This window comes from Miscanthus floridulus, chromosome 18 (assembly GCF_019320115.1).
Source record: "Miscanthus floridulus cultivar M001 chromosome 18, ASM1932011v1, whole genome shotgun sequence".
NCBI lineage: Eukaryota > Viridiplantae > Streptophyta > Magnoliopsida > Poales > Poaceae > Miscanthus > Miscanthus floridulus.
The window spans coordinates 27976671-28048759 of NC_089597.1; the positions used below are offsets into that span (position 1 = coordinate 27976671).

Genomic DNA, 72089 nt, shown 5'->3' on the forward strand with positions numbered 1-72089 from the left:
CGGGCGTGGCCCCAGGAGGTGGCGCGTGGCTGGCGGCGGCGCATGGCCGGGACCGCCCCCGGTTGGCGGCGCGTGGGTGGGCGCGGGCCCATGGCCAGGAGCGCCCCCGGTTGGCAGCGCTTGGGCGAGCGCAGGCGCAGGAGACGGCCCGTGGCCAGGCACGAGGAGCTGTTCAGTCAGGTGCATCTTGGACATTGTCCCTATCTTAGCCATTCATAGCAGACATGAAGAGCTGTTCAGACAAACGGTTTCCAAAACAGTTCCAGCTCCACCAGAGAATCTACTTCAGCACAAAATCCAGAACCAAAGCTATTTTTAGAGAAGCCGGAGCCCCCCCTAACCGGCACCAGCCAGCAAAAGCATGGAGCAACTTTCCGGCTTGATGATGACATGTCGATCTAAACCGTCCTGTTTCCATTCGATCGCACAAAGTCAGCTGCTACAAAGAATGCCTGCATTATTCAACTGTAATCCAGTGTATGTTCACCAAGAATAATCCAATATATCTCAATCTCGACTCTCAACAAGAATCGACTCTCAACTGCCAATGAACAGGTGACCAAACTCTGTGTATAATATACATACAATCACCTCCTACGTACGGGACACCACTGATCCCTGCTTGCTATACACCCCCAACCGACGCTATATATATATAACCAACCCCAATCGTGACCGCCTCTACCTGTGTCTGTGTCTGTGCTACAAATTTCCTTCTCACAATGGCAACAAGAAAACTTGGGCAAAAAGAATGAATGATGTGGTAACAGTAGCGCTCCGCTAAGCAACCAAGAAATTGATGACCGCCGGACGTGGCACTAGATCAGCCCCATGTAGACGTTGCCGGGGCCAGCGTGGAGCGGCATGCCGGCGGCGCCGTAGGGGTGCGCGCCGGCGGCCGCGAAGGGGTTGCCGAACGGGTTCGCGGGGTTCTGCTGCATCTGCACCTGCATCGGGTGGTGGACCACCGGCGCCGGCGCCGGGGCCATCGTCATCATCTGATGCTGCTGCAGCATGAAGGCCTGCTGCTGCTGCGCCATCGCCGCCATCTGCACGCCGTGCGGCGCCGCGTACCCGTTCGAGGCGTAGAACGGATCGTGCATGGCCGGCGCCATCGTCAGCATCGGGGCAGCCGCGGCGGGGGTCGCCTCCCAGGGGTTGTAGCTTGCCGGCTGGCTCGCTCTCCGGTTCGCCTCGTCGTACAGGCTGTCAAGGGTCAGCAAGTCCAGACCACCGGCCTGCACACAGTTTCAATTTTTTGTGAGAATTTTGAGCAAACAACCTGCCAATTCCTGTCTGGAAAATGTTGATTTGCGAGATAAAGGCGGTTCAGCAACCTACCAGTTTCTTGCTTGGGACAACGGCGGTGTCGTTTGAACTTGGTGCTGTCACAAGGGCCAGTTCCCAGCCTGTGACTCCATTTTCAAAGGTAGGAGCAGCTTTCGGAACATCATCTGCCATAGTAAGCCAGAGTGAGCGTCATGCCTCTCAGTTAACCAATCTCATGGTGCGACTAACTTTCAGTCATGAGAAATTTACCTATCGGAACAATCGCTAGCGCCAAAGCATTCTGCTCTTCTATTGCGGTCGCAGCAGGGTTTGGTTCGTTCAGACCCTAAAGAGAGAAGCGAGTGTTAGCAGAAAAATGTATGGCTAATGACTCTGCTTCATAGTAGTAGCAAAGAATGTTACCAGCAAATCCGGTTCAGCTTCCGGTGCTTCCTCTTTCACTGGTTCCGGTTCTGGCTCAGGCTCTTGTTCCGGTTCTGGTTCTGGAGCCGGAGGAGGTGAAGCTGGTTTTTCTTCCTCCTCTGGCTCTTTTTTGTATTCTATCGCTAGTACAGCCTGAAACAAATGAAGTAGGCTTAGAGACAAAAAATTGAGTAAGAACTATATAACAAAATGAACAAGATGGTTGAAGGGCCTCTTGAAAACTTCAAGCTGAATAGTTGATAGCAACTTAATATAAATGATGTGTGGGAAGATCCCAATGTGGTAGTTTCAACAGTGTGTGAGGATCATTTATTCAGATGAAAATGGTACTCAGGCTTTCTACTTTATTCCATAGTACTATGCATCAATTTGGAAATCCCAGTATATATATTCACATCTTTTTTTTCACATATAAGGTTATTAAAAATGGCATATTTCACAAAGAATTATGCAAAACAACACAGAGCTAATTAGCTTGAATTCTTTCTGAAGTGGATTCATCACCATCAGTTTGTGGGCATACTGATATGCAAATGAAGATAGATTATTGATGTTCAAACATCCTATTGGTAAGTCAATTACTTCTTGTAGTTTCCACACCTTTTCTTTTTGACCTGTCGGAGCATCTCTTACATACTCCTCCATAGTCTGCAGGAATGATGCTGGAGGCTGCAGGAAGTAATTGATAAATTTCATCAGTAAATTGCTAACTTAGGGGACAAAAACCAAACACTTAAAGAATCCAAGGAACATTTATCGAACCTGCTCAATCTTCAGGAATTTCTCACCACGCCCAATGTGTATAGTTTTACACACTTCATAAAATTCTGAAAGTCGTTCAGCCTATGTGACAAAAAAATTGAAAAGAAACTTACAAAACCCATCAATATTCAGCCTACACGTTTTCGTTTCAACAGTCTCAAGTATTGAATCAATGGCTTATGGCTCAGAATTTAGTTTCGAACATGGATCAGTGCCAGCAGAGCTGGTGATGCTGAAGTGTGAACTGAACATTTTTTCGCAGTGTTCATATGTGAGTAATCCTCATTCCAAAACACAAAGAGAGACTATGGGGGAAGAAGGATGCCTGATTCATGATATTTCACACTCTTCTTCATAGGGAAAGATAAACTAAACAAGGATGAGACCACTAAAAACTTAAATAAGAGCAGTCCCTCTCAGAAAACTGACTGTTTATCCATTTCAAGTATCCTGGTACATAGCTACACTATATCCTCATTGTGCTAATGTGCTCTGGCAAGAATTTTGGAATCATGTGCTGGTAAAACTGGATGGAAATAGCCCCAAAAACTAGTTTGATGGATCTGCAAGAGAAAAAGGAGTAACAATATACCTGGTTAGTTGCTCTTTTGTATACATCAAGTGCCCTAACAGCATCATTTCTTTGCATCTCAAAGAACTGCAATAAGGAATAACATTTAAGTTTGATGAGAAAAATCAATCAAATAATATAACAATTGTAGGCAGATTTGACAAACTTATCCAAGGTTGTAAGCTTAAGAAAGTTCACCTTGTCAACCAGATTGATTGTTCCATCACTAATCGCAGTGTAGATCTTAACACTCTCTAAAGCAACCTACCAGTAATGCACAAAAAAAACTCAATAAACACCAGGGACCAAAGCCCAGTTATGCACTGCTTAAAAACAAGCACTAAAAGTTAAGACAGACAGAAACAAAGAACTAGACATTCATACTAACCATTGAGAGTGCATGCTGGATTATAACATTGTAAGACGACGCTCCTTGTGGCTGTAAAATTTCAGGAATTAGCCAATAGAATTGAAAACTTAAATGGTATCACATGAAGACGAACTGGTGTAAGTTGTACACACAGTAGTTACAAAAGAGTAATTACTCATTACCTGGCAAGCAAGAAGCCGAAAAAGGAGTTGCTGCAATGGTGGCAGATGATCAAGCAAAGCAACGGTATCAAGATCCTTGGTCCTCTGCAGATACCAGAATTATCCATGTACTTAGAAATACAGTTGCTGGCATTTAATGTTTCTTGACATTAAAAAAAAACTTCCATTCCATTCAAGGGGGGAAAACTACTAATCAGCTGCATATATGACAAGCTACTGGAACTCTGACAACATTATAAAATCATGAGTTTACCAAGGAAAACATGAATGTGGTAGTGGTACCACAAAGTTCACATGGTTATAAACAGAGATTGACTTTTGGGCATATGCATCCACAGACCACAGTTCCTAGATCAGGACAGAGCTGACGCTATAGTGTGTCACACGGCAGTATCTTAAGCAGTGACATTAATATGTAGCTACATGGACTACAGCAAATGTTTTCTTCTTAATACAAAGATACGCAGCTCTCCTGCGTGTTGGAGGAAAAAAACTACAGCAAATGTAAAAATGCAAATGAGATTTAAAAACGTTTCGCAAATGAAGGAGATAAAAGAAGTAAGCCTGCATTAGATTACTTACCGGAGGATCTGTTTCTACATCATACTTCAACACCCGGAAACATTCAAGCCTCTCCTCTAAATATAAAGCATAAATGCGCACCCATGCAGAATAGTCCCAAGCTGAATGAAACATAATAGAAATAGAGAATAAGTTTTAAATCAGAAATTATAATGCAATAGACAATACCAGGATAGCACTAAAAACTAGTACCTTCTGCACTAGAGTCATCCTTAAAGTAGGCCATGTTCAACATATGGGACCTAGATCTGCCATAATTAATAAGCTCTTCACGAAAAGTGGGATCAACTTCCCGAAGGGCACGATGAATGACAATCAATGTCTTTAGTGCAACCTGGTGGATAAAATAATCAATGTAAAATGTCCATGAGTACTTTGTAACTACCTTAGTTTCATAGTACCACCCATGAAAAGCATTTAAAATAAGTAGAAGGATTCATGACATTAGTAGTTCAGTAAATAGTATGATAATGTATAGGACCATACCGCCCAGTTCCGCGTCTTCGAAAGACGTCTAGCAAGGGCATGAATGCAATAAGCTACATCTGCTCGTGGCCTAGCAGCAGAAATGGAAAGAAAAATTTCTGCAAACAAATAAAGATGTTAGTTGTGGCAGCAGCAAAAGAGGTTGGGCAATTATTGAAGATTTGAAATAAATCACTGCATAATCAAATACAGTTACATGTTTCTAGCAATGAAATATCTGCGATGAGTGAACAAAAATTTCTATATAGCAACTGAGTTTTCATTAACAATGAAAATTTGGGGATTGGGTCATAGGGTGCAGTTCAGGGTTTGAACTGGACTCCAGCTTAAGAGAAAGGATATCCCATTGCCTCTTATGTACTTCTCCTTTGATGGACGCTCAACATGGTTTGTGGCCTTGACAATTGCAATGTCCAATTCCTGTTATAGGGAAGAATGATAAGTCCACGGTGCGTGCAGTGAGGGTCCGATCATGGAGACTTCCAAATACCAGTACTATTCAGAGGGAACATGAACATGCTTTCACCTTATAATCACTGTTCACTTTTGCCAAGCTCACAGTCGTTGTGTCCTTGAGGGCACCTAGGTACTTCCTGAGGACCGGTTGAGTTCCACCAACAGCCATTCTCCTCAACTCCTAGCTGGTATCCTAGTGGGCCTGAATAGGCAAAGAACCAAGCGTTGGACAAATGAGACGTCTGCTTGTCTTAAACCGAAATGTTATCTGTCACAGTGTCAGAGAGAGAAATAGGAAAAACATCGCCTGAATCTTAATCGCGTCTAATTACATCAACAGTCAAAACCTACTGTAGAAGAAATAACTGCTGCACGACAGCACTTGGATGATAAATGTATGGAGCCCAAAAATGTTTGAGCTTTGTCTTAGGAAAGTAGATAGATGGAAGGACGAAAACAAGCCCTAATCGCACATCACACTAAGAAACGCAGCAATCAAATAAAATACTGATGAATTATTACAAGGAATTCTACTGCAAAAAACTGTGATCAAAGACTGACACATTATTAATGGCTGAACAGCAAAGGAGATCAAACCGACAGAGATCGAAACAAAGTCTGGATTTTACTAAAGCAAAAATGCACAAATATCACTGGATCAAGATGAATTTCATCTAAAACAAATGGATCCAAAATCCAAATGAGGTAAAAACAGGAGGGAACGAAACAGACGAATAAACAACACCGGGAATCTCTGGGCTTGACGAAGCAAACAAGACCAACACCTCTGGACTTACCCAACGGACATAGGACAGCAAAATTGGCATAGCGAGTTTCCGGAATATGCCGAGCGTTTGAACAGATCAAACTGAGCAAAATTGGCAAACACGTGGTGAAGGCCATCACGCCAAAACTAAAAAACAGACAACTCACAAGCAAAGCAACTCAAAAGCGTCGGCAGAACCTCGCAGAGTAGCTGCGATTGCAATTCGCAGGAGGCTGACTGAAGTCAAGACGCTTGTAGCCTCCAGACTCCAGAGTCCGGACAGAAGCAATTTCTATTCTGGTCGAAACAGCCACAGCAGAGGGAGGGAAGAATTGGGATGAGGAAAAGCAAACAACAGATTCCACAAATGGAGCAGAGCAAGGCAAGAATCACGCCCGGATTCTCCGGGCGAGCCACTGAAATCTCAGAATTTCCCGGAAAGGCCAAAACAGAATTTCAAATTTGGCATCCCGGCAATGGATCACGCGACGAGTTACTATCGCATCACCAATCATCCCACTCTCGCACACGCACACAGCACACCCACCAAATCCACGAGAGGCTCGTCGCCGGCTCCAATCCCAATCACGCGGCCACGAATCAAGAAGCGACGCACGAGGCCAGCCGCCACCGCAGTGGAATCAAATCCTACGAAGACAAGTCCACCGAGTACGGGTTTTCGAATTGAGCTCGGGCCTCGGGGGGACAGACAATAGATAAGCGTTTTCACCTTCACGAGCCCCCAGAAAAAGAAAGCTTTTTTTCACCGCCGCCAGAATCGGCAAAAGCAACGCGACATGCCCAGAATGAAAATTTACTCCATCTAGAACCGTAGACCCGCGCTTGCCCCTATGCGAAAGCGAAGCCAAAGCAACGGAAACGGAGCTCGAGCGAACGGAACGAGCACGGGGGTTGAGGTGCAGCTCAGGAGGGAAGTAAACCGAAGAGAGCGAGAGAGAGAAGGAGCAAGGTGAGCTCGGCGCAGCACTCACCTCGGCCGGCAGCAGACAGCAGAGTGCTTGGATGGGATAATCCTCGGGAGAAGCAGAAGCAGGAATCTCCGCCGGGGAGGAGAGGGGCAGAGAGAGGGAGGGAGGCGATAGGAGGAGGAGAGGAGAAGGAATGGACTGGGTGCGTTCGTTCTTGGCGAGGAGACGAGAGAAAGGGAGGAAGTAGAAAAGAGGAGGGGCGGTCGCTTTCCCGGCTCGGCCAACCCGGAGGCGAACCACCACCCGGTGGCCGGACAGGGACGCGGCACCCAATTAAACAATGCTGCACTGCACTGCACTGCACGAACAGCTTAGCATGCACATCAAGCTTGCTTTAGCTAGTTACTAATACTACTAGTAGAGTAGTACTAATAGTAGATTAGTACTAGTAGTAATCACTAATCAGTGGCGTTCAGGCAGCAGGTTAATAAATCATTGGCGGTGTTTAAGCGATTTGATTAGTGTTCCTGCATTCCTTTTGCACCGTCCTACTAATGCTAATTTTATTTTATCCCTTTCTGTCCTCGTCCGCTCGTCGGTGGATGCGCCTGGCTGGCCTGCAATATGATTGTATGCTTTTTTTTTGTTTCCTTTTGCTGTCCTAAAAGAAAGAAAGAAACTTAGTAATATACAGCCTGTTCGTTTTAACGTGGTTTGTCTTAAATGATCGTAAATTTTCAGTCGGAACAATATTTTGCTCTCACACAAACCAGCCAGCAGTATTTTTTCATGAACCAGCAACGATACGAACCAGCCAACCGAACAGGCTGATAGTATTATACAGTACTAGCATCACTTACTCCAAATTTCTGTAAATCTAAGAATTAAACTTATACACTAATCGAAAGTAGAGATGGTAACTTCGTGTTATCGGTATGTTTGGAACACAAGAATACGATGGATGATTGAATGAAATGAAACAACACGCATGTGTTTCTTATGATAATTCTGTAAAAAAAAAAAGTTTCCCGTCATCTGAAAATGGAGTATACTGTAATAAAATTCATTCAGCGAGAACTTACGCATCACCAGTAACAAATCAGTAATCAGCCTGGCTTTATCCGTACATACGTAGTATTCGTCCCGTTCGTTTGAGCTGGTTTGGCTTATAAGATATGGCTGAAAATATTGTTAGCTTGTTTGGTGTGAGAGAAAAAAATATTATTCATTAGCTGATAAATCATAATATATAAGTCAAGTACGACCATACGAACATGCTGATTCGTCACGTCGATAAAATATGATGAGAATAATTTAGTGGTGCATGATTAGGAGGAGGAACCCGATGCGTCACGAGGACAACGAAGATGGGAGTGGGGATTAGCACCAGGCCACCAGCCAGAGCAGCCAGGTATGTGAGCGGATACTTTGGCCCCGTTTAGTTCCAACCCAAAAACCAAAAATTTTCAAGATTCCCTGTCACATCGAATCTTGCGGCACATGCATGGAGTATTAAATGTAGACGAAAAAAAAAACCAATTGCACAGTTCATCGAGAAATTGCGAGACGAATCTTTTAAGCCTAAATAGTCCATAATTGGACAATTTTTGCCAAATAACAACGAAAGTGCTACAGTAGCCAAAAGCCAAAAATTTTCGGAACTAAACACGCCCTTTATTGGTAGTCCACCGTAGCCGTCAGTTGAGCCAGTAGTAGTATAGTCTAGTGGTAATAATAATTGGGGGCTCGCTCGAACCGAACGAATTGTGGGTGCTGACAAGGACTAACTTGTCCAGACTTTCCCTTTTCTCCACCGGCGGATTTGCCTTTTTTTTTATGGCGCGCCAAGTGCTCCACGTACGTACGCAGGTGTATGTGTGTGTGATCTTTCAAGGCTTTTATTTATAGTTTTATTACATATACAAGATCCATTTAGTTTTCCACCTGTGCTGAGTTTTCAAAGTTTGTAGATAGGCGGCCTCGTATGCATGCTTTTTTCTGTTCTTTGTTGGCAAATGTAAGCGTCAAGTTTGCACGGTCAATAAGATGCATTTTAGCATAATTGCTCAGCTCAGGATCCTGAGTTTTATTTGTTAACCTCTATTTTTATTTGTTAACCTCAAGAGGTTTCACATCAAAGCCACGATCCTGAGTTTTCATCGTCGTGTCGCGGCCAAGGCCTGGTGTGTTCGAGGCGTGCGATTGCAGGGTGTAGGGTACGAAAGGGGCATCTTTACCTAACTCCAGCTGCCTCTTATTAGTTTGCATGTGGGTTGGCGAGATGATTACCTTAGCTGAACCAATAATAAACAAACAAAGGAACGAAAGGTTGCTGTTACCGTACGGACCATATGGCAATTGGCAAGGCGAGGGGGTCATATATAACATGGCCTACATGGATTCTGTGTTTAGGTCACGAAATTTAGGAATTTGGCTAATGTAGCATTTTCGTTTTTATTTGGTAATTAGTGTTTAATTATGGACTAATTAGGCTCAAAACGTTCGTCTCGTGATTTCCAACCAAATTGTGCAATTAGTTTTTTTTCGTCTACATTGGCTCCGTTCGCGTGCCCTTAAACCCGGCTTAATCCGCTTCTTTTTTCATCCGGAACAGTGTTTTTCTCTCACAAATTCCTCTAAAATTCCTTCAAGCGAACGAGGTCATTTAATGCTCCATACACGTATCGCAAAATTCGATGTGATGGCTACTATAGTATGTTTTGGGAAACTTTTTGGAAACTAAATACAGCATGAGTGAGCGGTAGAATGTGGAGGAAGCTGCTGGCTGGTGGCTGCAGACAGGGACCGACGACGGGAAAAAGAAATGGAGGAGGGGGCACAAAAGTAAGAGACGGCCAAGGCATCCACCACTGTCCTGTCCAGTGGCGGAGCCTGAATCAAATGGTAGGAGGGGCCAGTTTACGAATTAAACCCAAATGTACACCGGTGGTGGAGAGATTAGTCTTAATTCTTATAAATATAGGTCAAATCAAATAGCAAAGCACCTGAAATTCTCTAAAAAAGCAACAGAAGATCTAAATTGACAACAAAATAGTATTCAATCAGCCACTTAGCCTGCGGATTATACAGATCAAAGGGTTTAGAAGCAAAGAAAAATAGAAAACAACAAGAACTTAAAAGCATATGTACCGGTACCTACGCTGAGGCAAAAGCAAAGCAAGAAACTGAGGAGTGGCAGCACGCTGGGAGCGGGCCTGACTGCTGGCCGGGAGCTGCAGTCCTTCCCCGGAGTGTGGAGTCAGCCACTCAGTCACAAACGCGGAGTCGCAGAGGGAACGGAGTGAGATTGAGAGCGCCTGGTGGCGAGACACAACAGAGATGTGGGCTCAATAGTACACGGTCTTCAGAAAAAATGCAAAGGCAAGGGGGGCCATAGCCCACTATGGCCCTCACGTAGCTCCGCCGGTGGTCCTGTCTGTCGCAGCAGGCAGCAGCTAGATCTCGGCAGGCGTCCGATGGCCCTCGGGCCCTGTATTTTGGCAGGCTTCACAAACAACGATCAGGGCTGCTTCTTGCATCCGTGAGGCTGGGACACTACTGAGAGAAAAGGGAAAGTGATCCCTGCCCTGCTGCGTGTGTTGTCATGAACCATGTCGAATCATATGGGCAGTGTGCCCTGCTGCGTGTACCTCTTGGTCAGTGTAGGTGACGGTAGTACCTCTTGGTCAAGTCGCCAAGTCGGCAGTTTATGGAGGGCGAGAGCGTGAAGAAGCCTGGGGTTCTGAGAGCAAGCTGAAAGCTCTGCAGCTGGGTGCGTTGTTTGAAGACACGTTCACGAAAAGCGTGGTCTGTAGACGGCGAGAAAGATTACTGTGTGCGTGCGGCTGTTATTCCTCCCTGTCCCTGAACAATACAGCTTGTCTGGGTTACCGAATGGCCTCCCATTCCCAGTCAAAGCAACGCACCGGGGACGACGAGACGAGTCCATGGGCTGGCTATTCGCCTATTCCATTCCATGTCCATGTCCCTGTTCGTATCCTATATGAGTATGACCTGTCCAGATCATCCAGCTTAGCGTTAGCGACGGCTCTGACGAGTGACGACGATCTAGAACTAGAAGACGGCCCTGATGGCGACGACCCGGCTGTTGGAAAACCTCTGAACCGTCTTGGGTTATGGAAGAAGATAATGTTAAGCGCTCTCGAGGAACGTCGCTGCTGCTGGTTAGCATTAGCAAGCGGTCATCCTTAAGCCGGCGTAGAAATGTAAGCACAGCCGGAGCCGGACATTCGCGGCAGTGAATGGTTCAGCCGCCGTGGACTGTGGTTCAAAAAGCCCTGACTGGCTGCTCCGTTCCACGGTCCGGATGCTCGTGGCTTTCTGTGCCTTACGCCGGCGTCTGCTGTTCTTAGGAAACCGTGCCCCACTTCGTGCCTCTGCTGTCCGCACCCGCTCCGCTTTCCGCCCGCGCCCCCTCCGCTTGCCGTGCCCGCATGCCGCACGGAGAATGCTTGTGCCCCTGCCGCTATCGCCCTCTGCTTCCCACACCAGTTGCTGAGCAGCGCTCCATCCCTCCGCTCCCCACCACGCGCATGCACGGCACCCGAGTAGCTACAGCAGACGGTTGTGACATGTGAGTCACTTTGTAACATATGCAAACATCCTGATCTACTTTTAAAATATTCAGATGAAACACTTACAACATTCATACGAAACACAGCTGAAACACTTGCAACGAGTGTCTGAAACACTTGCAAAAGTATATGAAAACTCTTGAAAACCATTGCAAACATATGGAACGTCCAGATAAAATAGTTGCAACATACGTGTGAAACATATACAACATCAAGATGAACCACTTGCAACTAACGTATGAAAAAACAGATGAAACATTTGGAACATACACTTGAAACAAACGTGTATAGCTATTGCAACATGTGCAACTTCCAGATGAAACATCTAAAACACTAGCATAAGCTTACAACATGCGCTGCGCAATGTCACCTTGCTGCTTGTACGAGGTACCCGAGCAGCATGGGCACACCGGCGAAGGAGAGCGCCGCGATAGCTAGGATCTTCGACACGCCGAGGTCGAGGTCCCCACCAGGGAGGTCCGCGTTGATGAGCGCCCGGAGGAGGTCATCGTTGTCGTGCCCCGACGCCGCCGAAGACGTTCGACTCATCGACCACGTCGGCGTCGACAAGGTTCTAGAGGAGGAGTGGACGCGGCGTGGTGGCAGATGCGGCGCGGAGAGGGATGGGGGCGCCGAGCGGAGGGGGGTGGGCGCCCGATGCGTTGAAACCACGACAAGCGAAGCGAGTGTGGATTTCCGTCGGTGGGGGTTGTATCGCTGGGTAGAGATGAATGTGAGAGAATAGAGGGAAGCATGCTGATTCGCTACACAGGCCCAAAAAAAGGGGCGCGTCTGCATGCACACGTCGAGACAGGACGCCCTAATCATAGCATTATCGCTCTCAAAGAACCTGTCATGACAGATTCTTATATTTTTGGATTTCAGAGAAGACGGTTTCATTTTTACGAAATCAATTCGAATGATATATATCCAGGGGCAAACTAACCCTCCTGAGACGGAACTGATGACGGCAGAGGAGTTGAAGGCTTCAAATGTTCTGGCCTTCTGGGTTCTGGAAGCCCACGAGGAACGTCACTGATTACCGATGCTTCACGGTCGAAATTACTACGTACAAGCGTTTACCGTCTGCTTCATCCGAGCAAGCAGTGCCGTACTAACCGACAAACGCATGGGAAGAGCGCAGGAGCAGATCGAACGGCTCCCACCGTCCCACCCGCGCGGCACCTCAGCTCATGGGGCGACGCATGCATCATGGCTGCCGGAATTGCAGGCCATGAAGCACATCTGGAGAGCAAGTGAGACCGTGAACGTAAACAAACGGAAAGAGTTCCTCGATCTCTGCTTCCATGGAAGCTAGCTAGCTTCAAACTGGCGCTAGGATGCAGAAGATTCTTCAGTCAACGACCCGGCCAGAAAACCCGGGCATTTTTCGGTCGGTCGTCCTGAGCTGGTTTCAATTCTTCATTCAATTCAGAAAATTAGCACGACACTGATAACGAATATTTGTAGTGGTGATTTCTCAAAATGTACGTGACTAACGTGCTAGTAACATTTACCATAGTGATCATATGAAAAATGAAAGAAAGAAAAAGTAGAAATGGTTAGAATTATTTATAGACAACGTGCTAGTAGCATTTATAGCATAGTTTAAGTTTTTTTTTGGTTTTTTTGGCGACAAAGCATAGTTTAAGTTGAGTCAACTTTTCGTCAAGTTTCTATGTGAACTAAACCGTTATTATACCTAGCAATTAGTATAGGCATTAACTTTGTTTGATTCTCAATTGAATATAAAATAGACAAAGTCTAATTAAATCCAACCTGCCCTCCATGAAAATCTACCAAAGTGTAGAATGTTTGGTTTGTCGTTTTGGCTGCCTTTGGGTGGCGTCAGCAAGTGAAAGATGTCAGATTCGTTAGCACCGAACTTGTGCTCTCTTTTTCTCCAAGAAAATTGTAGAAGACTTGTCATGTTTTTCTGCTACGGCCTAGAGCTCCATACAAAGGAGAGGCTATATATGTAGTACATGGCTGCCTCTATCTCGGTTGAAAATGAATCTACACTTTACTCAAAAAAATATGAATCTACAACTTTAAGTAGACATGGACATTTCAGGACATTGGCGCGCGGCATCTGCTTCCTTTTTCATCTCCATGTGGTGTTGTGCTCAGCATGATTGTACCTGTTGACTTTTGCAGCATCGATCAGACATGCACAGACGACGACGCTTGCTGAGGCTCTGAAGTCTGAACGGCGAAGTCGTGTCGTGCTTATGGTGTGATAGATATGATGGTGGTGGCGATAAGCATGTTTATGGTGTGATGGACCAGATGATGTCACACACGTACGTGTTCTAGAGTTATGAGCACCGCCTTCATGGCTGTGTGGAGACTGGAGAGTTTAGACTTTAGTCTAGCCACCATAGTCCACCATATTCGTTGACAGTGAGCTCAAAGAAAAAGTTGTCTGATAATAATAAGAAAAACAAAGCCTGAAAAAGAAACGTAAAGCATCTACGGATTACGACTTGCAAGACGATGCAGTGTGTGTCACCTATATATATCAGGTATACATATATACGCATCATCAAAATTCAAAAAGGAGGACGCATAGAGAACGAAAGCCCACTCTCCTCCGCTAAACTGGGCCGCCGAAGATGAGCCCGCCCAAGATTTGGCGGTCGCGTCAGTTGGGCTTCCGCGCACTGCGGCCCCGCGGGCGAAGGCGGGGAGCGCAACAAGACGAGGGCAACAGACTCGAGCTAGCAACGCAACGACCAGCTTATACGCCCGGAGCTCCAGCACAATTCCGTCTCTTCTGCACCAGGCACAGCCCGGTAGGGCGTGGCACGGTAGAGCACGACGGGCCGCCGGGCCGTGCAGCCCCAGTCCACCGTGCCTAGCTGACGGCCCAGGCACGACCCGTCGGGCCACTTTCTGTGTCGGGCCGGCCCGGAAAGCACGGCCTTTTTAACAGGCCAGGCCGGCCCGAGGCCCGCATCAGCCGGGGAAGGGAGAGAGGGTAGGCCGGGCGCTGCGGCCGAGGCGGCCCGGGAGGAGAGCGCGGCGAAGGCCCTGATGGCGAGCGCGGCGACCTCGCACCGCAGGCCGCAGCGGCGCGTGGCGACGGGCAGCACGAAGTAGATCTGCCCCGCGCGGAGCGCCTCCGCGTCCCGCACCGCGGGCACCGCGCCCTCGATCCCCATCCCGTCCGCGTCGCACAGGAACCCGTCGCTTTCGCCGTCGGTGGGGAAGGCGACGCAGCCGCCGGTGGGGGAAGTGGCTGCCGCAACCGCTGCTGTTGGTGGGGAAGGGGCCACCTCCGCTGGTGGTGGTGGTGGGGGAATGGGCCGCTGCTGCTGGTGAAGGAAGGGGCCACCATGTGTGCCGCGAGCACGCCTAGGGTGGGGATGGAGGAGGCGCTGTGGCCGCCGGGCAAGCAGGTCGGGGCCGCCCAGTGCCAGCCATGCCTGATGCTGGAGACGGGGAGATGGGGACGGAGAACAGATGGAGACGGGAGATGGGGAGGCGGAGGAGATGGAGACGGGGAGTTAGAGTTCGGGGGTGGGAGCGTGGCTGCGTGGGACTGCACGGGGGAGAGCCGCCGCGGCCGTGGCGTGCGGGTGCAGCTTATATATGAGGCGGGGACGGTGGGCCGGGAGGGGGGAGGCCGGCCAGCTAGGCCACGGGGAGGGGAGTGAGGAGGGGAGGAGGAGTGAGGAGAGGGAGAGGGGAGGTCGGGCCGTTGTCGGGCCGACCGACGCAGGGCGGGCCGTGCCATGCCAGCCCATGGGCCTGAGCAGCGGCCCAGGCACGGCCTGCTCCCTCGGGCCGGGCCAGCTCGGGCCCGCACATCACCGGGCCGGGCCATGCTCGTGTCGGGCTAAAAAAACGGGCTTCGTGCCGTGCTGTTGTGCCTTAGGCTACATGAACATCTATAGATGACACACACAAATCAAGAAATGGTCCAAAGTTTTTTGAGATTTTACGGTCTGGTCCCTGGCATTGAGCAGATATGCCCCGACGCTTTTTTGAGATTTTGCAGTCTGGTCCCTGGCGTTGAGCACATATGCCCCTGCCGCTTGAGTTCCGAACCCCTGACCGTTTCTTAGGTCCTGGCAGTTAGCAGATATACCCCTGGCGCTTTGAGTTCCGAACCCCTGACCTTTTCTCACTCGCAGCTCTGACCCCTGTCCTTTTCTCACTCTTACAGTTAGGTCCTTTTCCAGCTCTGTTCGTTATTGCAACAGCGACGTCTTGTGATCTTGTCTCCCAGGTCCACGCTGGATCTTGTCATACAATAAACAATGTTACGGTAATTATGAAAAAATAGTATTGTTTCATACTATTTTTTAACTGCAATTTGAGGCTTGCACAAAGTTGCACAATTAGACATTTAAATTAGTCATACACATACTCATAGTCACGTATTTATATAGTACACAATTAGATCGTAGACAGATAGCTCTGATATGAGTAAATGCCATTACACATTATATTTGATGATTATCATACACTAGTTTCTCACATTGACAAGAGTCATATATAAACAACATCACGTAATACATTTAAACTGTTTTTTAACAATTTCTAACGGTCTAAACACGTTTTAGCTAATGTTTAATTACACAGTGTAAACCATTTTTTTTGTTGTGTTGACCATGTATACTTGCTTACCATTAATTCAACGATTAGGTTACTATACGCAGATCCTCCGTTTACGGTTTATACGCACGCAGACAACAGTATAAACACATTTTGTTTAGTTCCTCACCTAAAGTTTAGTCCCCATCACATCGGATTTTTAGACACATGCCTGAAGTATTAAATATAGACTAAAAAATAACTAATTGCACAGATTGCGACTAATTTACGAGACGAATTTTTTAAACCTAATTAGTCCATGATTACTGAGGACTTCTGTAATTTGTGTTGTCGGCTTAATTAGACTTAATAAATTCATCATGCGGATTACTGAGGACTTCTGTAATTTGTTTTATTATTACTATCCGAACACTCCCATGTAACACTCCGATGTAACACCTTAAACTTTAGCCCCTGAATTTAAACACCACCTTAGACAAACGCTACTAGGTATGATCTATTGATTGATGTAATCATGACTCCCATAATTAAGCCCCGTTCGCTTGGCTTATAAGTCATGGCTAAAAGTATTGTTGGCTGATTTGTTGTGAGAGAAAAAATATTGTTCGTTCGCTGAAAAAGTACGGATTATAAGACAAGCGAACAAGGCCTTAATACGATTGTGATGAACATTTGCTATTCATCTACCACAAAAGTTTTTTTTGGCAACAATGCCAGATTTGTGCCCCTTAGATATGAGCTAATAAAGAATTAGTCTCTTTGTGATAGTTCATTTTTTTATCTGACGATGAGGGTGCAAGGTTACGTTCAAAATGATCTTACAATGTAAATTCATGTGATTTTTTCTTTTGTAATCTGCACCAACTTTTCTGCGTGGAAACACGGGAGACAAGTGAACGGTCCAAACTTTTGGATTTATGTAAAAAGAAGAGTGAGTGCCTTAATAATAGAAAAATCGTATAAATCATCATATAACTTCTTGCAGATGAAAGCTTATTTTCATTTGTTTGTACTATTCCTACTACTTGCCTTTGCACGCTGCAGAAATAATCATGGAAAAAAACAATCTAATGCTTCGTTTGGCTAGAGGTATCGTTTCAGATTCTCGTTGGAAACTGAAGAAACGGCACCAAATGCTATTACTAGGAAACGTTTAGATCCGCACTTTTTTTTCCTCTGTTCGCTTGGCTGATAAATCATAGCTGAAAGTACTATTGGCTGATTTATTATAAAAGAAAAATATTATTCATTTGCTAAAAAAATACGACTTATAAGTCAAGCGAATATGAGGTTTGCCCGGAGCAAGTGAAACGCCCTGGAGACTGGTTTCGAGCGTTTCAGTTTCTGGTCTCTCATGTACACTAGCGATTATTTTTTTTTCTATTTATCCTATTTAAGTGCAACAGGTTAAAATGAGTTGTATTTAAGTTATTCTTCAGCCATAAAAAGTTCTAAAAATTTTCGAAGTATAATTTTATTTATATAATTTTATTAGAAATATTTATTTTTAGGAATAGGAATCCACCCTACCCGCCAAACCGCCATCAGCAGCTTCTTCAAACACTGCTCCAACCTCTACGCTAGCTCCTGGTCATAGCAAAGCAACACAACAGTACCGTCTTCGTATCCTTCCATATCCCATCCATTTGGAAAGACTAAAAACTGGGATGGAGGTCTTAGAGCATCTTCAGAGCACTAACTAAAACGGACTACCTAAAACTCTATTGGGATAGCCACCCATTTTCATGGCATCTAAATTTTGATCTCAACTCTAGCAGTACTGACTAAAACTGGCTACTCATTTTCGTCCTCCTAGAGCCTCTTCCTTGTGTCCCCATTACAGACTAACTCGGCCATGGCGGGGGAGGGGCGCGTCGGATGGGGTCGCACAGGCCGCCGGCGTCGTACGGGTAGCCTCCGGCCCGCCGGCGCGGATTTGGTTGGCTCGCCAAGGTGGAGATGCGCTCGATGGATGGTGCATTCATGGCTGCTCCATGCGCCGTCTGTGTCGTCGTCGAAGAAGCGGCGAGGCGCTTCGGGTCAGCATTGGCGTCGAGGATCGGCGCAGGCTCCCGACGCCGGACGGCGTGGCGGCTAAGACTAGCGGGTGTGGAGAGGTGGCTCGACCCTAGATCCGCAGAGAAGGGCCGTCGCCCACGGCGTCGGGCTACCCTGTGGCACGTCAGACTTCCTACGCCGGCGTCGGGCTCTCCTGCGGCGCGGTCGCGGCTTTCTGCAGCGGCGGCGGCGGGCTCTGGTGGAGAGAAGACTCGCGCAAGTAAGAATCAAGCGAACGAGAAAATAGGCAGTCTCTGGTGGCCCAACAGGAATGAGTAGTGGGAGGAGGGATTTGGGAAGTAGCCAACAAATCTGTTGGGTATAGTAGTTAGGTAGTCTGCTGGAGTTTTTTTTTTCACCCCCGCTACCTAAATTGGGGATACGTGGTCTGTTTAGGTAGTGTGTTGTAGTTGCTCTTATTACCACCCGTGTTTGCTATACGGTCCCATTTTAAGCTTAGCCGGGATAAGGGGGTGTCGGGTTCATAAACTCGGGGTCCCTAATGGGCCCGCTTCCTAGCAAAAGCTCAGCCCAGCAGACGACATTACAAACGATGCGCAACTCCTGGGCCGGCCCAGATACCTAACGACAGGCCGAAAGAGCGATCCAGTCTCCAACCGAAAGGCCTGGCCAAGGAGGGGACGACGCTCGCTTCCGACTCCGACCCGCTTCTCCGACCGAAAGGCCTAGCTAAGGAGGGGACGACGCTTGCTTCCGACTCCGACCCGCTTTTTTGACTGGAAGGCCTGGCCAAGGAGGGGACGACGCTCACTTCTGACTCTGACCCGCTTCTTCGACCGGGAATACACCGAACCTCTGCTTATGGCTCTTCTCCGATCGTCGCGGTCTAAACCGACTGGGAACGACCGGCCGGGGATGCTCGCTCGGTGAGGATCCAAGAAATCAGGCGAAGCAGATAAGGTAAGGCGCTCAAGTCAAACCGTAATACCGAGGACTGTACCCTGCACACCTACAGGACAGTACCGCCAGACCATGCCAGAATGGTACTTTGGAACCTTTTAGACATGTCAGAACATGAACTGTGTTGTGGGCGCCGACATTTGTCCTATAGTATGGTAGGCGCCGACATTTGCCATACCAGAAGAATACGATGGAACCTGCCACATGCATCTGGGCGTCAACAGTATTGCGGGTGCCGACAAAATGTCTTGTACCCGATGACGTGGGCAACAAGACTAGGAAACACACACACTCTCTCTCTCCTAACTTGTAAGGCCGTCCCCTTCACCTATAAAAGGGGATGCGCTCTCTCCTAAAAGGAAGAGGTTCATTCTGACTCTCTCGGCTAAGCTTTAGATATTCTAAGCACCCGAATGACTCCACGGCTCTAGAACTCTAAAGCTACACAGAGCATACGTTCCAATACTTAGCACACGTAGGAGATCCCATCACTTTTGGTCCTTCAGTTTAGAGTCCGACCGGACCTCTAACACCCCCATCTTATTCCCACTCGTTTGTAACCCCACAGCAAACTTCGAGCACCTAGGCTCATGAATAAAGTCGCCGACCGACTCAAACTGGACATAGGGCACGTTGCCTGAACTAGTATAAACCATGTGTCATTGAGTACTAGGCCACATCCGATCACAACGTATGGCAAAAGAACAAATATTTACTTGTTGGTCACTTTTTGCACCGACAGTTGGCGCGGTCCATGGGGAGAATGCCGTATGTTCACGTTTTTGGTCATCGGATGGCCCACCTTTTCGCCATCTTCGTCATGATGGGCTCAAGCGATACGATTCGCTTCGGCTCGCTGGAGTTTCCCATGCTCTCACCTATTGAGATGTGGGTTTCTCCTGTCTTTGAGTCGTTCTAGACCTTCCTCTTTGGAAGCCTGGACTTCATCACCGACCAACTCGGCGTGCTTCGCCTTACCCGACGACTTCAACGATGAGGCACCTGCGCTTCGCTCCAAGCCCACTCTAGGCTCAAACCCCACTGTGAGTAACATACATATTATTCTTTACTCGCTATATAATATCTTCCACCGACTCTCAGGAGGGACCCCGTTGTCCCCACCACGACCGCCATGCAACCGATTCCCCTAAGGCGTCGTGTCCCCTATGGACGCGTATGCGTGGGGGCTCCAAAAGATGCTGACACCGCTGAAAGGTCCTAATATGGCTAGAAGGGGGTGAATATCCTATTTAAAATCTACAAATCGACTAGAGCAATTTGATTAGTATAACAAATAGCGAAATGCAAACTTGCTCTAGCTCTACAAGGGTTGCAAGCCACCTATCTAATAATTCTAGTTGTTATGATCGCTAGGCACACAATCCACTAGGTCACTACTCACTAAGAGCTCTCATAATTGCTACACTAAAGAGCTCCACTAGATGAACTTAATCCACAAAGCAAGCTCTCAATTCTAGCTACACTAAAGAGCTTGATATAGCTAGTTTGTGGGAATGTAAATGAGTAAGTGAGATGATTATACCACCGCGTAGAGGAGTGAACCAATCACAAGATGAATACTTTATCAATCATCGGGAGAATACCAAAGGGCAAGAGACAACCAATTTTCTCCCAAGGTTCACGTGCTTGCCAACACGCTACGTCCCCGTTGTATCAACCAACACTTGGTGGTTCGGCGGCTAAGAGGTGTTGCACGAACCTTGTCCACACAATTGAACACCGCAAGAACCTACCCCCACAAGTGAGGTAACTCAATGACATGAGCAATCTACTAGAGTTACCTTTCGGTGCTCCACCAGGGAAGGTACAAATCCCCTCACAATCACCGGAGATGGCCACGAACAATCACCAACTCGTGCCAATCCTCCTCCACTGCTCTAAGACGTCTAGGTGGTGGCAACCACCAAGAGCAACAAGCGAATCCCGTAGCGAAAATATGAACACCAAGTGCCTCTAGATGCAATCACTCAAGCAACGCACTTGGATTCTCTCCCAATCTCACAAAGATGATGAATCAATGATGGAGATGAGTGGGAGGGCTTTGGCTAAGCTTACAAGGTTGCTATGTCAATGCAAATGGTCAAGAGAGTGAGCTTGAGCCGACCATGGGGCTTAAATAGAAGCCCCACGAAATAGAGCCGTTGGGCTACTCACTGCACTGAACACGGGGCAACCGGACGCTCCGGTCATATCGACCGGACACAGGACCTCAGCGTCCGGTCGTGCGATGCATGCCACGTGTCCCTTCTCTTTAACTACTAAGTGCCCGATCGCAACGGTTAAGTGATGACCGGACACGCTGCTGCGAAGTGACCGGACGCTGGACCTCAGTATTCGGTCGTTTCTAGTAAGCATCCAGAAGAGAGAAATCACGGCCGAACACGTCCGGTCATGCTCGACCAGACACACCCAGGGTCTGGTTACTCAACATCATCATACATCAGACTGACCGGACTCAGGCCCTGAGCGTCCGGTCAGTTTTCATGCCAGCGTCCGATCATGAGACCGAAACAGCGCATCCTCTGCTACCACTGACTGGACGCGCCAGTCCAACCGAGACCAGCGTCCGGTCACTTACAATGACCTTCGTCTTTTCTATATAGGGTGCCGGTGAAGTTTCTAACCCTTGCTCAAATGTGCCAACCACCAAGTGTATCACCTTGTGCACATGTGTGTTAGCATATTTTCACAAACATTTTTAAGGGTGTTAGCACTCTACTAGATCCTAAATGCATATGCAATGAATTAGAGCATCTAGTGGCACTTTTGATAATCGCATCTCGATACGAGTTTCACCCCTCTTAATAGTACGGCTATCGAACCTAAATGTAATCACACTCACTAAGTGTCTTGATCACCGAAACAAAATGGCTCCTACCATTTATACATTTGCCTTGAGCCTTTTGTTTTTCTCTTTCTTCTTTTCAGGTCCAAGCACTTGATCATTACCATAGCATCACCATCATCATGTCATGATCTTCATTTGCTCCACCACTTGGACTAGTGCTACCTATCTCATAATCACTTTTGATAAACTAGGTTAGCACTTAGGGTTTCATCAATTCACCAAAACCAAACTAGAGCTTTCAGTCGCCCCCTCTCACATCTGAATTTGTGGGGATGGTGGACTATGCTCCCACCTCTTTCGATGACCTCATGGATGACGAGGTTGAAAGCGACAGCTCCAGCATCGGCGGCATCGTGGCACTGAGCCACCCTCTATCCCGGGAGTGCACTATAGCGGACGCTCCGGGACAGTCGCCGGTGGTAGCAGAGTCCCTACAGACTCACACCCCTCTGAACCCTCATGCAGAGGTGAAAGCTCTAGTTTGGTTTTGGTGAATTGATGAAACCCTAAGTGCTAACCTAGTTTATCAAGTGATCATGAGATAGGTAGCACATTCCAAGTGGTGAAGCAAATGAAGATCATGACATGAAGATGGCGATGCCATGGTAATGATTAAGTGCTTGGAATGGAAAAAGAAGAAAGAGAAAAACAAAACGCTCAAGGCAAAGGTATAAATTGTAGGAGCCACTTTATTTTAAGTGATCGAGACACTTAGCGAGTGTGATCATATTGAGGATCGATAGCCGTACTATTAAGAGGGGTGAAACTCGTATTGAAATGCGATTGTCAAAGTGTCACTAGATGCTCTAACTCATTGCATATGCATTAGAATCTAGTGAAGTGCTAACATCCTTGAAAATGTTTGTGAAAATATGCTAACACATGTGCACAGGGTGATACACTTGGTGGTTGGCACATTTGAGTAAGGGTGAAGAAGATAGAGTTGAAAACGAGTTAGTCGCGCTGGTCACAGAGTGACCGGACGCGTCCGGTATGGAGATCGGATACGTCTGGTATGTGGCTCAGGACTGAACTACACAGTGCGACCGGACGTGTCCGGTCGCCACACCGGATGCGTCCGGTATGAATCTGCATGGTCGGTGTTCGGTAGTGCAGTTGATCGAACGCTGGCAGCGTCTGGTCCGGAGTGACCGGACACGTCCGGTCAAGCGTGGATGCTTACTGTACTCGATCTAACGCTGAGGCTTAGTGTCTGGTCAGTTTCTAATAGATGCGTCCGGTCAGCCCTAGTGGCTTACTGGACTCGACCGGACTCGGCGGCTCAGCGTCCAGTCATTTGTAGTTCTGTGTCCGGTCTGAGCGTCCAATCGCATGAAAGTGTGGGCTGCAATGGCTACCTTGTCTTGAACTGGACATGTGGCGGTCTGGGAGAGACCGGACGCATCCGGTCGACCTACTAGACTTGTTCGGTATTCACGAACAGAGCATCCGGTGCAGCGCCCGATGCTGTGTCCGGTCGACGCGCAGTCAGCCCGATAATTGAGCCAACGGCTCTATTTCATGGGGGCTTCTATTTAAAGCCCCATGGCCGGCTCAAGCTCACCCTCTTGGGCATTTACATTGACATAGCAACCTTGTGAGCTTAGCAAAAGTCCTCCCACTTATTTCCATCATAGATTAAACATCTTTGTGAGATTGGGAGAGAATCCAAATGCATTGCTTGAGTGTTTGCATCTAGAGGCACTTGGTGTTCGTGTTTCGCTGTGGGATTCACTTGTTACTCTTGGTGGTTGCCGCCACCTAGATGACTTGGAGCAGCGAGGATCGTCGAGCGGAGGGTGGTGATTATCTCCAGCTCCGATCGTGGTGATTGTGAGGGGTTCTTGACCTTTCCCCAGCGGAGAGCCAAAAGGTACTCTAGTGGATTGCTCATGGCTTGTATGATCCTCATCTTGTGTTGGTTGTGCGGCACCCTATTGAGGGTTTGGCGTGTGATACCAATTAGCGCGTGAACCTCCAAGTGAGTGAATCGCCACAACGAGGAGTAGCTTGCCGGCAAGCAAGTGAACCTCTATAAAAAATCATTGTGTTCATCATTTGATTCTGAGGTGATTGGTCTTCATTGTTATTCACTCTTGTGATTGATTGGTTCCTTCATCTACATGGTGGTATAACTTTCTTGATCACTCTCTTTATATTACCGCAAACTAGTTGTCAAGCTCTTTAGTGTAGTTAGTTGTGAGAGCTTGCTTGCTTGCTTGGTGTGACTCTTTAGTTAGCCTTTGAGAGCACACTAACATAGAGTAGTGTCATAGCTATTGTGAGAATAGATTCTACCTAAACTAGAATTGTGATAGGTGGCTTGTATTTTGAGTAGGCTAGCGCAACATTTGCTTCACCTCATAATTGTTTAACCCTTTTGTTAAGTGTTGTTGTAGAAATTTTTATTAGGCTATTCACCCCCCTCTAGCCATTAGGACCTTTCAAGTGGTATCAGAGCCGAGGTCACTGTTATTTGAGGCTTAACAACCTTCGGTGTTAAAATGGCTCAAATCAACAACACCAAGAAGCCACCCCAATTTGATGGCTCAAATTATTCTTATTGGAAGTCAAAGATGACCACACATATCAAGTCAATCAATAGAAAGGTGTGGAAGGTGGTAGAAACCAAAATTGAGATTGAGGATCCAGAAAATCCTACGGCGGCCGAAGAAGTGCTTCTCCAAAATAATGATATTGCTCTAAGTACCATTCATGATGCAATTGATGTGAGAACATTTGAGCAAATCAAGAATATTGAGATGGCTCATGAAGCTTGAAAGAAATTGGAAAAATCATTTGAGGGCACTCAAGACGTGAAGGGTGCAAAGGCATATATTCTCAAAGAGAAGTTTACAAACTTCAAGATGAAGGAAGATGAGAGTGTGTCGGACATGTTCCATTGGATGGAAGTGATTGCCAATGATCTCAAAGCACTTGGTGAGAAGATAGAGGGTAAGGACTTCTCCAATAAGTTCTTGAGATGTTTGCCCGCAAGATTTGGCATGTTGGTCACCTTACTTGTGAGGACCGGTTTGAACACAATGACACCAAACCAAATCTTGGGAGATATCATAACTGATGATGCTTATAGAGATGATGATGAGAAGGAAGAAAAGAGGGAGAAGAAAGATGAGAAGAAGGATGACAAGAAGAAGAGTGTGGCATTCAAGGCCACATCATCCAAGGGTAAAGCTAAACAAGAAACATCAAGTGAAGAGGATGATTCATGGGATGATGATGATGATGAGAAGATGGCTCTCTTTGTCAAAAGATTTGGCAAGTTCATGGTGAAGAAGGGCTACCATGCAAGAAGAAAGAAATCTTCATCCAAGAACAAAGAAGAGTCAAGAAGGTGCTTCAAGTGTGGAAGCAAAGATCATCTTGTCGTGCAATGCCCATACAATAGCGACAATGATGATGACAACAAGAAGAACAAGAAGAAGGACAAAAAGGAAAAGAAAGAGAAGAAGGATAAGATGACCTTCAAGAAGAAGAAGGGTGGTTCATATGTAGTCACTTGGGATAGTGATGCTTCATCAAGTGATGATGATGATGATAGTGATGACAACAAGATCACCAAGAAGAAGGTTCTTGCAAGCATTGCTATAAATGAGAAGCCTTCTCTCTTCGAATCTTCATCATGCTTCATGGCTAAGGCCACTAAGGTACAATCTTATGATGATGAAAGTGATGAAGAATATGATGATGATAATGAACATGAAAATGATAGTGATAGTGATAATGATGAACCTACTGAGGATGAATTATTTAACATGCTAGAAGATGCTAAAGAACACTTTGATATTAAGAGAAGGGAATGCAAGAGCTTGAATAAGGAGGTAAAAGCCCTCAAGCAAGCCCTTGATGAGCTCAAAGCAACTCATGAGAAGCTTGGCAAAGCTCACAAAAAGCTTGAAAAAGCTCATTCTTCTTTGCTTAATGAGCAAAATAAAAAGAAGCATGTTGAAACTTGCAATATAGGCTTAACTTGTGATATGTTTGATGAATCATTATCTATGCCTATCATTGTTGCTCCCACTAACCCTTCTTGTAGTACTTCCACCTCCACCTCATCTAGTAGTGATGGTCTCACTTGTGATGCCTCACTAGTGGTTGAGAATGAGAACCTCAAGAAGGAGGTCAACAAGCTCACTCACACCTTAGCTAAGGCTTATGGTGGTGAGGACCGCTTGCTTATGTGCTTGGGTAGCCAAAGAGCTTCTCTCTATAAAGAGGGATTGGGCTACACCCCCAAGAAAGGCAAGGCGGCCTTTGCTCCTCACAAGACTAGTTTTGTGAAGAACAATGGTTGGTTTTGCACTAGTTGCAAGCAAGTTGGTCATGTAGAGCAAAAATGCATGAATAAGAAATCACAAGCTAATGTATCCTCAATTAAGATTAATTCTTTCTATGTACTTACTAAGGGTACAAATGGTGTGAAGGCTAAGTTCATTGGTAAACCATGGATGGGCTCAAAGAAAAAAGCCATTCAGGTACCAAAGAGCTTAGTAACTAACCTTCAAGGACCCAAGCAAGTTTGGATACCTAAATGGAATTGATCTTCTTTTGTAGGTCAATTACAAAGCTAGAGGAAGGCATTGGGTTCTTGATAGTGGGTACACTCAACACATGACCGGTGATGCAAGAATGTTCAACTCAATCAACACCAATGGCAATGATGGTATCACATTTGGTGACAATGGCAAAGGCAAGGTTAAAGGGCTTGGTAAGATTGCAATATCCAATGACATAAGCATATCAAATGTGTTGCTAGTAGAAAGCTTGAACTTCAATTTACTATCCATGGCTCAATTGTGTGATCTTGGATTCAAATGCATATTTGGAGTAGATGATGTAGAGATCATAAGTGTAGATGGCTCTAACTTGATCTTCAAAGGTTTTAGATATAAAAATCTATACTTGGTTGATTTCAATGCTAGTGAAGCTAAATTATCCACATGCTTGTTCACTAAGTCTAGCATGGATTGGTTATGGCATAGAAGGCTTGGTCATGTTGGAATGAAACAATTGAATAGATTGGTTAAGCATGACTTGGTTAGAGGCTTGAAAGATGTTGTGTTTGAAAAGGATAAGCTTTGTAGCTCTTGTCAAGCTGGCAAACAAGTTGGAAACACCCATCCTAAAAAAAGCATGATGAGCACTAGTAAAGCATTTGAGTTATTGCACATGGATTTGTTTGGGCCAACACAATACACTAGTATAGGTGGTAACAAATATGGCTTTGTGATAGTGGATGACTACACTAGATACACATGTGTATTCTTTCTAGTGGACAAAAGTGATGTATTTGCAACATTCAAATCATTTGTCAAAGGCATTCACAATGAATTTGAAACAACCATCAAGAGAGTTAGAAGTGACAATGGTAGTGAGTTCAAGAACGCTAAAATTGATGAGTTATGTGATGAATTTGGAATTAGACATCAATTCTCGGCCAAGTACACTCCTCAATCAAATGGCCTTGTTGAGAGGAAGAATAGAACACTCATTGATATGGCAAGGTCTATGCTTAGTGAGTACAATGTGAGTCAATCCTTTTGGGTCGAAGCTATCAACACGGCTTGCTATTATAGCAACCGCCTCTATTGTCACCGATTGAAGGAAAAGACACCATATGAGCTCTTGAATGGTAGAAAGCCCAACATTGCATATTTTCAGGTCTTTGGTTGCAAATGCTATATCTTGAAGAAAGGCACAAGATTGGGCAAGTTTGACAAGAAATGTGATGAAGGATTCCTACTTGGCTATTCCACCACAAGCAAAGCATATAGAGTTTGGAATTTGGATAGTGGTACTCTTAAGGAAGTTCATGATGTTGAATTTGATGAAACCAAAGGTTCACAAGTAGAGAATGAGAACTTAGAAGATGTTAGAGGCATTCAACTTTCAAATGCTATAAAGAACATGGATGTTGGTGAATTGAGGCCTAGGCAAGTGAATGATGATGAAGATGATTAAGTGCAAGTGCTCTCTAACTCAAATGTGTAAGATGATACAAATCAAATTAGTGCAAGTGGCTCTCATGACAATGAACAAGATCAAGTGGCTAGTATATCATCTCAACCCAATGATCAAGCAAGTGCAAGCAATCAAGTTCCAATCCTCCAACCAACCAATGTTGCAAGAGATCATCCATTGGACACTATCATTGGTGATATTTCTAGAGGTGTACAAACAAGATCAAGATTGGCATCATTTTGTGAGCACTTCTCATTTGTATCATCCATTGAACCAAAGAAGATAGATGAAGCATTGAAGGATGTTGATTGGGTGAATGTTATGCATGAAGAATTGAATAACTTCACAAGAAATCAAGTATGGGAGTTGATAGAAAGACCAAAGGGACACAATATGATTAGAATCAAATGGGTCTTTAGAAACAAGCAAGATCAAGATGGGATAGTTGTAAGAAACAAAGCAAGATTGGTAGCACAAGGCTATACACAAGTTGAAGGTCTTGACTTTGGAGAAACATATGCCCCGATTGCTAGATTGGAAGCAATTAGAATCTTACTAGCCTATGCTTGTTCCCACAACATAAAGCTCTATCAAATGGATGTTAAGAGTGCATTTCTCAATGGCTACATCAATGAAGAAGTATATGTTGAGCAACCTCCTAGTTTTGAAGATGATAAGAAGCCCAACCATGTGTACAAGTTGAAGAAGGCATTGTATGGCTTGAAGCAAGCACCTAGAGCATGGTATAAGAGATTAGGGGATTTCCTACTCTCTAAAGGGTTCACAATGGACAAAGTTGACACCACTCTTTTCATCAAGGAGATTGGAAAAGATCTATTTGTATTGCAAATCTATGTTGATGACATCATATTTGGATCAACAAATCAAGAATTTTGTGATGAGTTTGGAAAGATGATGGCTAATGAATTTGAGATGTCCATGATTGGAGAATTGAGTTACTTCCTTGGTCTTCAAATCAAGCAATTAAAGAATGGTACATTTGTGAGTCAAGGCAAGTACATCAAGGATATGATCAAGAAGTTTGGCATGATTGATAGCAATGTCATCAGCACACCAATGGGAACAAATGGCAACTTGGATAGTGATGCAAGTGGCAATATGGTGGATCAAAAATTATATCGGTCTATGATTGGAAGCCTACTCTATGTGACCGCATCAAGGCCGGATGTCATGTTTAGTGTATGCATGTGTGTAAGATTTCAAGCCTCACCAAGAGAAAGTCATTTGAAGGCTACAAAAAGGATATTTAGGTACTTGAAGCATACACCAAATGTTGGTTTGTGGTATCCCAAAGGAGCAAAGTTTGAGCTAGTTGGTTACTCCAACTTGGACTATGCGGGATGCAAGGTTGAAAGGAAGAGCACCTCGGGCACTTGTCAATTGTTGGGAAGATCACTTGTTTCATGGTCATCAAAGAAGCAAAATAGTGTTGCATTATCAACCTCCGAAGTCGAATACATATCCACCGGTAGTTGTTGTGCACAAATACTTTAGATGAAGGCCACTTTGAGTGATTTTGGAATTAAGTTCAAGAAAGTGCCATTGCTATGTGACAATGAGAGTGCAATCAAGTTAATCAACAATCCGGTTCAACATGCAAAAACAAAGCACATTGATGTCCGCCACCATTTCATAAGAGATCACCAACAAAAATGGGATATTTGCATTGAGAGTGTAGGCACCGAAGATTAACTTGCCGATATATTCACCAAGCCATTGGATGAGAAAAGGTTTTGCAAGCTAAGGAATGAGTTGAACATATTGGATTTCTCAAATATGTGTTGATGCACCCCCCACTTATATGACATGTCTCTCCTTCGAGCAATCCAAGGTAAAAGTTGATTGGCATGGCATACATCCTTGCTAAGGACATGCTTAGTGCATCTAGACATTTCTCCATTTTATTAGGCTCATTCATGAAAATCAAATGAATTTGATGTTTATATGGTATCACTATTGCTTCTATGTTTGACTTGATCTAGTGATAGCATATGTCATGTTTGTGGGCTTGTAAACCTAGTGTTTAATCTAGAAAATGAGCTCTAAGTGTTTAACTCAACATGGTACAAGATAACCCTCATTTGGAGGTGTGAAGAAGCTTGTCCTTGGATCAAACCGAGTTAAATATCTTTGGCATATATTCTAGTTTGAACCAAATTCGAAACTTTGATCCTCATCCCATTGATTAACATTGATAATCTCGACCCTACAAGTAATACTATCTATATTTTAAACCTTTGTGGTCATTGATGACAAAGGGGGAGAGAAACAAAGATAGTAGTAAAGATAGTGAAAAAGGGGGAGAAATATCATAAAGGGAGAGATATGACAAAGGAAAGGGATCAACTAAAATTTTGAGCACACAAGTTGGGGGAGCAAGCTCATGAACTTGCATGGTGCATTTGAATGTGTATTTCATATATTTACTTGTATGGCACAAGTTTTAAAATTCAATATCTATGCTTGTGTGGTGTATGCTAGTTGTCGGTTTGAATGATGAAATGAAAACTAGCATGCATAGGATTTCTAGTGATTTCATTTCCAAATATTTCCAAGTGGTATTGAGCTAACCATGGTGCTAAGGATGGTATATTGGTGCACTCCGATTGGTATCACGCTTCAAAGATCCATCTTTTATACCTTAGTATCATTTGGTAGACATTGTCTCCTATATTTCCTATCTAAGCATATGTGCAAGCTACTATCCAAACTCTTAGCACATATGTAGGGGGAGCAATTGCTACCATTTGGAGTTCATGAAACTTGTCCATATCCTTTTACACATAGTAAATATGCTTGGACAAGCAACATGGATTCAATTGAATTTCAATTCATATCTTTGTGAAAGGGTTGTCATCAATTACCAAAAAGGGGAGATTGAAAGCTCTAGTTTGGTTTTGGTGAATTGATGAAACCCTAAGTGCTAACCTAGTTTATCAAGTGATCATGAGATAGATAGCACATTCCAAGTGGTGAAGCAAATGAAGATCATGACATGAAGATGGCGATGCCATGGTAATGATTAAGTGCTTGGAATGGAAAAAGAAGAAAGAGAAAAACAAAACGTTCAAGGCAAAGGTATAAATTGTAGGAGCCATTTTGTTTTAAGTGGTCGAGACACTTAGCGAGTGTGATCACATTTAGGATCAATAGACGTACTATTAAGAGGGGTGAAACTCATATTGAAATGCGGTTGTCAAAGTGCCACTAGATGCTCTAACTCATTGCATATGCATTTAGAATCTAGTGAAGTGCTAACATCCTTGAAAATGTTTGTGAAAATATGCTAACACATGTGCACAAGGTGATACACTTGGTGGTTGGCACATTTGAACAAGGGTGAAGAAGATAGAGTTGAAAACGAGTTAGTCACACTGGTCATAGAGTGACCGGACGCGTCCGGTATGGAGATCGGATACGTCCGGTATGTGGCTCAGGACTGAACTGCACAGTGCGACCGGACGCGTCCGGTCGCCACACCGGATGCGTCCGGTATGAATCTGCATGGTCAGTGTTCAATAGTGTAGTTGATCGGATGCTGGCAGCGTCCGGTCCAGAGTGACCGAACGCGTTCGGTCGAGTGTGGATGCTTACTGTACTTGACCTGACGCTGAGGCTCAGCGTCCGGTCAGTTTCTAATAGACGCATTCGGTCGGCCCTGGTGGCTTACTAGACTCGACCGGACTCGGCGGCTCAGCGTCCGGTCATTTGTAGTTCTGTGTCCGGTCTGAGCGTCCGATCGCATGAAAGTGTGGGCTACAATGGTTACCTTGTCTTGAACTAGACACATGGTGGTCTAGGAGAGACCGGACGCGTCCGGTCGACCTACCGGACACATCCAGTATTCACGAATGGAGCGTCCGGTGTAGCGCCCGATGCTGTGTCCGATCGACGCGCAGTCAGCCCGATAATTGAGCCAACGGCTCTATTTCATGGGGGCTTCTATTTAAAGCCCCATGGCCGGCTCAAGCTCACCCTCTTGGGCATTTACATTGACATAGCAACCTTGTGAGCTTAGCAAAAGTCCTCCCACTCATTTCCATCATAGATTAAACATCTTTGTGAGATTGGGAGAGAATCCAAGTGCATTGCTTGAGTGTTTGCATCTAGAGGCACTTGATGTTTGTGTTTTGCTACGGGATTCGCTTTTTACTCTTGGTGGTTGTCGCGACCTAGACGGCTTGGAGCAGCGAGGATCGTCGAGCGGAGGGTGGTGATTGTCTCCGGCTCCGATCGTGGTGATTGTGAGGGGTTCTTGACCTTTCCCCGGTGGAGAGCCAAAAGGTACTCTAGTGGATTTGTCATGGCTTGTGTGATCCTCATCTTGTGTTGGTTGTGTGGCACCCTATTGAGGGTTTGGCGTGTGATGCCAATTAGCGCGTGAACCTCCAAGTGAGTGAATCGCCACAACAAGGAGTAGCTTGCTGGTAAGCAAGTGAACCTCGGTAAAAAATCATTGTGTTCATCCTTTGATTCCGAGGTGATTGGTCTTTATTGTTATTTACTCTTGTGATTGATTGGTTCCTTCATCTACACGGCGGTATAACTTTCTTGATCACTCTCTTTATATTACCGCAAACTAGTTGTCAAGCTCTTTAGTGTAGTTAGTTGTGAGAGCTTGCTTGCTTGGTTGGTGTGGCTCTTTAGTTAGCCTTTGAGAGCATACTAACATAGAGTAGTGTTATAGCTATTGTAAGAATAGATTCTACCTAAACTAGAATTGTGATAGGTGGCTTGCATTTTGAGTAGGCTAGTGCAACACTTGCTTCGCCTCATAATTGTCTAACCCTTTTGTTAAGTGTTGTTGTAGAAATTTTTATTAGGCTATTTACCCCCTCTAGCCATTAGGACCTTTCAAGAGGCCCTCGCGCATGCATAGGAGCACGGTGAGGAGCTACAACAAAGGCGGTAGAGCTAGCCACCACCTGCGCTGGCACACTCAGCGCAGCACGCTGCGCCACGGGCATGTAACCCGGCGAGCGGTGCCCGAGGTCACGCCTACTAGGTCCAGCGCAATATCATGGACGGAGGAAACGATCCCCCATAGTTCGCTCGGGCTGGCTAGAACATCGCCGCTGTGGCGATGCTCCTGTGTGGCCTTCCCGAGCCTGATGACCCCTAGGAGCAGGCAATCCACCAAAACCTTCGGGCGCTGGTGGAAACCACCGCCGTCCAATAGGCGGAGAGCTCCACGTCGCGACACTAACTCGTGGCCTCTCTCCCCACCATGGGAATGGGGGTGCACCAGTCAAATCGCTCTATCCGCTCACCACTATAGTCATCGGGTGTGGAACTGGGGGCCATAGCTGCACCACGACCTAACCCGGTGCCCGCTCGACACCGGCCACCTTTGCACGAATGGCTTGGGCCAAACCAAGACACTCGCAGCGTCATCAACAATCAGCGTCAACCTCGGCGTGATGATGACGTCCATCATGGGGCGATGAGAGCAGGCAGCATGGGCCCCAGCCGGACCATCGAGGGGAGCGGGGATACGCACCTTAGGCATGGTCGCTAACCAGATGACCGGAGTCCTAGCTCAGATGGCCGGAGACCACATGGTCATCGCATTTAGAAAGCGTCATTCCCACAGCGCTTCCGACCACCTACCGACATCGCCAAATACATTGGGGAAACAAATCCTAGCATATGGCTTGAAGACTTCCAGCTCGCCTACCGAGACGGAGAAGTGGATGATGACCATTTTATCATTCAATACCTCCCCATCTGTGTGGGGGAGCATGTTCGAGCATGGCTCGAATTCCTCCCGCCTAATAGCATCTACAACTGGACGGATCTCAAGAGGATCTTCATCAGGAATTTCCAGGGGATGTATGTCCATCCTAGGAATTTCTAGGACCTCAAGAGCTGCCAGCAGGAGCCCAACAAGTCCGTATGGGATTACATCCATAGGTTCTCAAAACAATGCAACTCCCTTCCTGATGTCGTTGACACGGACATCATCAACACGTTCCTCTCTGGGACAACCTATGAGTCCTTGATCCACATGCTCGGCTGTCTGAAGCCCTGTACCACCCGTGACCTACTCGATGTCACCATGAACCATGCCTCCAGTGAGGAGGTGGTCGGAGTGGTCTTTAGTGGAGGCTAGGACAAAGGCAAGGCCAAGCGCAAGGACCAAGATGAGGGCCCCTCCACGCAATGGGGCAAAAAGAACAAGAAGGATTTGCGCCGATCGGCCAACTTTGCATTGGTCGCCATGGCCGATCGTGTGGGGAAGCAGCCCCAGCAGGGCCAGTCCGACCACTTCGACAAGCTCATGGAGAGCCCATGCACCAACCATGCCTACCCTGTCAAACACCTCTACAAGGATTGTGAACTCCTCAAGCGCTTTCTACGATAGGCCGATGAACCAAAAGAAGGAAAGGGCAAGGAGGCAGCGGCCAAGAAAGGAGTTGTGGTAGGCAAGGATGGGGATGGCTTTCTCAATCCCGAGGCATGCCTCATGATCTTTGGGGGATCTGATGCCATCTACTCCAAGCACCAGCACAAAGTGCGCTACAGAGAGGCATGTGTCGCCGAAATGATCGTCCCCTCTTTCCTTAGCTGGTCAGAATCTTTGATCACTTTTGATCAGAGAGACCATCCTTCCCACATTATCAGACCGGGTCACTACCCACTCATCGTCGACCCCATTGTCTACAAGAAGCGCCTCACCAAGGTGCTAATGGATGGAGGGAGTGGCCTCAACATTCTCTATGTCGACACCCTCGACGCCATGCACATCCCCTGGTCAGAGCTCCGCCCAGTGAGCTCTCCCTTCCATGGCATGATCCTAGGGACGCAAGCATACCTGCTCGGCCAGATCAACCTGCCCATCACATTTGGTGACTGAGCCAACTTTTGCTCGGAGGTCCTCACCTTCGAGGTGGTGGACTTCCTAGGGTCCTACCACGCCATCTTGGGGCGGCCATGCTACGCCAAGTTCATGGTGATCCCCAACTACACCAACCTCAAGTTGAAGATGCTAGGACCAAATGATGTCATCACTATGGGTAGCACCTTTTTGCATGCCTACATGTGCGACCGCCAGCATTACAAGCTCACCACCGCCATCATCAACTTAGCCGAGCTTCCTCAGCTTAGAAATTCATCAACTCCAATGGTCCAAGACTGCAACAAGCCAACCTCCTCGACTACCTTCCACCCAATCGAGGAAACTAAGGCGGTGGGGATCGACCTCACCGACCCAATCAAGATGGTGTGGATCGGGGCCAAGCTCTCGGCCAAATAGGAATGCGAGCTCGCCGATTTTCTATGCGCCAATCACGATGTCTTCACATGGAAACCTTCTGACATGTTGGGCATACCATGGGAGGTTGCCGAGCACACATTACACGTTGTCCCGGGCTCAAAGCCCACCAAGCAACGATTGTGTCGCTTTGATGATGAGAGGCACAGGGCCATAGGCAAGGAGATCACCAAACTCCTGGCAACTGGGTTCAGCAAGAAGGTATACCACTCCGACTGACTTACCAATCCTATTCTTGTTAAAAAGAGGACCGGGAAATGGAGAATGTGCGTTGATTATACTAGCATCAATAAGCCGTGTTTGAAGGACCATTTTCCTTTGCCATGCATAGACTAGATAGTTGACTCCACCTCAGGATGTGAAATCCTCTCATTTTTGGACGCCTACTTAGGCTACCACCAGATCACGATGAAAGAGTCTAACCAGCTCGCAACTTCATTCATCACCCTGTATGGTTCGTACTGCTACATAACCATGCCTTTTGGTCTAAAGAACGTTGGTGCAACCTATCAACGGTGCACGCAGCAATGCTTAGCCAACCAAATCGATTCGCTCGACCAGCCTGACCAAGTCAAGCGGCCAAAGCCAACAATCGCCGTCTATGTTGATGACATAGTAGACAAAACGGCTCAAGCTTGTGACCTAATCGTGAACTTGGTCGCAACGTTCGCGAACCTCTAAAGGTTCAACATCAAATTGAATCCCGAAAAATGTGTTTTCAAGGTTCTGAAGGGGAAGCTGCTTGGACACATCATGTCCAAACGTGGCATCGAGGCCAACCCTAAAAAATCATGGCCATCTCCAACATGGGCCCTATACATAATGTCAAGGGCGTACACAGGCTCACTGGCTATTTGGCTACCCTAAGCTGGTTCATCTCCCGGTTAGGCAAGCGGGGGATGCCTCTCTACAAGCTTCTCAAAAAGACGGACGCGTTCGTCTGGACTGGGAAAGCACAACAGGCTTTGGAAAGCCTCAAAACATCACTGACGTCGGCCCCAATCCTTGTCGCTCCTGAATAGGGAGAACCGCTCCTCCTCTATGTCGCGGCAAGCAACCACATGGTGAGCGCCGCCCTAGTCATAGAAAGGGAGGAGCCAGGACACCGCCTGAAGGTCCATCGACCCATATACTTCATCGACGAGGTACTCACGGACACTAAGGTTCAGTACCCCTAGGTGCAAAAACTTCTATACGCTGTGTTGATGGTGACCCAGAAGCACCTACACTACTTCACTGACCATAATGTCTTGGTTGTCACTTCATACCCGCTAGGAGAAATCATCCACAATCGTGACGCTGTGGGATGAATCTCTAAGTGGGCACTCAAGCTAATGGGCCACGACATCAGGTATATCCCCCGCACTGCTATTAAGTCTCAGGCTCTCATGGACTTTGTCGCCAAATGGATGGAGGTCTAGCTCCTGACCCCAGACGTCACCCATGAGTACGGGACAATATACTTCGATGGGTCTGTAATGGCGCCCAGCTCGGGGGCTAGAGTGGTTCTTATCTTCCTGAACAGGAGCAGGCTCTGCTATGCAATCCGCCTCCATTTTTTGGCCTCAAATAACACCGTGGAATATGAGGCCCTCATCAATGAACTGCGCATCACCATCGAGCTCCACGCTACGCGGCTATACGTCCACGATGACTCAAAATTGGTCATCGACCAAGTCATGAAGGAATCTTCCTGCAAAAGCCCCCTCATGGCAGCATACTACCAAGAGGTGCACAAGCTTGAAGACAAATTCCAGGGGGTCGAACTACATCATGTCCCTCGAAAGGACAACGATGCCACCGATTTTCTCATAAAATTGGCTGCTAGATGGGTTCCGTCTCTAGATGGGGTCTTCATCAATGACCTTCACGAGCCATCTGCCCGCATCCTAGAAGGTCCAATCTAGACACACCCCGATGCCAATCTAGCACTCAGGGGCTCTGACCTCGGTGCCTCCATGACATCGTCGCCCATCGACATCTCCGTGGTAGCACTCAATCAAGCCGACTGAAGAGCACCGCTACTCACCTACCTCATCGAGGAGATTCTCCCACCAGAGAGGACTAAAGCGTGATGAATCACTCAATGCGCTAAGATGTTCATCGCATTTAGTAATGAACTTTACAAGCGAAGTCCATCGAGAGTACTCATGAAGTGTGTCCCTACCGACCAAGGGAAACAACTCCTCCTCGAGGTCCATGCTGGAATCTACGGACATCACGTGGCCCTAAGGTTGTTGGTTGGAGAAACCTTTTGCCAAAGTTTTTACTGGCCCATCGTGCTATGAGATGTAGAGGAGGTCGTCTGCAGGTGTGAGGGATGCCAGTTCTACGCTCGGCAAACTCATTTGCCGACACAGGAGCTTCAAACCATCCCCATCACCTGACCAATCGTGGTCTAGGGCCTCAACATTGTAGGATCCCTCAAAAAGGGCCCGGGTGGCTTCACCCACCTACTCATAGCGGTGGACAAATTCACCAAGTGGATAGAGGCGAAGCCCAACACCAACATTCGCTTGGAAGAGACAGTCAAATTCTTCCTTGACATCATCTACCGTTTCGGTGTTCCTAAATGTATCATCACTGATGATGGAACTAACTTCACCGGGAAGAGGTTCCTGGACTTCTGTGATGGATACGGCATCAGGATCGACTGGGCCTTGGTCGGACATCCATGTACTAACGGTCAAGTCAAAGGGGCCAATGGCATGGTCCTCTAAGGACTTAAGCCATGCATCTTCGACTGACTCAATAAGTATGTCGGGCGATGGGTTGCAGAAGTCCTAGTGATCCTCTGGAGCCTGAGAATGACCCCAAACCAATTCATAGGGTTGACACCCTTCTTTCTGGCCTACGGAGCTAAAGCAGTGTTACCATCTGACCTCGACCATGGCGCCCCAAGAGTGAAGGCCTTCGACCAAGACTGAGCCGCAGAGGCTCAGCAGGACGCGGTCGACCTGCTCGAGGAGGCTTGTGAGACGACCGTCATCTGCTTCGCTCGCTATCAACAAACTCTCCACAGGTACCATGAAAGAAAAATCAGAGGGAGGATCCTCGAGGTTGGTGATCTCGTGCTCCAAAGAATCCAATCAACCAAGGAGAAACATAAACTCTCTCCACCATGGGAAGGACCTTATACGGTGACTAAGGTGATCCGACCAGGCACCTACCGACTGAAGGATGACAATGGCAATGTTCTCACCAACACATGGAACATCCAACAGTTACGTCGTTTCTTCCCTTAAAGCTCGGTCTTACCATTTTCTTTCATTCAGCGTTTGCTTCTACAAGCAGCCCAGCCCGAGCACTCTCGGCCTGGGTCGCTCGAGGGCTCCACGAGGGTGTGATACCACCTCTCTTTTTTACTATCATATAGTAAATACTTTTTCACCCAAACAAAAGGGTAGTCCATTCCTTTAAATTACGCTACGTAACTTATGTTTTAAACTCCCGACCGATCACACCCCGCCATGACCTACGATTACGAGCAGATGAGCCTTGCGGGCCACACCCGGGTTCTTAAGGTTGTAGCCTACGGGTCAAATGGGCAGGTGCAAAAAAGAAAGGATAAAAACAAAGCTATGCTAGGGTAAAAGCAAGGAATGGATGGGACAAGCTTCCCCTTACGAAGTGATTCCATCACAAAATGAAATTAAAGTATTCATGAATACAAAAAAATATTCACACAGGGGCTCCCCCATGAATTTATCTTTTACACATATTGACTGTTTCTACTCTAAATTCTATTGTGGCTGCCCGGTGGCATCGGCTAACGGCTCGGTCGACAAGGATAAGGGCCACTCACTTTCCGACGGGATGACGTGCGGCTTGGTCGGAGGTGGGACGACGCTCGCTTCCGACCTGATCTCCACTCCATCCATAGGCTAGATGACATCTCCTTGATGTATGCCTTTAGCCATGCTCAAACGGCGAGCCTCCATCACTCACTGCATGGAGACTTGCTCGGCAACCATCTGTGCGTATGGCACCAAGCTCTCCCTGAGCGCATGGATGACATCCGCGCTCCAGCCGTCAGCATACCCTCTGCAGATGGTAGTGAAGTCTAGGTCTGGGTGGTGCATCGCCATCGAGGTCAGCTCCCTCGACATTCCGTAGAACATCCCATAGGAGATGAGCGCCCGAACTTCGTTCGAGACCTCCACCAGCTGGATGGCGGGCGTACTGGTGCTCGGCACTGACCCGAACACCTCAGAGAAAACCACCTGGACAACATTGTGGAACTAGTTGAGCACCCCCTCGAGAGCACCTCACTCTTCAAGGGACTTGGCTAGCGCCTCCACACTCCGACCAATCACCGCCTTGGTTGTCTCCAGCTCGCGCTCTAGAGAACCAATTTTTTGCCTAGTTCTGGAAAAAGGACGACAAGTTCAAAAGCAAAGGAAGGGAAAAACCAAGACATCAACCAAAGACGGAATAGGTACATACTGAGGCAGGTGTTTTTGACGATGGAGAGCCCTTCCTCTTGCTAGGTGACCTTCTCAAGTAGTCGAGCGTTCAACTCCTCCACCCTAAGCACCTGCCCCTAGAGCGTGAGCACTTCCTGATCAACCTTCGACCGGGCCCTCTGCTCTGTCTCTAGAGCCTCCAAGGACTTCTGGAGCGCCACCACAGTCTCCGCCAGGTGGACCTTTGCTGCGTCGAGTCCCCGCTCAGTGGTAGTCGCCTGTTCCACCATGAGCAGTTCCGCCGCCCACGCTCCCCTCGCCTCGGCCGCCCGGTCTTAGGACTCACGGTGGGTGGATTCCAGATGGAGTTCAAGCTCATCGACCCACCATGATATAGCAGCTTCCTGCTCCATCTGACCATGTTCCTCCCATAGGAAACGAGACTTGCAGATCCATGTCGCCTCTAACTCCTAAAAAGCGAGAAGCAAGCACGCTGAGACAACCAATGGAAGACTCGGGAGTCGAGGACAAACGCTAAAAACATAGAAGGTTTACCTCGGCGATGCATGGCAGGTGGATTGAGACCACCTAATAGACAAGCTCAACCCACTCCAAGGCCTCCTTGAGCTTTGCCTTGGTTTGGGTGAGATCGGACTCCATCGACAGTCCTCTCTCCTCCAACAAGTGTTAGAGCATCACCTCCTCCTCATCACGAAGGACAAACTGAGCCTTCCTCGGGTCGCTGGGGCAGGGCCACACTAGCTTGCGGGTCACCCCCAACCCACTAGAAGATCCAGCCACCATAATATTGTGCGACGACCGGACCATAGCCAACTCCTTCGATGACGGGATGGTTCTTGGCTCCACCCTAGTGCCCGCCATGCCAGAGTAGGGGATCTCCACTATCTTGACTCCATGGACCGCTGGTGGATGTTCTGCCTCCAGCCTAGTCACATCTCCTCCTAACCCCTCTAGCTCTGACTAGGAGGGTGAGCCATGTGTTCCTCTACCGGGCGAGGCAGGGAGCTCGATCTCCCTCCTCTCTTCCACCGTGGCTGTTGGGGGGATCGCAAGGGTCACCTCTAACCCAACCTCCGCCATCACCATGGGGATTGACGCCATCACCGCCGTTGCTGCTGCCGTTGTACTCACGACCGGTCAGGAGGACGCAACCCCCAGGAGGGAAGGTCGCACCACCGCCAGTATGCTTTCCCTGCCGCTCGTCGTGACTCGCTATAGGCTGGGTCTCCACTCCTTCCACATGGGAGGTGGGGCAATGCCTAGTCCCATCAATCCCTGGCCGCTGTCAAATAAGTACAGGTAAGTCACGCTCGGAAAACTCAATTCTGAGATCAAAAGTAACACAGGTGCATACCTAGACGAAAAGGGCAGGGCCCTGAAGCCCTGACCTGCTGGCGATGTGCCCGCTGGACGAGGACCGCTCATGGGTCATGACCCACGCCCCCTTGTATCGACCAAGGGAGGAGCTGACCCAGCCGGTTCCTAATTGGCCCATGAATCGCCATGTCAGCCGGCTCATGGTGCACCCGCTAGGGCAACTGACGGGGCATCTCCCCATTGTGGGTCGCGCGCACGCGTTGACCCCAAAGATGCGGGGGTACGAGCATGCTCCTCTAATTGGTCGGTGTGCCCCACCATGCTCGGAGAAGGGGGACAAAGCCAACGGTGGTATCCGAGCTCGTAGCGTGCTTCCTTGAAACGGGAACATCGCCATGCCTCTTCGCATCCCACCCATCGCTGATGGACGCGGCCGTAGGCTCATAATGCTACCCCGAGCTCACAATGATGCCTCGGTCTTCTTCATCCTCAGAGGTGCTCATGTCACCACCCATCTCTGTGGGCTCCTCTGACTCGAGCTCCACCTCCACGTCGCTCCGGTTTTCACTGGCCCACACTCACTAGGAAATCTCCTTCTCATGCCTCCTCTGAGCCTTCTCAGCTCTCTTCTTCTTCTTAGCAACCGCTATCTCATTCAGAGTGGCATGCCGAGCTGCGCCCTCTGGCCCCCTCGGAAGATGCGGCTAGGATCTATAACCCATGAGTCCCTACGAAATGGATGACTCAAAGTCAAAATACAGGAGAGGAAGAGGGAAAAGGACACGGAATAAGAAGAAGGGAGCATACCATATTGGATAGCTTCATGGCATGAAGAGGTCTGGGCTTTCCTTCAAGGGACTCTTTGTCCCTCAGTTGTAGCACCCGGTTGAGTCGACTCCAAACTTCGTCCTTCGCCAACTCCTCCGGCGACGCGTGGTCAGGATCTGTTGGGCCAGAGTAGGCCCACATCGGCTGCCTCCTCTCCACCAGTAGGGCAACTCAACGATGAAAGAAGGTGTGGAACACCCGCAGCCCATCAAGGTCGTGCTGCACTAGGTTCTGGAGCTCTACCTTGATGACCTCCAGCTTGTTCTATAGACTGGAGGGACCCCACAGCCAGCTCTCCTGCCTCCTCGACCTTCTTCCGATGAATGGTGGGAATGGCATCTTCGCTGGGTTCCTAATATAGAACCACTCCCCATGCCACCCCTGATTGGAGTTGTAGGGGGAGTACGCGGGGTAGGAGCCCGATGGCCTCAACTTCTTCTACAAGGCAAAGCCCCCAACTGGCGTGGTTCTGGGTGGCTTCCCCTCCGACAAGGCTCGCCCGGTGAAGATCCGCCGGAAGAGGTCTATGTGTTGCTCTATCCCAAGGAATGCCTCATAGACGGTGATGAAACCCGCAACGTGCAGCACCCTAGTGGAATTGAGGTGCTGCAGCTCTAGGCCCCACTCGTTGAGGAGCTCGCACAGGAACCAGTGCACAAGATATCCTAGCCCACGCTCATGGAAGGCAAGGAAGGAGACAACCTTGTCGGCCCAAGATTGTAGAATGGCTTCCCCTAGCACAGGATCCCTCTAATGTGCCACCTCCTTCGGCAGGAGCAGCCCCTTCTCGGCGAAGGCGGTCAGCACTGCCTCGTCTATGTTGGATGGTCTCTAGTTCGACATCATGCTCTAGATTCATGAATGGATCGGTGAGTTTTCCTCTCCCTCGCTTTACCCTCTCTCTCCTAGAAATCGCCATGGCGCACGAATGAGCTTGGCGAGGAGGAAGGAGGAGGAGAGGCGGCAGGTGGAGAAAGGAGAAGGAATGGGACGAAAACCCTCTCCCTTCCCCTATTTAATGTGGATAGGCATGCGATGGGACGCGCCCAGCCCAATGGAACGTCGCCCAGTTAAAACAGGATGTGGCCTAGGTTGGGCCCACCAATACCACAACCCAGGCATAGGAAACAAGGTGCAACCACGTGCGAAACAACCCTATGCCTTCCTAGGAAGGGTTTGAAAGGGCCCACCGATGGGATCTCCATCGAGGAAGGACCAACAGGCTACCTGAGTTGATTAGATGTCTTAGGTGATGGCCGAGAGATAGGTAAGGAGCAGTGGAATGCCCCATGTGGGCTACACCATCTATGTCACGAACGATGGACACAGATTCCATTCGGACATATCCGATAAGAGCTCCTCAAACCCATCACTCAAGTCATCAAGGTAACTTTACCAAACCTTCTTCCTTTATTCTCTGATGCATGATCATTCATTCATCCTTTCTCATACACGCATTTACACATTCATTTATACAATCATTCATCCCATACATCCAAAGCATTATATATGCAATTAATGCATCACAACGCTTCATGATGCGTCAAGAAGCGGTAGTTGCCTTATTCAACATGAGCAATGACCGATCGGGGTTCAAAGGTCGGCCAGCGAAGGGCTCGAGGCCACTTTGCATCAAACGAAGCTAGGGGAGGAAATGCAGATGAGCCCCAGCGGCCCTTGCCCGATATGCTCAGAAGCAGATAGGGTCATCTCGACCTTCTCGTTCGATCCTAACCTCGAGCCATGCCCACAGAATCTCCATCGAGGGGAGGCCAGTAGGCCACCTGAGTCAGTCTTTGAAATGACCCAACTATCTGCCAGGAGGTGGGTTAAGGAGCAGTAGAATGCCACATGAGGGTTATGCCGACCCCGTTACGAACGACGGACCCAGATTCTGCTCGAACATGCCCGTAGTGAGCTCACCGAGCGCGTCACTCAAGCCATCGAGGCAAGAGACGTTAGCTAAGCCCCTCTGATTGTGGAAACCATGGATAGGGTAACACACAGAACTAGACCAACCCCTACCAAACCCAATGGGGCTCCGGGGCTTAGGGGCTCGGGTCGCCCAACGCTGACTCAGAAAACCAACCGACCACGTAGGTCACGGGCGGGACAAACACGGGCGAACACCCCGATCGGCAGAAACACAAGAGTCTATGGCCCTAGAAAAGAGTACCAAGATACTCAGCCTCCAACCGACTCACTAGTCAGACGCAAGCTTAGGGGCTACACCCACCTGGTGCGCTCGCGCGCACCCGCTGGCAAAATAAAAAATCCCTGAGACGATTCTACCTGAATTGCCTAGGGGCTCGAGGGCTCCTGTCAGGTTCATAAACCTAGGGTCTCTAATGGGACCTCTTCCTAGCAAAAGCTCGGCCTAACAGACAGCATTACAAATGACGCACAGCTGCTAGGCCGACCTATATACCTAACAACTGGCCAAAAGAGCGATCTAGTCTCCGACCAGAAGGCCTAGTCAAGGAGGGGACGACGCTTGCTTCCGACTCTGACCCGCTTCTCTGACCGGAAGGCCTAGCCAAGGAGGGTACAATGCTCACTTCTGACTTCGACTCGCTTTTCTGATCGGAAGGCCTGGCCAAGGAGGGGACGATGCTCGCTTCCGACTCCGATCGGAAATACACCGAACCTCTACTTATGGCTATTCTCCGACCGGCGCGATCGAAGCCAACTAGGAATGACCTGCTGGGGACGCCCGCTCGGTGAGGACCCAAGAAATCAGGCGAAGCAGATGAGGTAAGGCGCACAAGTCAAACCGTAAGACCGAGAACTATACCCTGCACACCTGCAGGACAGTACTACCAGGCCATGCTAGAAGGGTACTTTGCAACCTTTCAGACATGTCAGAACATGAATAGTGTTGTGGGCGCTGATATTTGCCATACCAGAAAAACACGATGGAACCTGCCACATGCATCTGGGCGTCAACAGTATTGTGGGCGCCGACAAAATGTCTTGTACCCGATGGCATGGGCAACAAGACTAGGAAACACACACACTCTCTCCCCTAACTTATAAGGCCATCCCCTTCACCTATAAAAGGGGATGTGCTCTCTTCTAAAAGGAGGAGGTTCATTCTGACTCTCTCGGCTAAGCTTTAGATATTCTGAGCACCCAAACGGCTCCATGGCTCTAGAACTCTAAAGCTACACAGAACATACATTCCAATACTTAGCACACGTAGGAGCTCTCGTCACTCTTGGCCCTTCAGTCCAGAGTCTGACCAGACCTCTAATAGCCCCCATCTTATTCCCACTCATTTGTAACCCCACAGCAAACTTCGAGCACCTAGGCTCAGGAATAAAGTCGTCGACCGACTCAAACTGGACGTAGGGTACGTTGCCTGAACCAGTATAAACCATGTGTCATTGAGTGCTAGGCCACATCCGATCACAATGTACAACAAAACGACAAATATTTACTTGTTGGTCACTTTTCGCACCGACAGGGGGTGTTTGGTTTCCCCCTCCTAAAGTTTAGTCCTTGCCACATCGGATGTTTGACATTAATTTGAAGTATTAAATGTAGACTAATTACAAAAATAATTGCATAGTTTGAGACTAATTTATGAGATGAATCTATTAAGCCTAATTAGTTCATGATTTGACAATGTGGTGCTACAGTAAACATGTGCTAATAATGGATTAATTAGTCTTAATAGATTCATCTCATGAATTAATCACGTCTTCTATAATTAGTTTTATGATTAGCCTCCGAACACTCGATATGACTCTCAATGTGACATCTTCTAAACTTTAGTCCCCAGATCCCAACACCCCCTGGGCCCCGTACACCAAGCCACTAGTCGCACATTGCCCCATTCTTCACTGTCTCGCACGCATAGGTGTTGTCCCTTCCCGCCGTTCCAATTCGCCGATCTGCATTTGCTGATTCACTGTCGCCGGATGCACCATGCCTCCCTATCGATCTTGCCCATCTTGCATCGCCTGCGATGCTCGACTGCTTCAGTGCCAGCGCCACTGTGCCACCATGCTCGAATCATCGCTAGACAGCTCTATGAGCCCATGACCTATACTACACCTTCTAGCCTTCTGGGCGCGTGCCACCACCTCTAACTCTAGGTGCACGCGACGATGAGGCTCAGCTAGATAAAGTCATTCCCTACGTGTGCATGTCAGCGCGATGCCGATGCTGCTTGCTAGTGTAAACTGACGCCAAGGTCGATGAAAAACCTTGTGTTTGTTAGTCATGCAAATGTTACTGAAATGTATCGACACATGAATCTAAATAAGAACCCAGGATCGATTTGCAACATGACTTGCGAATGGAAGGCACATTCCATCGCTCGATCGTAAAGAGAAGAATACAACAACATAACAAGGGGTTGTTCTGATCTAAGGCTAAAAATTAGCCCACCTTCTGAAAATGGATGAAACATGGGGGAATTATAGGCTACAAGGGCTATGGATTCTAACCACCAATTGACCTCTCCAATTGCTCTTAGGCTACATCAATGAAATGGGTATGCAGCGCAGTGCCACCTCTCACAGTTGGCTTGCGTGCTTTACCGTGATCGCCGGCTCAATGAAATGGGTATGCGTCACGCCGAACCCGAGACGCGCGGCGATGGCCGGCTTGAGCATAGCCTCTGGGTTGGCCTCCACGGCGTCGCCTAGGCACGACCACATCCTGGCGTACACCACCCACACCCCATCCTCCTCTGGGCTCCATGCCACCATCATGGCCACCGAGCCTAGCTGCCCCGGCCGCACCCACGGCATCACCAGCCGCCGCCGCCAGAACTCGAAGTCCCCGTCCACCCGGAACACCACAAACGCCGACAACACCAGCGTCGGTCTCCCCATGTCGACGCCCACCGCCTCCATCCACTTCCCACCATCTCAGAACACCCCCTTGCATGCCTCCATCCATCCACCAGCTCGTCAAACTGCTCTAGCCGGAACACCTCCGCGATGGCCACGCGTGCCATCGCCGCCATGTCGGCCAGCGGGGACAAGGAGATAGCGTCCACGGTGGCCTCCCTTGACTCGTATGTGACCACATTACTAACATAGCATCTCAGCGTGTCTGTGTCGTATTAGGCAGGGTCATGGTGTGGCCGGACGTCGACAAGCCACATGAGGCGGCAGTGCGTGTCAGAGCCGCCAATGGCCATGGCGAGCAGCTTCCAGACGTACGCGGATAGGGCCTCTAGGCGCGTGGCGCGGTGAGCGGCGGTGGTTGACGTCGGCCACGGAGACCACGTAGATGCGGCGCATGAGGGTAGCCACTAGGAGAGAGTTAGGGAGCTCACCTTGATAGGCTATATAGGATCATTAGGGGTAGATCTAGTGGGTGATTTCTTGTTAAACAACAAGAACAACCTCCGGATGAACAAACTGAAGAGAGAGAGGCACAGGGGTTAGACCATCGTTGTTGGTGGATGTGGAGCCCACCATCGATGATGTCGGTGAAGGAGTGGCAGTGGCGTCCGGCGGTGGTGTCATAGTCGAACGCAGTGTAGTGCAGGCGTGGTCCAGTGGCGACGACAAAGGCAGTGGCGCTTCCTGTTGATAGGTTCTTAGGAACAACTGGGAGTCGATCTTGTGGTTTGATTCATTTCTATTTGGCTTAAAACAACCAACAACATGAACTGGAGAGAGAGGGAGAGAGAGAGCAGAGTGCCATACCTTTGGGCTTGGCAAAGAAGGAAGAAATTGCCATGGCAGTGGTGATGTAGTGAGGGGCGATGGTGGCACGACGTCATAGTCGAATGCCGTGTAGAGGAGGTGCGGTCTAGTGGTGATGTAGAGGCGATGGTGAAGTCAGTGGCGGCTTCCCATCGCTGGTAGCACCGTCTCTCTTGATTGGTTAGCGTTAGGGTTTCTTTGTAGGAGGGTTGCGGCGGCTCAGGTCAACCTCATAGCTGGAGCCCTGGCCCCCACCTCCCTTTATGGTGCTGTGCGATGGGGGGCCACCAACCATGGAGCGGTTGGGCGCCCCCAATTAGGGCGCTGATCCAAGGGTCCAATTGGTCGTTGGGCCAATTGGTGGAGATCAAACTAACATTCTCCCCCTTGATCTCACATTATTCCTTAAACTTAACTTACTTACTTTATCTTGTTCCCATTCCATCACAGATCGGTGCATAGAACGTGTCTCATCATCACAGTTTGTTGCCATTAGATTAAACAGCTACAATGCACCTCTCTGTTTTGAAACAGATACTCAACTAGGCCCTTAGTATTCAGAAATCATAGGCTTTCCCATAAACCCATGTCGACTATATGTTCTCTGAACGCACTAGGTGGTTAGCCTTTGGTAAGCGGATCCGCAAGTACTCACTTGGTACTTATGTGCTCAATTCTTTCAACATGATTCTGGATTTTCTCCTTTACAACATATACCTTAGTGTCAATGTGTTTGGCAGCACACTTGACTTATTGTCTTAGGAGTTAACTTACTTTAAATGGTTATTGTTGTTGTCTACCATTATTAAATCTGGGTACAAATTCCCTTAACCTCCTTTTGCCTGTTCCTTAAGCCTCATGTCAAGCTATACTATGGTATGCATCACTGATGACACCACAAATGTTTCTTTGGAGCTCTTCACAATAATACTCCAACTGCGAGTGTTAGCAACTGCTATGGATTTTACTACATATCTCGCCAAAACTTAACATTTATACCCACAACTATTTGAGAGTACTTGCCCTTTCTTACTCAGCATGAGGCCTATGATACTTTGCAAAATTGCAAGACATTTTCAACTCCATTCCAGTGATCTATATCTGGACTGGACTTCTGCCAAAATATCCCGGATACATAAACTGTGTCAGGGTAAGTCCTTACTTGTACTTGTATACTCATCAAGCTTCCAACAGTTGCAGCATATGGAACCATGTTCATTTGATCGATCTCATATCGGTTCCTGGAATACTTAAAGTTTCCATAACTATTACCCTTGACTATAGGAGCAGGCGTATGTTTACTCGCATGCATACTTTATTTCTCTAGAATTTTTTCTAAGTATGCCTTTGCGATAGTCCTAATACCCCATTTTCTTCTATCTCGTTGAATTTCGATTCCTCGAATCAATGACGCTTCACTAAGATTATTCACATTGAAACTTGAGGACAAAACTTCTTCTCCAATGACAGATTAACATCACTACTAATGAGTAGAACATCATCTATTCACAGGATGTGGAAAGTGAATTTTCCATTCTTGAGCTTTGCATAAACGCTATTGTCCTTCTCATTTTCTTTAAAAACCTAAACTTTCTTATATTTTCATCAACTTCAAATACTACTGTCTAGAGACCTACTTTTGACCCATAAATGGATTTCTATAGGTGACATCTCATATGTTCTTTTCTTCCATGACAACCTTTTGGGTTACTCCATGTAAACGTTTTCATATAAATCCTCATTGATGAATGTCGTCTTTACATCCATCTGATGTAACTCTAAATCGTAATGTGCCATTAACACCATTATAATTCTAAAAGAATCCTTACATAAGACTAGAGAAAAAACTCTCATTGTAATCTATTCTTCTCTTTGCTTAAAGCATATTGCCATAAGTCATGCTTTATATCTTTCTACGTTCCTTTTGAAGTCACATTTTTGTCTTGTAGACCTATTAACAGCGTACTGTTTGGGCTCCATTAGGAATTACTTCTAAGTCCCAAACATCGTTGGTACTCATCGAATTCATTTCAACTTTATTTCTTTCTACATTCCCTTTAGAGTCACATTTTGTCTTATAGACCCATTAACAGCCTACTATTTTGGCTCCATTAGGAATTACTTCTAAGTCCCAAACATCGTTGGTATTCATCGAATTCATTTTAACTTTCATAGCTTCTTGCCATTTAAATGAGTAAAACGCTTCTCATGCCTTCTTCAAATGAGGTGGGATCACCCTTCATTTGAATTTCTTTACTAACGTAGACTTTATAGTCATCAGAAAACTTGTTTACTAATTCTTTGAGACCATCTGGGCCTCAGCTATTTTCCTATCGAAACTTTAAAAAGTCCAAGAATTTAGCTATTTCTCTGCTTAGGGGTATCATTGTTGTAACCGTTGTACTCCTCCGATGGTCACATTCATCTTAATTAATCTTTATCTCAATCTTAATGAAGAGTATCTTTCTTAATTGATCTTTATATTTTTTCTCCCTCTCAAAATATGGCATGAACTTTACTGCCATAATTTCGATAACTATTCAGAAAATCTATAAACGAGGAGACACTTATAACTTACTTCATTCACATGATTGTGTCACATAAACAAAGTTATTTCTTGATCCGTTTAGAAGTACACTTTCCTTAATTCACTTTAAGAACTCAACGAGGTCTTTCATTAGCGATACTTTTGCAAGTCACACTTGCATCTTTTCTTATCTTTTGGTTAGTATTGACCATGACTATGCATTTCTTTTGTGCCAAGGTCAAAACTAGGATAGCATAAGAGCTACCCAAATTTCTCTCGCTATGCGGGATACAAAACATGTGAATCATCACAAAACTTCTCCCGTCATGATGGATGGACTAGCATAATTACTATGCCAAAACCTTTCCCCACGCAGAATACATTTATATGAAAACTTAGCCATGACGACTAAAACATTCACTTATACTTTATTTTCTAATTAAATCTTTTCGTTGGTTCCAATTTAATTAGAAAATTAATAAACTAATAAAAATTGTCCTGAACTAGTTTGACTCAAGCCTTTTTATTGACATACCCAGCATTGCAGCCCGTTGACATACAGCCGAGTGATATCGTCGAATTAAAACATACAAGGTGCTTCTGCATCAATTATACATCACCATTAGGTAGAAAATAGAATTAATGCATAGAACTCATAAATCAACTTGAAATACATATAACTACTCTTCAAAATTAAATTCTTCCGTTGGTTCAAATTTAATTAGAAGATAATCAACTTCATTGCAGCGAAAACTAAATGAAATACATTCTTTTAGTTCAGGAGCATTTCTTGGTCCTTATCTACTCTTTGAAATTTTCACCACGTTGGTGTAAAATTTACCAAAGATTTTAAATTTCAAACTTAAATTCGTTATAATATTATCATCATCAACGTTGGTCAGAAAATGCAATACCATAATCTTACATAAACTAAAACGGACTACTTCTCTAATTAATTTTTTTTCCGTTGGTTCCTATTTAATTAGAGGATCAACATAATCATAATTTTCTAAATATAACTGTTCTTCAAATTAAATTCTTCCATTGGTTCGAATTTAATTGGAAGATATCAACATTAAACTTTGCAGCGGAAACTTAAAAACATAATTTATCTACTTTTTAGAAGTATTTCTCTTTGCTCATCTACTCTCTGAATAATTTATCCCGTTGGTTCAAAATTGAATAGAGATGAAAAGCTAATCAAAATTCGCTTCTGAATATAAATAAGTAGAAACTTTGCTACTGAAATTAGAAAAACTTAATTCGGCCCAAGGTCGAACGGCGCGGTGCGCCCTCATGCATTCTAGGCATGAAAACCGGCCCAAGGCCCATAGGTACGCTGCGTCCTCCCGCGACCCAGGTCGCAACATGGGCCTAGGCCGGGAAACCGCTTTCCCGCCTCGGCCACATTCAGCCCAAGCGCCGCCGACCGTCGAACTGCATCCGACGGCTGTCCGTTCTTCTTGCTCGAGTAAAACCCCGCCGCGGCGGTTCACCCCTGAATCCTAACTCACTCTCGTCCCCTGCCTCTCTCTCTTCGCTCTTGCGCCGAGCAGGCGTCAGCGGCGACTGCCACGGTGGCGATCGGTGCCGATGAGGAAGACATCTATCGGACCAAGTCTGGCTCCCCTTCCTCCTCTTCCTTTCTCTTCCCTTTCCCTTTCTCTTCCTCAGCGCTGCAGTCAGAGACGACCATGACGCGACGGCAGTGGCAACGGCGGTAAGAGAAACCCGGGTAGGTCCCATCCCCTCTCCGTCCTTCTTCTAAGTTAGGACTACTTCTGATTCTGTGATCTAGGGTTAGGGTTCATTCTTACTATCGGTGGCCGTGGGTCCAAATCCAGCGAGCCATCGTGGTTTCTATCCCACGGCGGAAAACTGACGGTGATGGCAAGGTAAAATCCTACCGTCTCTGATCTAGGGTTAGGTTTAGGATTTGGGGAATTTAAAAAACTGTTCATCTCCCAAGACTTAGATCTACACCTTAGAAAAGTCTGGCTCTGGTACCATTGATAGGTTCTTAGGAACAACTGGGAGTAGATCTTGTGGGTTGATTCATTTCTATTTGGCTTAGAACAACCAACAACATGAACTAGTCGAACGCCGTGCACTGGAGGCGCAGTCCAGTGGCGATGCAGAGGCGACGGTGAAGTCGGTGGCGGCTTCCCGTCGCTGGCAGCACTGTCTCTCTTGATCAGTTAGCGTTAGGATTTTTTTAGGAGGGTTGTGGCGGCTCAGGTCAACCTCGCAGCTAGAGCCTCGGCCCCACCTCCCTTTATGGTACTATACAACGGGGGCCCACCAACCATGGAGCGGTTGGACGCCCCCGATTAGAACGTTGATCCAAGGGTGAGCCAATTGGTGAGGATCAAACTAACACCCGTCGCTCACAGCGCTCTCTTGATCGATTAGGGTTAGGTGGGGAGTGACGGGCGTTCTCTTGATCGGTTAGGGTTAGGTGGGGAGTGACGGCTACGGTGAACCTCATGTCTCAAGCTCCAGCCCCATCTTCTGTTTGTAGTGCTGCGCGATAGAGGCCCACTGCCTTACGGGTGGATGCCCCCATCAGGACGCGAGTCAATGTCCGACTCGATCGTCGAACCAAGCCGGGTGAATCGAGCCGGGTGGAGATCGATCTATCACCCTCGACGCGTACCGCGTGAAATCGGCGTCCAATAACGGGCTGTGCGGGCGCCGCGGCGGCGAGCTCGGCCGGAAGAGTGAGGCACGACCGTGGTGGGGCTCCCACGAGACGCCGCCGGTGTGCAGCAGCTCCGCCCACGCGGCCTGCTGCGCCGTCAGGCCGTGGCCGTCCACCAGCAGGTGGTTGGTCCCCACGAGGGCGCGAAGCCGCCACACGCGAACCGCACAAGCTGCAGCGACAGCGCGAGGCCAAGCTCGAAGGGCACCGGGATGTTCCCGAGCGAGCGGTCGGCATCCGCGAAGTCGACGTCGGCGAGCGCCACCGCGGCGTCGGCGACCACGAGCTCGGCCCAATCAAGAACCGGGCACGTATGGCTGGGCTTGACAATAAACGAATTTTATTATCAGCACCGAGCTGTTAGGAGTACGAAAAGCTCCCAGATTACAAAATCCATTACATTCCTTAGTGGGCATGAGGAACTGTGCCCCTGATTGGAGCAAATTACAGCAGGAGGCATCATAGAAGAATTTGATTGCAAGGCCTGTAGTGCCTGCTTGGCAACCAGATCGGCAGTTGTATTTAGCTGTCTTGCAATCTTGTAGATTTTGTGATGTCTGCCTGCATTTGATGCGATGAACCTGTTGGTGAAGCTCTTAATTCTCCAGTCAGGTGGAGAGAACTCATTTCCATTGAAGAAGGTCACTAGAGACTGATCATCAGAGAGGTAATTCGGGCTCTGCATGTTGAGATGAGAGGTGATGAGAGCCGCTAAATCAAGAGCAGCTGCTTCGGCCATCAAAACAGAACCTGCATTAGTGATAGCTGCCTGTATATATATATATGTGGTGGACCGGCTGCGTTTGTGTGTTGTTGATGAAAATTACAAGTCCCGTATTTCTGTGGGTGTGTTGGATATTGTCTGGCTCTGTGGCTGCATCGGCATAACATTCCCAAGAGAGCTGGGAGAGCAATGGTGTAGTTTGGTGGCCTTGGCATAGTTTCCGACTGAAGTCGCCACTGTTCTGCAAGACTCTCACCATTTACTGCACTAAAAGTTAGCATACCTGTGGTCTGTGTGCTGTGGTGTGATCCAAGTGTGCTGGAGTCCGGCTTTTGCAGTCTGCATCTCCATTGGTCCAGCTGCATACCTGTTGTCCCTGCATTAGAGTTGATGTTGTTGTTGATGCCCCCCTGTGGGTTGGGTGGATTCATGTTTGTTGCAGCCGTCGCTCCTATCTGCGTCGTAGAATCCTGTACTTCACCTGCAATTTTGATTGAATAGGCAACCAGCAAGTCTGCTGCGACAACATAATGCACTTGCCAAGGTGTCCAGGTTTTACTATTAAAACGGATATCATTTCTAGCTTTCCAAATATACCACGTATTTGTTAGGACAGTTGTGAAGTGGTTGTCAGAAGTATTTGGACCGAGGATTGTAGCAAGGATTTGTTGGACACCGTCCTACTCATTGGGTACAAGTATTTGGACTGAGGAATGTAAGTATATACTCTCTCTGTCCCTAAAAAAGAGTCGTTACGGGAATCGTGCTGGTCAAACTTTCTCAACTTTGACTAGATTTATAGAAAATACATGCGTGCAACATTTATATCTTCAGATAAGTTTATTATATGAAAGTACTATATTCAACGATCTACCTAATAATACTAATTATATAGTATAAATATTAATATTTTGTTAAATATATTTGGTCAAACTTAAAAGTTGTTGACTTTTTGGGAAGCAAGAATGACTCTCTCGGTGCAGAAAGTGACCAACTAGTAAATATTTGTAGTTTTGCTGTACGTTGTGATCGGAGGTGGCCTACCACTCAATGACACAGGATTTATACTGGTTTAGGCAACGTGCCCTATGTTCAGTCGGGGTCGGTCAGTGACTTTATTCCTGAGTCTAGGTGCTCGAAGTCTGTAGTGGGGTTACAAACGAGAAGGAGAAAGGAGGGGGTATACAAGAGGTTCGGATGGCTCCGACCGGAAGGGTTGCGGTCGAAACTTGGTGGTCCTGCGGTTGTAAGGGGTTGATGTCGATCTAGTGAGTCTGAGCTTTGTGAAGTCGATCTCCCCTCGTTGGAGGGAGCACATCCCCTTTTATAGATGAAGGGGATGACTTTTTACAGGTGAGAGGGAGAGAGTACAGATATTTCTAAGCCTTGCTGCCTACGGTGATGAAAACTAGATAATAGTTGAAGCCCCCCAATACTGTCAATGTCGCTGTAGGATGTCAGATGTGCACGGGGGGTCGAGCTATCTTCTTTAGGAAGGATGGACGCCGGTACCTGCAAATACTTCTGGATGCCTAGTGGCATGTGAGGAGCCGCGCTATGTTCACCCGGTATGGCAAATCGTGGAGCCCATACCGCGATCGATGTCCAGAGACACGTGGGGGGGCTTACCATATGGGAGTTTCTAGCGGCCCCTACAATACTTTGTGTCAGGGTGGCTGCAGAGCACTGTTTCATGCAGGGTATGGTCTCTGGTACAGTGGTTTTGACTTGTGAGCCATGCCTTGCCTTTCTCCGCACATCTTCTGGTTCCTTCCGAATGGGGAGCCCCCGGTCGGATGACTCTAGTCGGCTCTCAGTGCATCGGTCGGAGAAGAGCGGTGAGCAGGCTTTCCACAAGCCCCGGTCGCCGGGTCGGAGTAGGAAGCAACGTTTTGGGCCAAGCCTTCCGATTGGAGAGACTGCTTGGAGACGGCTGGTGCCTGAAGCGAGTGCTCTGGTCGGAGAGGTGGGCCGAAGAAGCTGGCGAGCTGGCGCCTGTTCTTAAGGGTAGACCTTCCGGTCGACGACCGGACTTCCCTTCTGGCCCGCTGTATTTTAGTTTTTTGGGTCGGCCCATGCAATATATGTTGTTTTCCTGGGCCGAGCCCGGGCGTGGAAGACGGTCCTCGAGGGACCCCGGGTTTATGAACCCGACAGGAGCCCCTGAGGCCCCGGGCGATTTGAGCCGAATCGTCCAGGGGATTTTTTTGTCTTGCTGGCGGGTGCGCGCGAGCGCACCCGCGGGTGTAGCCCCCGGGTGGTTCGGGTGGAACCGGCTGGGTGGTTCTTTGTGTTGTGTCTGTGGGTGCGCGTGTTTTGAGTTTTAAGACGTGATTTTGTTTAACCATGGCGTCGTTGTGCAGCCGAGGTGTTTTCAAGCGCGGGGATTGGATTGAGACAGAACTTATTGATCCCGGCGTCGGTGCGCGCCGGGGATCGGGCGAGGAAGTTTAGTTTTGGATGTAACAGAGTTCGATCTTTGGCGTCGGTGCGCGCCATGGGATCGGGTAAGGTGGAGTCGCGAGTAGACCCAGGCGTTGGTGCTCGCCGTGGATCGAGAGAGTTAGTTTTAGTTAGTGAAGCCATTACGCGAGTTTAGGAGTCGTGGTCCCAGGAGCCGTAGCCGGATGTCGCCGATCCTGTCGACGCGAGTTTAGGAGTCGCGGTCCCACGAGCCATAGCCAGATGTCGCCTATCCCGTCGACGTGAGTTTAGGAGTCGCGGTCCCAAGAGCCGTAGCCGGATGTCGCCTATCCCGTCGATGCGAGTTCGGAGTCACGGTCCCATGGCATTTAAGCCCTCGAGCCTTGTCGGGCCTTCGTGGGGGTTGTGAGTTGTTTTGCGCTGCCCCATCCGGTTCCTCACAACCGGAGGGGCTGAGTTTCGTCGCCTGTCCCGATCGCTCGGGCTCGAAGACTAGCTCGGTGAGCTCGCTAATGGGTGTGATCGAGTGGAATCCGGGTCCGTCGTTCGTGACGGGGTCAGCATAGCCCTCTTGTGGCATTCCACTACTCCTTTACCTACAACCCAGCAGATGCCTAGGTCGTTCCGTAGAGCGACCCGGGTGGCCTGATGGCCTCCCCTCGATGGGGATTCTGTGGGTCTAGCGAGAGGTTCAAGATCGAACGAGAAGGTTGAGATGACCCAGTTTGCCAGACCGGGCGAAGGCCGCACGGTGCTCATCTACGGTTTTCTCCCCTAGCTCTATTTGGTTGCTCATGTCGAATGAGGCAAGCCACCGCTTTGTGGCGCAACATAGAGTGTTCTGGTGTATTTCATTGCACATGCGATGCTTAGTTCCCGAGCCCCCAGGCGGTTCATGTCCTAACCGTCCAGGGGATTCAGGCGTATGGAATGAAATGTGCGTATGGATGTATGAATGTTTTAAATTGAAATAGAGGGGCTTTGATAGTGTTTTACCTTGAAGACTGGAGAGATGGTGTTCGTCGAGCTCTAGTCGGAAACGTCCATCCGGGACCTGTGCTTGTCAATCGTGGGTTAGCCCTCATGTGAACATTTTTGTATTTAATGAACATATGCTTACCTTGATGACCTGAGAGACAGGGTTCGGAGAGCTTCAGTCGGAAATGTCCGACCGGGACCCGTGCTCGTCATTCGAGATGGAGTCGGCATGGCCCGCATGGGGCGCCCCTTCGCTTCCTACCTGTATCTCAGGTGCTTATCCTGAGTGAACCGATCGACTCAGGAGGCCGGTTGATCTATCCTAGGTGACTCGATCAACTCAGGGAGGTCTGGTTGTCTCTTGGCAGAGATTTCGTGTGGTGGTGCCTGCACGACTAGAGTGACGGAGTTCGAAGAGCTCTAGTCGGAAACGTCCGACCGGTACCTGCGCTTGTCAATCGTGGGTTAGCCCTTGTGTGAACTGTTTGTATTAATGAACACATGCTCACCTTGGCGACCTGAGAGACAAGGTTCGAAGAGCTCTAGGCAAAAAAGTCCGACCAGGACCTGTATCTTAGGTGTTTATCCTGAGTGAATCGATCGACTCAGGAGGCCGGTTGATCTCTCCCGGCGAGATTTCACTGTTGGATCTCTCTAGGTCTGGCCTGGGGAGACGGGGAGTCATCCTCGTGCGGTGGCGCTTTGGTTTTCGTTCCTGGCGCACAGTAGTGGTTGATCGTGCGGTAGTGGTGGGCCAAGGCCAGGCCACGTCCTGTCCGATCAGGAGCCGTTCCATCGAGCAGGGCACGTCTTATCTGCATTAAATGAAAAAAGAGAAAGAATCTCGCCCCGTCATTCCGGCTTCCCTGATCGGTGCGTCCCTCCATAACTGCCGCTCCCTTTTCCTTAAGTAGGAGAGGGGAGAAGGTTTTCATTTCGCTCTCTTTCTTGTTCTTCGTCTGCCGCCGCCTTCTCTCCTCCTCTTTGCCGTGAGCGTTCCTGAGAGCTACGGAGGTTTCTAGGAAAGAAGGGGAGAGAACAAGGGAGAAGAGAGGTACTCACAAAATGTCGGACTGGAGGTCGTCCACCGTGAGGGCGTCGGTGCTGGAGGCGTTCGTCGCGAAGGGGTTCCTGCCGCCGTAGGAGGTGGCGCACTGTAGGGTCCCCGGGAAGGAGGAGTTCCCGCAACCTCGTCCCGATGAGGTGGTGTCTTTCCTTACCTTCCATGAGCGTGGATTAGGATACCCCGTGCACTGGTTCCTGTGCGGGCTCCTCAACGAGTGGGGCCTGGAACTATAGCACCTCAACCCGACGGGGGTGCTGCACATTGCTGGCTTTGTCACCGTCTGCAAGGCTTTCCTCGAGATGGAGCCGCACGTGGACCTCTTCTGGCTCTTCTTCTCTGGGAGAGCCATGGCAGACTGGAGTTCGGCCGACATCGCTCCGGTCGGAGGCTTCACCCTACAGCAGAAGCCGCGCGCGGGAGGATCATGTCCCGTGTACTCCCCATGTGACTCCAACCAAGGATGGCATGGGGAGTGGTTCTACATTAGGAATCCAGCGGGGGCGCCGTTTCTGGCGTTTACCGGTGGGAGGCCGGTGAAGCAGAAGAGTTGGTCGTGGGGCTGCGCCCACATGGAGAGGCATAAGGTGGAGGCCATCGAGGAGGAGCTCCGGAAGCTCATAAGGGACAGCCTTGATGGGGTGCGTGTGTTCCACACCCTTTACCGCCGCCGGGTCACGCCATTGGCGGAGAGGACGCACCCGATGTGGAAGTACGACGGCCGGTCGGACCCTGACCGCACGTCGTCAGAGGAGCTACTAGACGATGAGATCTAGAGTCACGTCAGCCGAGTGCTGCAGCTGAGGCCTAACAAGATGGTGGTGGGAAAACCCATACCGTTTAATGCCTTGATCGTGCCCTCGCTGGTATGCTCCCTCACTTTGCTCGTGCTTTTTCCTCTACCCCTCTTCTTTTTTGATTTTGGTTCATTCGTTCCATAGGGGCTTGGGAGGTACAAGTCCCGGCCACACCTTCCCAAGGGGGCGGCGGGCCAGGCCCGATAGGCCACCTAGAAGGAGGTGGTAGACACCCAGAAGAAGAAGAAAACCAAGGAGGTTTAGCGGAAGGAAGAGAAGAAGAAGGAGGTCGCCCGGCGTGTGAGGGCCGGGGAACGTGCAAGCGACATCGAGTTAGAACTCACGTCGGATGATCCTACGGATCTGGACAACATGGCCTTCTTCGATGAGGAGGAGAGTCGGGAGGTCGTTGCGACCTCGGTGGTGCGTCGTGACCCTGCGGCGACGTCTGCTGGCGAGGAACAGGAGGCCGCGCGACGCGCGGGGGTTCCTGCATCGAGGAAGCGTGCGGCTAGCGCGGATGTCATTGGTGAGCGAGTGGTGAAGTGGACGCGGTCACCGCGCCCCTCGACGGCGTTGCCAGCTCCGTCGTTGCCTGTGGCGGATGCGGTCGGTCGAGTCGGGCAGTCCGAGGGGCGGCCCAGCGAACGTGCGGCGACAAGACCGATGCCAACGCCGAACTTACGGCTAGAGAAGGCCCCGCCTGCCATGGGTGCGGCCGATCAGTCCGGGCGGTCCGAGGGGTAGACTAGTGCCCGGTCGATGCGCGACTCATAGTCGGGGGACGCCCCGCCCGCTGCTCTGGTTGGGGAGCCCCGAACCGGAGGTCGTAGCGACCCGTAGGCCGGGTAGGAGTGGGTTAGGATGACTTCGACCCCATCTGAAGTGAGGGGGTATGGGTCGTAGTTCGGGAGCCGTCCTCGTCCTATGGGCCCATTGTCGTCGGAGCCTGTCTTCAGAGTAGCGCCGCTCGCCACTCGATATGTTTTCTTTTGTTGCTTCTTCAACTTTTGGTGGTCGAGTCTTTTTGGAGTGCGGCTTACCCATGATTTCTGTCAGCGGCCAGGGTACGCCGGGGTTGAGCATCGCCCCGGCCTCCGTGCAAGAGGTTTGGAGGCCCACTCTGCAGCGCGTTGCGGTGAGCGAGGGGGGCAACAGGGTGGCAGCGGCGAACCCTTCCCTCCTGGGGGTGGTGTCCCCTGGGGCAGCTGCTGGTAACATGACAGCGGCAGTGACGTTGTTGGCGGCGATCCCGATGCCGGTGGCGGAGGTAACCCTTGCGGCCCCTCCTCCGCCGGTCGTGGTGGAGGAGACGAGGGGGGCGAGCTCCCCACCGCGCCGGGTGGAGGGCTTCACGCCCCATCCCTATCGTCGGAGCTGAAGTCACAGGAGGAAAGCATGGCCGGAACAGAGTTGGGACGCCAGGCGGTGTCTCATGCGAACGTGGTGGTGGAGATCCTATCTGACAATGAGGCGGATACCATGGCGGATCCGCCGATGTCGCCACGGGAGCTGGCAGTGGTCTGGTTGGAGGCTGGGCCCTCCGGTAGTTCATCGGAGGGTGACCTAGAGTGGCCCTTCCCTGAGGACCTGTTGAAGGTGAGGTTCGTCCTCCGGGATTCCTAGGAGCACCAACTCTAGGAAATTTTTGGCAGACAAGGGCATGCCGTGGTGTCCGAGCTCACCGAGCTGTCCGTGAAGCTGGAGAGCGCCTGGAAGCAGGCTCAGTTTGCCCAGCAGCTGGTTGAGGTCGACTTGCAGCTTGCCGCGAAGGTGAGTTTCTGGTACTTCTCCTTGCCCTTTGAATCTTTCGTCGGTTGTTTTTATAATGCTTGTTTTCCACAGGAAATAAGGAAGGTGTCGTCCCGCAAGTCTCACTTCCTCCGGGCGGAATACGCCCGGATGGCCGAGCTTGAGCGCCGGGTGGAGTCCACTTGCCGCGAGTCCCAGGTCCGAGCGGTTGAGGCTGCTGCGGCACGGGCGGAGGAGCAGCGTGCGGCAGAGCGGGCGACTACTGCCGAGCAAGGGCTCGAGGCGGCAAAGGCCCGCCAGGCAGAGACTGAGGCGGGGCTACACACGTCCCTGGTGAGCATCGAGGTGGCACTCCAAGAGGCCTTGGCAGTCCTTGAGCCAGAGCAAGCCACCCTGGAGTCGGCACAGAAGGCCCTGGAGGTGGAGCAGAGGGCCCGGTCGGAGGCGGATCGGGAGGTGCTCACGCTCTGGGACCAGGTGATGGGGATGGAGGACACGAGTGCCCGGCTGCACGAGTAGGCGGCTCAGCAGGCAGAGGATCTCTCCACCCTTGAGGCCTCTTGCGTCTGTGTGTACCTTTTTATTTTCTCGTGGTGTTGATTCCTTTTCCCCCTAGCCTATTTCTGAGCTTGTCGCCCTTCTCACAGAGCTGGGAGAAAAGGTGAAGGCGCTGGAGCGAGACCTAGAGATGACCAAGGCGAACCTCAGCCAGAATGTCGAGGAGCTGGCCAAGTCCCGTGAAGAGCGACGTGCTCTAGAGGGGAGCCTGGTCAGATTCGCAACGCTGCCTAGCTCATCGTCTCAGAAGTCTTTGGGTCGGCGCCAAGTACCACCGCGCCCGCGGTTCAGCTGGCGGAGGTCCCAGACGCGGTCAAGGACCTCGTCAGGAGCGGGCTATTTTATGGAGCGTCGGGGGTGCTGACCTCGGTGGCGATGTATGACCCGAACCTAGACTTCGCCACTATCTGCGGTGGGTATGCTGAAGGCCTGAGCATGGAGGACATCCAGTCAATCAGGGTGAGCCTGCTGCCGCACGCACGGTTGGTGTCAGCGTAGGTCTCCGCCAAGTGGGTGATGGATGTTCGCTGTCAGGACATGGCCCGAAGCATGTGTGGAGAGGATGCCTCCGAGCCTGCAGATAGCACGGAGCCTGGTTCGGGGGGTAACGTCGCCTCGGCCCTGATCGAGCCAAACGTCGTGCTGCTGCAGAGCGAGCAGCCTGCGCCTTCATCGGTCGCGCCGTCAGCAGATGCCACCGTGTCGGTTTAATACCTTTTTTAAATACAAGTAGTTAGTAAATGTAAGAATTTTAAGTTCGTGGGGGGGAACCCCTATGTAAAACGTTCGTGTGTGTTTTAATGACTGCAATTGGTTTTTGTTTTTGTGATGGAGTTGCTCCGTTCGGGGAAGCTTGTTCCCTTTCGTTCCTTAGTTCTCCCTTAGCATAATTTTGTTTTAAATTTCTTTCTCTCTCGTACCTGCCCGTTTGTTCCGTGGGCTGCAACTTTACGAGCCTGGGTGGTGGCCCGTGAGGCTCGGCCGGTCGTAGCCATAAGAAAAGGCGGGGTGCAATCAGTCAGAATGTTCTAAAGCAAAGTTATGTAAGGTAAAACAAAGGAATGAACTACCTTTTTGTTCAGGTAGGAAGGAGTTTCTTCATACAAAAGCAAAAGAGTACTTAAGGTCAAAACAAAAACAAAGGGGTAGTAGAGCCCCCTAGTGGAGCCCCCGAGCGCCCCGAGCCGAAAAGTGTTTGGGTCGGGGTGCTCTTATAGGAGCGTTCGCTAAGTAAAGGTAAGACTAAAACTTAGGAAAAGAAGAAAAGACATAGATATTCCAAGGTCGTCGGAGAGAGCGTCGTCGTCATTGTCCTTCAGTCGGTAGGCTTCTGGTCGGATCCCTTCATGCTCCAGTCGTCTGGATCCTTGTCCGCTATGCCCCCTTCTTTGGTCGCTGCCTCCTCGCCTTTTCTTCCTTTGGCCTGCCGGCCTACTGAAAGCTCTAGTTTGGTTTTGGTTAATTGATGAAACCCTAAGTGCTAACCTAGTTTATCAAGATGATTATGAGATAGGTAGCACTACTCCAAGTGATGAAGCAATGACGAAGATCATGACAATGGTGATAGCATGGTGATGATCAAATGCTTGAACTTGGAAAAGAAGAAAGAGAAAAACAAAAGGCTCAAGGCAAAGGTATAAAATGTAGGAGCCATTTTGTTTTAGTGATCAAGACACTTAGTGAGTGTGATCACATTTATGATAGATAGCCATACTATTAAGAGGAGTGAAACTCGTATCGGAATGCGGTTATCAAAGTGCCACTAGATGCTCTAACTCATTGCATATGCATTTAGGATCTAGTGGAGTGGCTAACATCCTTTGGGAAATGATTGTGAAAATGTTAACACACATACACATGATGGTGTACACTTGGTGGTGTTGGCACATTTACAAAGGAGGTGGTGTTTGCAGGAGGTGGCGCTTTTGGGAAAATGGAATGTCTATTTTCTATTGCGCCGGATGCAAATTCTTGTGGTTGGCACATTTGAGCAAGGGTGAAGAAGTTAGAGTTGAAATGGAGTTGGTCGAAATGATGCTGGCGTCGGTCTACTGACCGGACGCTGGGTCACTCAGCGACCGGACGCTGAAAGGCTACGTCCGGTCGAGCTGTCAGACGACACAGTGGGTAGGATTGAGCACCGGACGCTGGTCTGCGTCCGGTCAAGGTGGACTGGACGCGTCCGGTCAAAAAAACATGCCTCGGGGAGCTTACTGGAAACGATCGGACGCTAAGCCTTCAGCGTCCGGTCAGTTTTGACCGGAGCGTCCGGTCAGCTTCGTAGCCGTTGAAATCTGACGAACAGCGTTTGAAGCTGGTGACGCGTGGCGTCCATCGAGCGCTCGGACGCTGAGGGCCAGCGTCCGGTCGGTATGACCGGAGCGTCCAGTCAGAGTGCGTTTAGCCCAGTGAAGGGGTATAACGGCTCTATTTGATGGGGGCTCTATTTATAGCCCCATGGCCGGCTCAAGGGAGAACTCTTGCACATTTTCATTGACATAGCAACCTTGTGAGCTTAGCCAAAGTCCTCCCACTCATCTCCATCATTGATCCATCATCATTGTGAGATTGGGAGAGAATCCAAGTGCATTGCTTGAGTGATTGCATCTAGTGGCACTTGGTATTCGTGTTGCGCTGCGGATTTCGCTTGTTTCTCTTGGTGGTTGCCACCACCTAGACGGTTGGAGCAGCAGTGAAGGATCGGCACGAGTTGGTGATTGTTCGTGGCCGCCTTCGGTGATTGTGAGGGGAGTTGTACCTTCCCCGGTGGAGCGCCGAAAGGTAACTCTAGTAAATTGCTCGTGTCATTGAGTTACCTCACTTGTGGGTTGGTTCTTGCGGTGTCCAATCATGTGGACGAGGTTTGTGAAACACCTCTTAGCCACCGAACCACCAAGTGTTGGTCGACACAACGGGGACGTAGCGTGTTGGCAAGCATGTGAACCTCGGGAGAAAATGGATTGTCTCTCTTCTTTGTCATTCTCCCGGTGATTGGCTATATATTCATCTTGTGATTGGTTCATCCCCTACACGTCGGTATAATCACTCTACTCACTCATTTACATTCTTACAAACTAGTTGATACAAGCTCTTTAGTGTAATTAGAATTGAGAGCTTGCTTTATTATTTACATTCATCTAGTTGAGCTCTTTAGAGTAGCAAGGTTGAGAGCTCTTAGTGAGTAATTACATAGCTAGTTTGTGTGCCTAAGTATTCATTGCAACTAGAATTATTGGATAGGTGGCTTGCAACCCTTGTAGAGCTAGAGCAAGTTTGCATTACGCTATTTGTCATACTAATCAAATTGCTCTAGTTGATTTGTAGATTTTTAAATAGGCTATTCACCCCCTCTAGCCATATTAGGACCTTTCACCTACCTCAGCAGATGCCTAAGGAGCTGGCAGTCCTTGTAGAGATGGTTGACGGGATAGTTGTGGTTGGTGCACGGGCTCTCCATGAGATCATGGAAGTGGCCCGGAGGGTCTTGCTGGGCCTGCGTGCCTGTGTGATCGGCCGCGGCGACCGACGCGAAGTTAGCCAGTTGGCGGCGATCCTTTCTGTTCTTTTTTCCCCTCTGCGTGGAGGGGCCCTCGTCTTGATCCTGGCGCTTGGCCTTACCTTTGTCGCGGCCCCCGTTGAAGCGTGGCAGGAAAGGCGCTTGCTGGGGGTGTTGGACAAAGGTCCGTGGTTCCAGACTGTCCGGGCTGGGATTCCGGTCGACGCCGCGCGTGCCTCGGTTCGGTCCGAGGCATGCGTAGACGGGTAGTCGGCACGGGGCGGTCATCAAGTCAAGACGAGGAGCGGTTGCGGCTTCTTGTGCCACAATCGGTGGTTGAGACGATGATAGGGTGTAGTGCCCCATCTGCTGCGTCGCTGTTCCCTGGACGGAGAGTGAGGTCATGAGTCGGCGTCGCGATACAGAGTACTCCGCCTGTTGAACGGCGGTGGTCTCCAACAGTGCCCAGAGGTTCTGGTGGATTGCCCGTCCGCGAGGGTCGTTCGGCTTGGGTAGGTCATGCAGGAGCATTGCCACGGCGGCAACGTTCTGACTAGCCCGAGCGAACTGTGGGGGGTCGGTCCCCCGAACCGGAGCGTTGCGCTGGGGCTGACGGGCGTGACCCCGAGCGCCGCTCGCAGGTCTATGCGCACAGGGCGCAGTGTGGTGCGCCGAGCGCGTTGGTGTAGTTGGTGACTGATGCGGCCATTGTCGTCGTAGATCCTCCCCGTGCTTACGTGTGAGCTCGGGGGTCTCCGCGTGAGGGCCCGGTGGGGCATGGGTCCGGAAGGACTCCGTTACCCCTAGCGGCTGTTCTGGGGCGTCCGCCACAGCGTATTCCCAGGACCGACGGTGGCTAGGCGCCTCGTCGTCGATGCTGGAGCCGTCGCTCCCGACATCATCATCCATGATGTCGAGGAAACAGGTGGGAGCATAGCTCGCCATCCCCACGAACTCAGACATGAGAGGGTGCGCGCGCCAACACCTTTTGGAGTCCCCGGGCGTATGCGTCCGCGGAAGACGCGAGGCCATAGGGGAACCGGCCGTATGGCAGCTGCAACGGGGACAACGGTAACCCACCGGATATTTGGCGGAAGATAGAGCGTAGTAAGTAAATAACAACATGTATATTACTCACAGCGGAGTTTGAGCAGAGAGTTTGCTTCGAATGAAGCGTAGATGCCGCGCCGTCGAAGTCGTGCGTCCCGGAGTCAATGGAGGACGTCCCTCCGATGGGTGCCGGGTCGCGAGCCTCCTCGCGGAGGTGGAGTACGCCGAGCCAGTCAGCGACGAAGTCCAGGCTCCCGAAGCGAAAGGCCTGGGCTGGCTCGAAGGCGGATGAAACCCACATCCCGGCGGGCGAGAGTGCGGGGAACTCCAGCGAGCCGAAACAAATCGTATCGTCTGAGCCCGCCACGACGGGGGTGACAGAAAAATGGGCCATCCGATGACCAAAAGGTGTTGAACGTACATCGTCTTCCCCACGGACGGCATCAACTGTCGGTGCAGAAAGTGACCAACTAGTAAATATTTGTAGTTTTGCTGTACGTTGTGATCGGAGGTGGCCTAGCACTCAATGACACAGGATTTATACTGGTTTAGGCAACGTGCCCTATGTTCAGTCGGGGTCGGTCAGTGACTTTATTCCTGAGTCTAGGTGCTCGAAGTCTGTAGTGGGGTTACAAACGAGAAGGAGAAAGGAGGGGGTATACAAGAGGTTCGGATGGCTCCGACCGGAAGGGTTGCGGTCGAAACTTGGTGGTCCTGCGGTTGTAAGGGGTTGATGTCGATCTAGTGAGTCTGAGCTTTGTGAAGTCGATCTCCCCTCGTTGGAGGGAGCACATCCCCTTTTATAGATGAAGGGGATGACTTTTTACAGGTGAGAGGGAGAGAGTACAGATATTTCTAAGCCTTGCTGCCTACGGTGATGAAAACTAGATAATAGTTGAAGCCCCCCAATACTGTCAATGTCGCTGTAGGATGTCAGATGTGCACGGGGGGTCGAGCTATCTTCTTTAGGAAGGATGGACGCCGGTACCTGCAAATACTTCTGGATGCCTAGTGGCATGTGAGGAGCCGCGCTATGTTCACCCGGTATGGCAAATCGTGGAGCCCATACCGCGATCGATGTCCAGAGACACGTGGGGGGGCTTGCCATATGGGAGTTTCTAGCGGCCCCTACAATACTTTGTGTCAGGGTGGCTGCAGAGCACTGTTTCATGCAGGGTATGGTCTCTGGTACAGTGGTTTTGACTTGTGAGCCATGCCTTGCCTTTCTCCGCACATCTTCTGGTTCCTTCCGAATGGGGAGCCCCCGGTCGGATGACTCCAGTCGGCTCTCAGTGCGTCGGTCGGAGAAGAGCGGTGAGCAGGCTTTCCACAAGCCCCGGTCGCCGGGTCGGAGTCGCGGGGTTGGAGTAGGAAGCAGCGTTTTGGGCCAAGCCTTCCGATTGGAGAGACCGCTTGGAGACGGCTGGTGCCTGAAGCGAGTGCTCCGGTTGGAGAGGTGGGCCGAAGAAGCTGGTGAGCGGACGCCTGTTCTTAAGGGTAGACCTTCCGGTCGACGACCGGACTTCCCTTTCGGCTCGTTGTGTTTTAGTTTTTTGGGCCGGCCCATAAAATATATGTTGTTTTTCTGGACCGAGCCCGGACGTGGAAGACGGTCCTCGAGGGACCCCGGGTTTATGAACCCGACAGACTCTTTTTCGAGGACAGAGGGAGTATATGGTTGGGATTGGGCACTTTGGCTAAGCCATTGCAGAATGAGGGCAGCTCCATTCCTTCAGTCGAACCAAACTGACAGAACTCGAATACTCGATGACATGTCCATAGCTCCGGTGCTTCATTCGATGATTGCAGTAGAAAATTCAGAACTGAGAGGTTGCTAGAGCTCTGTGTCTGGCGACAATGATCTGGCCAGTCCTTTGCACTGACACGAGGCTCTGATGATTCGACTCATCTGTTCGGTTCAATTTTAAGTCTGACGATCAACGTCTCATTTTTTCATCCCACGGTTCAACTTTTCAGCAACACTGGAGCTGCTCGAGGACTGAAGAGGATGCTGATCTTTCAGGCGGGAAAAAAAGGTGGGTCATTTTTCAGATGGAACGAAGTGACCAACCCAAGATTGAAGCAGCTACAAAATCGTCACCATAATTACTCTATCTATTTGCTTTGGGGGGAAACTGCCTCACAAGGCACAACCGGCCTTTCATGCCATCCATGGTCGTTTGCAGCCTATGAGAGTATGAGGCCTCCTTTTTACAGTGTGTGAGCCGAGATGAACCCCATTTCCATTACTCTCATAATGGAAACACAACAGTTTGTGAGCAGAATAAGAGAAAGAGAAAGGGAAGAAAGACCACGAATTGCTATCATTCTTCCAATGTGAATGTCTGATTCAGATGTCTACGCCAAAATACGAGATAGAGTACCAGGCCTCCTGTCAGACTGAAAGTGCAAATTTCAGCTAGCCAGATATATCTTGCAAGTGAGCATTTGAGGATATATGATCTACCATATCAGTTTTTAATTCATTCACAGCTAGGTCTTTGCAGCGTTGCAACGGGAGCCAAGAAATTTTAGCATGACAAAGAAACCTGAAAAAAAAAACATGGTGTTTTGAGATCACCAAACACCACAATCCACCTAATGTTAGCAACATGCTATTCTTAGACTCATTGAGATGCATAGGTATCAATTTTTACATTTCGGTATCTCTAGAAAGCATAAATAAAGAACACTAAAAATACATGATTCAAGTATGTACTTCAAGAAGCAAGTATAGGATCGAGGATCCATGTTTTTCTTGTTACAAAAACAATAGTTAAAAAAAAAGATGAATTCTAGTTTTCCTGGCCATGAGCTAACAACGCGAGGTATGCTTCCCGGTCCATCTCAAATCCGACCAAGTTCCTCCACTGGTCGCCCTCGCCATCGGCCACCTTCTGCACCGTTTCATCTCGGAGGTTAAGGGTGAATGTGCCACTGTGTCCGCTGCTTTCTCCCATCGTGAACAAGACAAGGCCACTCTTCTCACCGAACCATCGTAGCTTGAGCGAGGTGTCTCGGCATGTCATCTTCATCTGGTGCATCAGGACGCCCTGCTCAAAAGAGCTTGACTCCAGTCTACCAGTCTGGAAGTCATCTCCCTGAATCTCGAAGTATGATATTTTTGCACAGAGGATGTTCAGACCTGCACGGATGCTATAGTGCATGAAGAACAACCTGTTGTCGGGCGAAACGCCCAACAGACGCTTCTCGGGCCAGTAATGAGGGACATCGTACGGCAGCAGATGCGCGTGCATAGCCTGGCCGTTCGGATCTTGGGCGTCCAGGTCCAGCCGCACCCCAAGAGCACCATGGTCCAGTGGCCAGAAGGCCACGCCGCGCAGCACGACGGCCGGACCAACGTGACGCAGCTCCTGGTCGGAGACATCCACGGATGACTTAGCCTCTGTTCCCCAGTTTCCAATGTCCGAGGCGTAGCACCGGAGCACGGTGAAACCCGGCCGGTTGTAGACGAGCAGCAGACGAAAGAACCTGGTGGAGCCCAGTGGATCGAGGTCGTCGCCAGTGAGCAATGTGCAGGCATAGCTGACGGGTATGTCCTTGCCAGGAAGGGGCGGTAGCACGGAAACATCCCCAGTGATCGGGTTGCAGACACAGAACGTCAGCCCATCGGTGCGTCTCCGGCGCTGAAGCGCCACGACGAGACGGCCACTGCGGGAGGCGACGAGGCGAGAGTAGTCAAAGGTCCCGCTGTCCAGATCGTCGCCATGGAACAGAGAGCCGATGCCGGAGCGGTGGTGGCAACCTAAGAGCCGACTGCCAGAGCCCATGGCAAGGAAGCGCGCCACGCTGCCCCGTGTACGCGCGGCGGGTCTATCATTCTCCTGGCAGAAGAATCCGACGGCGAGCTGGGGAAGGAAGCGGCCAAGCGGCGGCAGCAAGCGAGAGAGCGCCGCGGCCCTTGTGGCCACGACGCACGCCCACCGCGCGCATGTGGCTGCGCAGCGCACGACCTCTGCCGTATCCGGTAGCCGGGTAAAGATGTCAGCGAGCGCGTCGTCCGGGAGGCATGTGCCGTTGGTTTGCAGGCCAGCGCGGCGGCGATCCCCTCTCCTGTATGGCTGAGCAGCAGGACTAAGCCGGTGGCGTCGTCCGCGCTGCGGCCGCGGCATCGTTGCGCAGGACGAAAGGACGATCGAACACAGATTTGAGTGCCTCACTGCCTTGCCTTGTGCGGATGATCACGGCTGAGAATTTATGCACCGAACGACTTGCCACAGGGCCGGTTCCGATTCCTAGCCGAACAACGCATGCACCTCTTAAACGGACACCGTTTCAGGTCGACTCCGATTCTGCAACATGTAAGAGAGAAAAGGACTCGCACCGTCGCACATGCATGCTGTTTGTTTTTTTTTTTTTTTTGTAAAAAAAGATAAGATAACAATATTTACCAGATATAAATGCCCGTGCGTTGCAGAAAAAAAAGGTTTGCAGGGGCGGATCCAACATTAGCCAAAGGCTAGAGCCATTACATTAGACATCAATGCTAATTGCGCTTAGCTATAAAAACGATAATTTATCAACAGTAAGGGCTAAGACTAGGGTCATAGCACTAGTGACCCTAGTGCCCGGCAGGGCTGCTCATGGCACGATGCGCATGGATGGGCGCGAAGGGCTGGCGGCCAGAGGTTATCGCGGGGAGGAGGAACGGGAGCGGCTCATTTAATTACATAAAGCATAGATCTAAAGTTACAGTAAAAAAACTTTGTATTAAATCATACCATATTATATATTCACGGTGTAGATCTACTCTTGTGGAGTCCAACAAAATTAGATTTTCTATTTTATGATTTTTCTATGATTTATTATGATTTTTCAAAGATTCAGCCAATATAAATAAAAAAGAAAAAGAAAAAACCGTCTTTAAATCACTTATAACCGGGCCAGTGAGGTAAGATGGACGGTTTTAAAAGTTAAGAAATGTGTTTTGCCTGATTTTGGAGTTTAGGGAAGAAAAACAAACTTTTGCGAAAGTTGAGGGAGGCAACCTGAACTTTTTCGTTCCTGTGTTACGTGTCTCCCCGTCAAGCTGGGCTTATTTCTCCTAATCTAGGCCTTATTTGGGCTATGTTCTTCCTGTGGCTAAATGCGATACGTGGAGAAAGTTGAGACAAAACCGCCGAACGGCAAAAGACGAAGCCGCCGACGAGGAGCACGGAGACTCGACGAGCTACACCCACAGCCACGGAGAAGCCGCGCGACTCGCAGCGAAGCAGAGGGAGATGCTTCTCGAGGAGTTGCTCCGGTGCCAGCTCCACGAGTGGTGCCCGGCCTTCCGCCGCCACTCCATCCGCACCGTCATCATCCCGCTCCCCGCCGCCTTCCTCCAGTACCTCGTTGACCAGCCGGCCTACCCCGACCTCGACGCCGACGATGACACTGACGAGGAGCCGCTCCCATTCCTCCTCCCCGCGATAACCTCCGGCCGCCAGCCCTTCGCGCCCATCCATGCGCACCACCCCGTGCCTATGTCGGTGTGGACCGATATCGGGCTCGATTTTATCGAAGCACTCCCACACGCTTGGGCGAAAAGTCGGTCATCCTCACAGTGGTTGATCTGTTCTGTAATTACTGTCACTTCATCCCACTAATTTACCCATATTCTGACAGAATTGGTGGCGCGAGCTTTCTTCGCCGAGATTGTGCGCCTCCATGGCGTGCCCCGTCCATGGTCTCGGATAGGGACCCGGTGTTCACCTCCATTTTTTGACAAGAACTCATGCGCCTGACGAGCGCAGAGCTGCACATGACATCGGCCTTCCATCCATGATCAGACGGCCAGATGGAGGCCGCCCACAAGGTCATCGTCATGTACCTCCGCTGCCTCACCGGAGATCATCCCTGCTAGTGGTTGCGCGGGGTGTTGTTGGCAGAATACGTCTACAACACCACCTACCAGTCCGCCCTTAAGGACCACGTCGTTCAAGGTCTTCTAAGGCCTTGACGCCCGGTGAGACGCGTGTGGTGGTGGTGGTGGCCAAAAGCATGCCGAACAGGGATGAACTCCTCGCCAACGTTCGTTACCGCCTCGAGCAGGCGCAGACAATCTACAAGCACCACACGACAATAACCACCGCGAGGCCCGCTATGTTGTTGGCGACTGGGTGTGGCTCCGCATTCGCCATCACGCCCCGGCCTCCCTCCAAGTACCATCAAAGGGGATGCTCAAGCCTCGGTTCTATGGGCCATACCATGTCATCGAGGTCATCAATGACGTCGCCTACCGCCTCGACCTTCCACCATGCGCCAGCCTCCACAACGTCTTCCATGTGGGCCTACTGAAGAAGTTCGTCGGTACCCTGCCGGTAGCACCGCCGCCCCTGCTAGCTACCCACCACGACGCTGCTATGCCAGAACCAGAGTGTGTTGCAGGCACCTGACTCGCCCCGGGGTGTCCCGCCAGGTGCTCATCCACGGGAAGGGGGAACCTACGGCATCAGCAACTTGGGAGGACGTCGATAGCTTCATCGACCGCTACCCGCCTTTCCAGCTCGTTAGGGGGGTGACATGTGGGCCAAGCAGTACCAGCATCGGACCCGCGCAAGGGACTCCAAGAGCGTGCACAAGCGTGGTAGAATTTAGGAGGTTTCCAATCTCATCCGCGCATGCGGTCAGTAGAATTTAGGAGGTTTCCAATCTCAGCCGCGCATGCAGTCAG

At 49.2% G+C, this 72089-nt stretch overlaps 1 protein-coding gene and 1 pseudogene across 1 annotated transcript; both read right to left on the reverse strand.

Annotated features, from left to right (window-relative positions):
• Positions 1-437: 437 nt before the first annotated feature.
• On the reverse strand, positions 438-7043 carry LOC136522785 (putative clathrin assembly protein At5g35200). Its single transcript, XM_066516588.1, has 16 exons — positions 6881-7043; positions 5193-5324; positions 5017-5086; positions 4667-4764; positions 4373-4514; positions 4181-4281; positions 3599-3682; positions 3435-3485; positions 3245-3310; positions 3068-3133; positions 2476-2556; positions 2314-2382; positions 1693-1845; positions 1540-1615; positions 1342-1454; positions 438-1238 (listed from the first exon to the last, which is right to left on the reverse strand). The coding sequence occupies exons 2-16, from the start codon at positions 5289-5291 to the stop codon at positions 819-821; spliced, it is 1689 nt and encodes a 562-aa protein (XP_066372685.1). The 5' UTR covers positions 5292-5324; positions 6881-7043; the 3' UTR covers positions 438-818.
• Positions 7044-14132: 7089 nt separating this feature from the next.
• On the reverse strand, positions 14133-53307 carry LOC136523563 (uncharacterized; annotated as a pseudogene).
• Positions 53308-72089: the final 18782 nt, after the last annotated feature.

Coding starts and splice junctions, on each gene's coding strand:
- LOC136522785 (XM_066516588.1), bottom strand. CDS start 5,291: ATGGCTGTTGGTGGAACTCAACCGGTCCTCAGGAAGTACCTAGGTGCC. Junction 4,765..5,016: donor AAAGGAGAAGTACATAAGAG/GCAATGGGATAT, acceptor ATTTGTTTGCAG/AAATTTTTCTTTCCATTTCT. Junction 3,683..4,180: donor ATGTAGAAACAGATCCTCCG/GTAAGTAATCTA, acceptor TGGTATCTGCAG/AGGACCAAGGATCTTGATAC.